Source organism: Indicator indicator, chromosome 41, assembly GCF_027791375.1.
Source record: "Indicator indicator isolate 239-I01 chromosome 41, UM_Iind_1.1, whole genome shotgun sequence".
NCBI classification, from domain to species: Eukaryota; Metazoa; Chordata; class Aves; order Piciformes; family Indicatoridae; genus Indicator; species Indicator indicator.
In genome coordinates this window covers 125,458-183,784 of record NC_072050.1, presented here as the reverse complement: position 1 = coordinate 183,784, position 58,327 = coordinate 125,458, and the positions used below count along the sequence as shown (strand labels likewise).

General features: G+C 56.5%; 3 protein-coding genes across 12 annotated transcripts; all 3 read left to right on the top strand.

The window, feature by feature from the left end:
• The first annotated feature begins 26,492 nt into the window (after window positions 1-26,492).
• On the top strand, window positions 26,493-28,806 carry ANKRD33 (ankyrin repeat domain 33). Its single transcript, XM_054397128.1, has 4 exons — window positions 26,493-26,798; window positions 26,959-27,088; window positions 27,299-27,439; window positions 28,031-28,806. Exons 1-4 carry the CDS (start codon window positions 26,493-26,495, stop codon window positions 28,804-28,806), a joined length of 1,353 nt encoding a protein of 450 aa, XP_054253103.1.
• Window positions 28,807-31,258: 2,452 nt separating this feature from the next.
• On the top strand, window positions 31,259-39,310 carry ACVRL1 (activin A receptor like type 1). 3 transcript variants are annotated; one of them, XM_054397123.1, is made up of 10 exons: window positions 31,259-31,401; window positions 33,903-33,973; window positions 34,584-34,808; window positions 35,211-35,410; window positions 35,520-35,619; window positions 36,226-36,372; window positions 36,451-36,726; window positions 37,021-37,218; window positions 38,780-38,910; window positions 39,000-39,310. In XM_054397123.1, exons 2-10 carry the CDS (start codon window positions 33,904-33,906, stop codon window positions 39,132-39,134), a joined length of 1,482 nt encoding a protein of 493 aa, XP_054253098.1. In that variant the 5' UTR covers window positions 31,259-31,401; window position 33,903; the 3' UTR covers window positions 39,135-39,310. The 3 variants fall into 3 exon arrangements, with proteins under 3 accessions (XP_054253098.1, XP_054253096.1, XP_054253097.1); XM_054397121.1 differs by having other exon boundaries at window positions 36,226-36,726; XM_054397122.1 differs by lacking the exon at window positions 31,259-31,401 and having other exon boundaries at window positions 33,603-33,973; window positions 36,226-36,726.
• A 10,150-nt stretch (window positions 39,311-49,460) lies between these two features.
• On the top strand, window positions 49,461-56,661 carry ACVR1B (activin A receptor type 1B). Of its 8 annotated transcripts, XM_054397099.1 has the most exons (9): window positions 49,461-49,665; window positions 50,946-51,188; window positions 51,851-51,855; window positions 52,062-52,152; window positions 53,021-53,188; window positions 53,942-54,098; window positions 54,558-54,682; window positions 55,446-55,576; window positions 56,536-56,661. In XM_054397099.1, exons 1-9 carry the CDS (start codon window positions 49,491-49,493, stop codon window positions 56,659-56,661), a joined length of 1,221 nt encoding a protein of 406 aa, XP_054253074.1. In that variant the 5' UTR covers window positions 49,461-49,490. The 8 variants fall into 8 exon arrangements, with proteins under 8 accessions (XP_054253074.1, XP_054253075.1, XP_054253077.1 ...); XM_054397097.1 differs by lacking the exon at window positions 51,851-51,855 and having other exon boundaries at window positions 49,476-49,665; window positions 50,946-51,194; window positions 51,922-52,152; XM_054397098.1 differs by lacking the exon at window positions 51,851-51,855 and having other exon boundaries at window positions 49,476-49,674; window positions 50,958-51,194; window positions 51,922-52,152.
• Window positions 56,662-58,327: the final 1,666 nt, after the last annotated feature.

Here is a 58,327-nt window from a genome sequence, read left to right as displayed (position 1 = left end):
ACTCGGGATTCTTCTTTTAAAAACAGCCTGAAAAGCTCAGCTCCCTCCTGCACTCCATTCACTAATGGATTTTCCAGAAGTTCCCTTGTTTGGGGGCGGGTTGGAGCTTTTTTCTTTGCTGACACCACTGTCCCTATCCACTGCAGCTCCCCTCTGCCGTACACCAGCATGGACAGACAGACAGACTCTGACTTTGGGACCCCTGCCCAGCTCTCCTGGAGCCCCTTCAGGTACTGGAAGGCTGCTGTAAGGTCTCCCTGAAGCCTTCCCTTCTCCAGGCTCAACAGCCCCAACTCTCCCAGCTTGTCCCCACAGGGGAGGTTCTCCAGCCTCTGATCAGCTCCGTGGCCTCCTCTGGACTCTCTCCAGCAGCTCCAGGTCCTTCTTGTGCTGGAGCCACCAGAACTGGAGGCAGTGCTGCAGGTGGAGTCTCAGCAGAACAGAGCAGAGGGGTACAATCCCCTCCCTGCTCTCCCTGCTTTGGTGCAGCCCAGGGCTGGCTCCTGGGGAATTTGTCACCAACTGACACCTCCAAGTCCTTCTCCTCAAGGCTGCTCTTGAGCCACTCCTCACTCAGCCTGGATTTGTGCTTGGGATCACACCTAGGAGCTGGAAGCTGGCTCTGATCATGAGCTCCCAGCACTGCTCCACACCAGGAGCATGGGGCAGCAGCATGGGGCTGAAGGGATCACCGGGGAGCAGCTCGGTGCCAGGCTGGCTCAGTATCGATCAGGGCAGCACTGCTCCTGCTCCCCCAAGCCAATCCTGGGGCAGAAATAATTCATTTTCCTCCCTCTTCAGCAGTTGCTCATTAAAAAGTAATCACCCTGGAGGAGGAGGACTTGAGCAGCCCAAAGCCAGAGCTGTAATGACTTCATTCTGGAGCCTCTAACTGGATTGTGCCACCCTTGGAGCCACGCCATGACCCTTGGAGCCTGCCTTGCTGCTTGTGCTGGAGATGACTAAGGTGCAAAGGGAAATAAAATTGGGGGGGAAGGGGAGGAAGGAATAAAAAAGATTAAGATGCAAATGGAAATGGAAAAAAAGGAGAGAGCTGGTCCCTCCCAATGACACATGGGACCCCTCGAGCAGGGTGACCCGCCTGAGCAGGATGAGATGTGCAGGACAGCCTTCACAGCACACTCAACCTCTCTAACCTCCTATGCCCAGCAGAGCCTCACCCCTGGCCTTTAACTGCACCTTGCTGCAGCCATCATCCCCTCTGCATCAGTGACAGCCACATCCCCCAGCTCCAAGAGGCAGCAGGACGTGGGGAGCACAACCGAGTGCCCCACAGGCTGCTTCCTAAGGAAAGAAACAACCTCTGGTGGGAAGGAGCAGGGGCACACAGGAACACAGCCAGGAGGGTTGGAAAGTCTCCACAGAAGGAGACTTCACAACCTCTCTGGGCAGGCTGCTCCAGGCCTCCAGCACCCTCGCACCAAAGAAGTTTCTCCTCATGTTGAGGTGGAGCCTCATGTTGATCCTTGTCCTGTCACTGGGCACCACCAACCAGAGCCTGGCACTTTCATCCTGACCCCCAACCCTCAGATATTCAGACACTGATCAGATCTCCTCTCAGTCTTCTCCTCTCCAGACCAAACAGCCCCAGGGCTCTCAACCTCTCTTCACAGCAGAGATGTTCCCGTCCCCCAACCATTCTTGTACCCTCCCCTGGACTCTCTCCAGCAGTTCCCTGCCTCTCTTGAACTGGGGAGCCCCAAACTGGCCACAGCATTCCAGCTGTGGTCTCAGCAGGGCAGAGAAGAACCTCCCTAGACCATAGTAGAGCTGAGGCAACAGACAAAGCAGCTCAGTCCTGCTGCTCCTCAGAGCCCTGAAAGATTAATCACAGGGAGAGGACCCTGGCTCCAGTGTCGTCCCCCACATGCCACGAGTCCCCTCGGTGCTGTCACTGCACCTCTCATCTGTTTACACAGCAAAGGCTTTGTGAGGAGCAGGCTCCTCTTGTGAGCATGGTCAGGGCAGGCACGGGGTACTTGTTCAGCTATTATTCAGCTTTATTTCTTGTAGGCAAGACAAGTGCAGGTTAAAGTGCAATTGGTGCTGACATCACTTTGCACTTTCTTGGAGGAAAAAAAAAAAGAAGTGGCTCTTTTCTGAGGGAAAGCACTCAGCTGGGTACCAGCCGTCAGCCAGTTGAGCATCCTGCCCAGGAGCACATCCCAGCATCCCTCTCAGGAGTGCACCCCAGCACCCCACCCTGGGAGTACTCCACAATGCCCTAAAACTACCACAACAGCTTAATGTGAATAAAATCTGATTTAGTCCCAACAGCTCCTGGGAGCTGGGTGCCACCACCTGCACATGTGGAGAGCAAGAAAAACATCTGGTGGGAGGTGTCCCTGCCCATGCCAGGGGTGTTGGCACTGGATGATCCTCAAGGTCCCTTCCAACCCAACACATTCTCTGGTTCCATGAATCTTTCCTTTGCAGGAGAAGGAGCTTTGTGGCTTTGTCCCCTGTTTGGACTTGATCTCCAGAGGTCCCTTCCAACCCCTAACCCTTTGTGAGCTGCCCCCCCTGGCACTGAACTGGGGCTGCCTGATGGGATGGAGGAAGGGAGGGAGCAGAGCTGGGAGCTGCCAGCCTCGAGTTCCTCCTGCACACTGCAAAATTCCAGCTGACACTTGGGCAAATGTGAGGGGATCTGCCCTGGGATGACAAAAGGAACCTCCCAGACAGCTCCTGTCAAGCAGCAAAGCTCTGCTTCCAGCCACAGAATCACTGGAGCTCAAAAAATATAACTGAAAAGTGTTTACAATGCCATCAGCACAAGGGTCAGTGTCACCAAGGGTCACCATTGCTTCTCTAGATGCATTAATGTCATCTGCAGGGAAATTCCCTTTAGGAATCCTCCCTCAAATCCACTGCTCCTGTATCTGCTGCTGTAAACTGGGGATTGAGGATTTACTTCTTCCCACATGCAGCTCAACTCCTTCCAGCTGTGGAGACAGGAGCAAGGAAGTGCAGAAATTCCCAAACCATCAGAAAAGCAGAGACAGAAAGGGGAGAAAGGAGAAGATTTGGCTGTTTGCAAAAAACCTGGAGGTGGCATTCCTGCCCTCCAGAATATCTCCTCAACTAGGGAGGGTGAAAGAATAATGAATAGGAATAAAGTCTAAGGTGGCAGCAGGACAGGGCATACATTCCACAGAGTCACAGAACCGTTTGGGTTGGAAGAGCTCTCCAAGAGCATCCAGGCCAACATCAATCCAGCACCACCATGGTCACCAAACCATGTCCCCAAGTGCCATGGCCACAGGGTTTTTGAACACCTCCAGGGATGGGGACTCCATCACCTCCCTGGCCCTGACCACTCTTGCAGAACAGAAATTGTTTCTTATGGCCAACCTCAACCTCCCCTGGGGCAATTCCAGGCCATTTCCTCTCCTTCTATCACCTGATACTGGGAAGAAGAGACCAACCCCTGCCTCACCCCAACCTCATTGCAGGCAGCTGTGAGGTCTCTCCTCAGCCTTCACTTCTCCAGACTCCTTCCAGGCACCATTCCAGTGCCCCCAGTGCTGATGCTGTTATGGAGGTGAGGATGTGTCCTGCAGAACCATTTTGCTGCTGCCAACCTGCCGGTGCCGTGCTAGGATCAGAGGCTTTTTGTGTTTACCTTTTCTGCAGGGAAAGGTGAATTAAGTAACCCAACAGCCACTCCCTTGGCCTAAGGTTAGGGCCTTGCACCTCTGCTTGGACACACAAAACAACAAGCTACTCTTGTCTCTCAGTGGCTACTGAAAGCCCCTGGAGCAAAGGAAGGGACTTTTGAGAAGGGCTTGGAATGACAGAACAAGAGGGAATGGATTGAAGCTGGAAGAGGAGAAACTGAGACTAGGGGAGAAATTCTGTACAGTGAGGGTGGGGAAACACTGGCACAGGTTGCCCAAGGATTCTGTGGCTGCCCCCTCCCTGGAGGTGTTCAAGGCCACGCTGCATAAGGCCTTGAGCAACCTGGGCTGGTGAGAGGTGTCCCTGCCCATGGCAGGGGTTTGGAACCCAACCCATTCCATGAGTCTCTGACGGATGGATGCAGGGAGGGCTCAAAAAACTTTCAGCCCCTGTCCTCCATAGAGGTCTGGGAGCAGCCTGAAGTAAGGATTTGGGGAAATCCCAGCCCCTGCTTGCAGCAGGCTGTAGAAACAGGCACAGGAATCATCTCCTGAGCAGCCACCTCCTTCCCAAATAAAGGCAAAGTGAGCCCCAGGGGAGCAGCCCATCCCTGGTCCAGGGCATCAATCTGTGAGCACAGCCAGGCTGCTTTCTTCAGCAACTGCCTGCTGTAGCTCAGAGCATCCAGGGGAAGCCACACTGGGGGCAGCTCAGCCTTTAGTTTGTGGTTTTAACTTGGGGGAATTCACTCTGGTGGGACTTGAGAGGAGAGGTTTGGGTTACAGGACTGCACCAACCTGGCACCAAACCCAATGACTTGGTGACCTTAGGGACCCTTTACAGCCTTAAGGACTCTGTGATTCCCTGATTCTATAATTCTGTGATTTTATGATTCAATGATTCTGCTTTTCTATGATTCTATGACTCTGTATTTCTATGATTTTACACCTCAATGACTGAATTATTCAATGATTCAATGATTCTGCAATTCAATGATTCTCTAATTTTCTAATTCTGTGTTTTTATGATTCTATGATTCAATTATTCTGTTTTCTTATGCCTCTGTGATTCTGTGATTCGATGATTCCAGGCTGTTAAAGCCCCAACCCAGATCCCAGAAGGGAGAAAAAGGGCTGGGGGAAAAGGGAGGGAGGAGAAAACACAGGCTCCAGATAAGCAATTGTTAACATGATCCATATGGTACACAAGTTGCCTTTCTGTTTAACCAAAATGATAATGGCAAAAGGGAAGAATGCAGCAGGGGCTCAGCAGGAGAACAAAGGCAGCTGCGAAACCCTTCCCCGCTCCGGAGAGAACGAACTGGGAGCAGTGAGAGCCCTGGGCTGCTGTCCCCACCCCGGGGCTGAGCTGCCTCCAAACCCACCCCAGCTCAACTCCCTCTCCTCCAGCAGAGCTTTCCAGCGGCAACGTGGAGTGAAACTGCAGCTGTCAACAACGGAACGAGAAAAACAAATACCCGAGGAGGACTAACGGGGGGGAAGTTCCCTTCCTCAATAACAAACTTTCGACGCGAGCTGCAGCTCAGGACCAGCAGCGATGTAAACACCAAAGCCATTCCCCTCAGCTCTGGGCTGGATTCAGCCTTGCGTGTTTATGTTCTGGCAGGATCCCGCGGCTTTCCCAGCCACACAATACAGTAAGGGCCATTCATTATCCCCGGCAGGCCCCCGAGAGAAAATGTCAACACACTTCTGCTAAAGAGAGCTAAAACAAATGTTTAATGTGATCAACAACTGCCTGGACTCAGCCCCCGCAGAAATGTTTAATTCACAACCACCTCCGAGAACAAACAGGCACCGGAGCCACACACTGGCACCCAGGAACAGCAAATGAACCCTGACCCCCTGCACCCCCACGTCCCGGTGCCCATGGGCCCCAGCACCCAGATACTTCATCCTCCTGTACCCCCAAATCCCAGTGCCCATGCACCCCAGCCCACATCCTTGCACCCTGTGCCCCAGCTCCCCAGCAGCCTCCTCCTCACCCCTGCACCCCAGTTCTAATGCTGCCTGTACCCCCAGGACCCAGCTGTGACCCACAAGGAGATATGATCTGAATCCTCAGCCATGGAACTGCTCTGGCACCTCGGGGAGGGCAAAGCCAGTGCCCTGTCATCGCCAGCCACGTGCCGGAGTGGCTGCCCAGCCACTGGGGCAGACTGGAAGGAGGGAAGGGGAAAAAAAAACTCAACAACTCCCAGGCATGGAATCAGTCAATCATTTCCAAGTGGTTATTGCTGGATTTGCAAACCCTCCACAGAGAGCTGTGGGCAGACACCGCGCACCCAACTGTGCTGAGGAATTCAGCCGGGCACGGTCGCACACCTGACATCTGCCTGCCACGACACCAGGACCCAATTCGAGCTAATTTCTGCAGCCTCAGCACATCCACAGCCCTGAAATCTCACTGCCACAAAACCCAGGACCCAATCAATGACCAGGCTCAATTTTTCCAGTCCCAGAGTGGAACTGGGAATGCTGTGAACCAGCACTGGGAGCCTCAAAAAGCAAACGGAAGACTTAATTTAAAGCTATGTTAAAAGTTTTCTGCCTTTTATTTTTTTGTCTCCAAGTGCCCTTTTGTCTTCCTGGTGGAAGAAGCACACTTCAAAAAAAATAAGAAAAGGACCTTCCAGGCAAAGCTCCTAATTAAAAGCCACCAGCAGCAACCCAACCCCACGACTGTTTTGAAGGCAAACCCTCTGGCGTGCGCTTGACGTGCGACAGCAGCAGAGGGGAGCATGCATTGTTCCTGGACAGTGGGTGAATGGATGCATGCATGGGTGCATGCATGGATGCATGGGTGGATGCACAGCTGCATGGGTGGATGCATGGATGCATGCATGCATGGATGGGTGGTTGGACGGCTGGATAGATAGGTGTGTGAGTGATTGCTTAGAGTGAGTGATTGGATGGATGGATGGATGGGTCGGTGGATGGGTCGGTGGGTGGGTGGGTGGGTGGGTGGATGGATGGATGGATGGGTGGATGGATGGGTGGATGGATGGGTGGGTGGATGGGTGGATGGATGGGTGGGTGGGTGGGTGGGTGCTTGGTTGGTTGAATAGATGGATGAGCAAATATTTGGTTAAATAGATACATGGATAAGTTGTTGGATGGATGAGTGATTGGTTGCATGAGTGTTTGGGTGGGTGGTTGGTTAGATGGATAGAGGCAGGAGTAGTTGGGATGGTTGGATGGGTGCATAGAAGGATGAGGGCTGGGATGGGTGGGTGGGTAGATGGAGGGGTGGGTGGATGGTCAGCCCCCCTGACGTATGCACCCCTCTGGGTGTGGGAGCCCCCGGGGCCACTAATCTTCGGGGTCTTGGCTGCACTCCCTGGGCCGGGCAAGCTCTGGACCGGGCAGGCTCACGTCAGGAGTGCGTTTCCCCGGAGCTGCCTGAACCCCTTCTGGGGAAAGGAGGGAGCGGAAAGGCAAAGGCCAAGGCAGCGGGGGGAGGGGGTGCCCCGTCCCCCGGGAGGGGTTGAGTTACCGGCTGCACCACTCGCCCCCCCGCAGCCCCCAACGCCTCCAGCAGCCACAATCCAGCTGTTTTCTCCCCAAAACCCGAGCTCGATGTATACTGGGCGGGTGTGAACCTCCTGCCCCCGGCGCGGTGCATCCCCGGTAGCGCGGGGGATGCTCAGTGGGCAGCGGCGCGGAGCTGCCCCCTCCCTCCCTTCCTCCCTCCCAGGCTGCCCCCGGCCCCCCGGGCCCGCACTCACCTCCTCATGCCGGCGGACCCTAGCGCAGCCCGGCAGCGGGCGGCCGTGCGGGACCCCGCATCCTGCCGCTGCCCGGACAATGCGGGGCGGCGCGGGCGGCCCGCGGGCGACGGGGGCTGGGGCCGGCGCTGGGGCTGGGGCTGGGGCCGGGACGAGGGCCGGGGCCGGGGCCGGGGCCGGGGCCCGCCCCTGATTGCGGCGGGGCGGGGCGGAGCGGAGCGGAGCGGAGCGGGGCGCGGCGGAGCGGAGCGGCCCCCTTGAACCGCAGCGGGGGCGGGAGGAGGCGGGGATGGGGCTGCGCAGGCTCCGCTCCGGCCCCCGCTGGCCGGCCGGGGCCAGCCTGGCACAAAGGCGGAGCGGAGAAGCGGTCAGGGGAAACCCTGGGATCGCGGCACCCCCTAATTCCAGTGCCCACGCACCCTGACCTTCTGCACCCCCACACCCCAGCTCCCATGGGCTCCAGCACCCATGTATTCCATCCTCCTACACCCCAGCACCCCAACACTTCCATGTACCCCAACACTTCCATGTACCCCAGCATCCTCGCACCCTATCCCCTTTGTACCCAGCACCCCTCTACACTCTGTCCCCCAGCTCCCAGCAGTCTTACCCCTGCACCCCACTTCTAGCACTGCCTGTACCCCCAGGACCCAGCTGTGGCTCACAGGGAGCAGTGAGCTGAATCCTCAGCTGTTGAACCACGCTCAGAGGAATCCCAAATACCTGGAATATTTTCCTGCTATTAGTTTACTGTGCAAAAATAAAACAGTTGCCCCAAGGATACTGTGTCAGTGGGAGGTGTCTATAGGGCAACTCATTTATTAGGGCTTTATCCACCTCTCTCTGGACCCTCCAAATCTTCACTCAGCTTGGGACCAGCTGGGCTGGGGCACTGAGGGACACACTCCCAAAATGTCACCTTTTTTTGGGTGGGTTTTCACCACGAACACCCCACAGCTACCTCTTCTTTGCTCTCTGAATGCCTGCTGCATTTCATTTCAACGGCTCAGGCTCTGCTGTGATGTAATCGCATTAGGGCATTATTCCCCTCACGTGAATGTTGTGTCACATCCCTGGTGGCTATCAGAGCTGCAGGCAGCCTTTCCTGCACCCCTCAGGACCAGCCAATAATGTAGCTCAGCACCAAACCTGCTCTCAGGTGTGGCTGGCAGCCAGGCAGGGCAATGCCACCTCCCCGGCTGGCTGAGAAAAGCCTGAAAAGGACAAATTCATCAGAGGGACTTTTGACAAGGGCTGGGAGAAACAGGACAAGGAGCAATGGTTTGAGCTGGGAGAGGGAAGACTAAGACTGGAGAGGAGGAAGAAATTCTGGAGTGTGAGGCTTGGGAGACACTGGAACAGGTTGCCCAGGGAGGTTGTGGCTGCCTCCTCCCTGGAGATGGTCAAGGCCAGGCTGGATGAGGTGTCCCTGCCCATGGCAGGTAGGGTTGGAACTGGCTGCTCTTTGAGGACCCTTCCAACACAACCCATTTCATTAATTTCTGAAGGAACAGAAGGTTCTCCAGCGCCTGGGACTTCCCAGGATATCACAGGACTGTGACTTTGGCTGCTGCTGTCCTGCAAGCAGTATCTGACAAACCCAATCCTGGCCAGTTACAAACCCAGGCTGACATTTGTGGTGGTTCTGGTTTCCCTGCCTGTAAGCTGCCTTTTATTAAAGTGGGAAGCTGGAATTTTATCCCTGCTCAAAGAGTTCAAACTCACCTCATTAGCCAAGGAAATCCAGGATGGGAACCTTGGGGTCACACAATTTATTTTCACTAATCACTCCCCATGATTCCTTTAAAAAAAAAAAAACAACAAAACAAAACAAAACCACCAACCACAAAGCCTCCTAATCAAAAGTCTGAATTCATTAATTATTCCTCTGTTTGATCAGCAATAGAAACCATCAGCAGAAATCAGTGCTGACACCTTCTTCTGAAAAGCACTGGGGGCTTCTCTTCTCCCACAGGGGAGCTGGAATTCCACAGCTCACATTAGGGTTTGGTGACAAAATATCATATTTGGGTGGGGGGGTAGGGGAGAAGAGGGGAAGGCTGCAAGTTTTGGAGTTGTGATGCCTGACTGAAGCTTGAGGATGGCAAATTTGGACTGGAGATTGAGGAAGAAATTCTTGAGAGTGAGGGTGGGGAGACAGTGGAAAAGGATGCCCAGGGAGGCTGTGGATGCCCTCTCTGTGGAGGTGTTCAAGGCCAGGCTGGATGAAGCCTTGAGCAGCCTGGCCTGGTGGGAGGTGTCCCTGCCCATGGCAGGAGGTTGGAACTGGATGAGCTTTAGGGTCCCTTCCAACCCAACCCATTCCATGATCCTATGAAAAGACACCCAGGGTGAGGGACACCCAGCACCCACAGGCTGTGTGTCCAGTGGTGCCAGGCTGGCTGGCTTGAACCTTTTTTCCTGCTCCCAGCACTGCATCCATCCCCCCAATTCCCTCGGAGCTGCTTCTGACCAACTGGGAATTGGGAGAGGAGCTGGGACTCTGCCCTGGGAGACGCCGCACCGCAGCGGTCATTAAAAATCTTCCCAGGCCCCCAGCTCCCTCATTCAGGCAGACAACCATCAATCTACAAATTATTTTAAAGCACCATGCCAGAGCAGAAAGTTGATTGATGCCTTACAAGGCTCGAGCTATTTTCATTTGTCTGATTTATTAACGTTGCACAAAATTACTGAGAGCTGCTGGATCCTCGCTGCTCCTGGGATTTGGGGATACCTGCTCCCAGTGACAAGATCAGAACCACCCAGCTCTTAGCAGAGGACAATCCCTGCTGAGTGCTCACGTGCTTTTGGAAAGCAAAGTCCTGCGTCCTCCAGTAACTGCACTTTGCCCCTTGGAAATGAGTCTCCTGTTTATGAGCAGCTTGTGCTGAGTTTGTGAGAGAGATGACGCTTGGAAACAAGCAGAAACTGGGGCAGGAGCATTTGGCCCGAGCCTTAGCCTTGGTTTTAGCAGCCAGAGCTTCCCTGAATGGTCACATCTGAAACATTTGAGTGGCACCATCCCCTCCCCGGCCTGAGCAAAGCCTCTGGTTTCAGTAACCACAGCAGAGGTGGCATGGGGCAGTGTGAGGGCTCAGGACCACTCCCCACCCCTCACCCCAACCTCTGCTGAGAGCACAAAAGGAGTTTAACAGCTTCATCTCCCACATCTGGTTGTGCTTAAAATTCGTGTAGCTAATAGGGCTTTTTCCAGCCCAGTGCAAGCAGAATGCTGGAGCCAGAGAGCATTCCCTGTCCCGAGCATCCCTGCTCCCGTTAGCAATTAAACCCAACTCCTCCTCTCTGTCCGGAGGAGACAGAGAGCCTCCCTTTTCTCCACGGATAGGAGGAAATCATCACAAGTTGGCTGCTTTGCTCCCTCACCGTAATGGAGAAGAGCAGTGGCCCCCACTTTGCAGGAGGGGAGCAGCACAAGAACCCAGCCCCTGAGCACCCCCCTGCAGCACAGGGACTACAAACCGTGTAGGACAGAGAAGACCAAGGGCCCATTAGCAGCTTTATTTACTTCGAGCAGCCCCTGGGGATAAAGATGGCAGCTGAATGACCCCAGAGCGTCCCAAGGAGGGTCCTCATAAGCTTATCTCTGCTGTGGGACAGCGGTGGGGAGCAGGCAGAGGATTCCAGGAGCTCTTTGTTTAGTGGAAGGAAAATCATCATCCCTAAGATCTTACCCCAGGGCAAACGCAACCCCTTCGATACTAAAAAAGTCCCGCGACTGAGGACGATTCAGGGGCGAGCCCCCAGAGCCATCAGAGTGGCCTCTGCCACCAGGCTCAGCGCTGCCACTGCTGCCGGCTTCAGCAGGGGGTCCAGGCACGGGGTTTAATCTCCACACCACCCCCCCAACACTGAATTTAGTAACAGCGGCCGCGGAACCGGGGCCACGCTCTGCGCTCACAAAGGGAAAAGATTTATCTTGAGAGGCTAAATCCACTTAGAGGAGCTTTAGGGGCCATAAATTGATTGCTCAGGGGACACGGCGACCGCAGCAGGAAACGGCTCCGTATTTGCGGAGGTTTCTGCGCTTTTTCCGTGTCAGGAGCGGCGCGCACGGGGCTGCAGCCACCAGCAAAGCTCAGGCTCCGATTCAAAGGAGACAGCCGGACCCTCTGCGAAGTGGGGATCCAACATCCCCCGTGGCCACAGCAGCCCCATTCCTGCTGCCCAACCAGCAGGGTTTCAGGGCAGGACGTGACATGAAACCCCCCAAGGCAAGGAGGATCGAGGCTGCATCTCTTCCAGCATACCAACGAGCTGCAAGTCCTGCAGCTACTGCTGCACCAGTAAGAGCTGGGGGTGCAAACCCCAGATGCGACAAAGCTGAAGGAAGCACAGAGGAAGAACCATGTCCTGAGCAAAAGGAGTGGAGCAGACCAGCAGATAACCAGCAAACCTCACTTGTTTTTGTTGTTCCTTTCATCCCTCTGACTCCTGACTTCTTCCTAACTCTGTCCCTTCTTTTCAGCCAAGGAGATAATTTGCTTATAAAGTGAGACGCAGGGAAGGATTTGATCCCACACCAGGATGGGGCTTCCTTTAGCACTGCAGCAGCACAGGGAAAACCCCAGGAGGTCAAACAGGAACCGTGGCATCCCCAGTGCAGCCTCAGCACAATCCCACCCTGACTCTTTTTCCTTTGCAGAACGTAGACTATCGTTCTTTAAAAAGCCAACAGAGACACTAATTCCCCCTACACCAGCTTTCTTTTTCTTTTTCTTTTTCTTTTTTTTTTTTTTTTTTTTTTTTCCCAGGGGCCAGGAATTCCTCTGCCCAAGTGGCCTCGTTGCCAGTAAACATCAGCCCAGCTTCCCTGGCTCCTCGTGTTAAACAGAGCGGAGCAAGAGGAGCAGCAGACGGGGCCAGGCAGAGGGCTGGGGCCTTGCAGCACCTTCCTGCCCTGACATGGACATGGGGAGTGAGTTAGCATCAGCCTGAGTCCTTCAGGGGATTCCATTTCAGCATTTCCTTAAAGATGTAGAGAGCCAAAGCAGAAGAGGAGGACAGGACACCAGAGCATCTCAAAACTCCCCTGGAAAACGCTGCAAAACCCTGGAGCATCCTCCACATGTCCCCAGCGCCTGGTGGGACACCCTGCCCGCCAGCGTGGCAGGCATGGGGAGGAGTTTTACCTTAAGATGTGCATCAGACTTTGGTCATTTAAATGTTCCTTTGCCCGTTGCATTTAACCCAGGCGTTTCTAAGCGCTCGCAGCCCTTTTCCCTGCACCGCCGCCAAGCCCCATCGGGAGCACAATGGAGTCTTGTTTCTGGTAACCCGAGATGCCTCCAGCCTGGCTCTTTAATTTTAGACTCCAACGCTTGCATTCCTCAGCACTACAATGGCAGATATTTATACCCTGGAATGCAGAGCCCACTGCTAATTTAGCAGCGCTGGGGAACCCAGGGCTGCTCTCCAAACCAGGCTCTCACCCAGGCAAAAATTGGAGCAGGAAGAGTTTTGTGAGGTTACAAATTTTGGCGTTTGCTCTCTGGCCCCCTTGGTTCCCCACCACCACCAAAAAAACAGATAAAGGATGCTCCCTGTGAAGCCACCAAGCAGCTCTCAGAGCAGATGGACAAACGAGCTGGGCTGGGTGGAAGAGGGTGGCATGGCCACAGCTGGCCACTGCCCAAGGAAAAGGTTTCTACATCTAACAAGGGGTCCTAGAGAGTTGTTCAAACCCCCAGTGGCTCCTCTGGACGTGAGTTCATCTTCAGCACGGAAAAGAGAGCTGCCCAGGTGTGCAGAGCATGAGGGACATGCAGAGGCACAGGACCCCTGCCTTGATCCAGAGGCTGGTTTAGTTCATCACACAGGACCCCTGCCTTGATCAGGTGTAATTGTGGAGGGTTCTGTATCCCAGATCTGCTGAAACACCAAAAAAAAAGAAAAATCTCTTACATCCCTCCTTCTGTCACAATTCTCCTAGCAAATGTTTTCTGCTGTCATCCTTGGAGCCATCTTCAGGTACTGGAAGGTTTCCCTGGAGCCTTCTCTTCTCCAGGCTGAACAGCCCAAATTCCCTCAGCCTGCCCCCAGAGGGAAGGTTCTTCACTCCTCTGATCATCTTCGTGGCCTCCTCTGGACCCTCTCCAACAGCTCCAGGTCCTTCTTGTTCTGGGGGCCTCAGAACTGGAGACAGTGCTGCAGGAGGGGTCTCAGCAGAGCAGAGGGGCAGAATCCCCCCCATGGTCCTGCTGCTCTCACTTCTCCTGATGCAACCCAGCACAGGCTGGCTTCTGGGCTGCAGGATGCTGTAGGACGGTGACAGGATGCTCCAAGGGAGCTCCAATGATCTCTGTTTCAGAGCCATGCAGGTGAATCCCACTCGTGGGTGGAGGAAGCCAGGCTGATGCTGGCCAAGTGGTCCCCAGCTCAGCAGGTCGGGGGGACAGCAGCTAATTGAGAGAGGAGCAGCATTAGCAGATAAGGGAGGAGGTCAGCACAGCAAATCTAAATCCTTGACCTGTTGTTTAAAAGGTCAGGCAGAGTTCAATGGACTACTCCAGGTCAATTCACTCAATTAAAATATTAAAAGTTCGAGGCAGTAGCCTAGAGTTGGAGGTTATTCCCCTCTCCTCCTCCTCCTCTTCCTCACAGGGGGAGAGGGATTAGGGATTATGGCAGGGGGTCCTGGTGGGCAAGAGGATGTGCAACAGGAGACAAGGAGCAGGGATTGCTTCCCAGATTGGATGGCTGCAAGACAAAATCTGTGGCTGGGTCTGAATCCAGCATCTCTCAGAGCCTGTCCCAGAGCCAGCAGCCCAGACTCTGCAGATGGCACTAGGGATAAAACAGGAGAATCCATGGAACCACACAGCCTGAGGCTGCTGGGAGACAGCAGGCAACCTCCAGCCAGTGTGTCCCACCTCTAGGATTGAGTCCCACCTCCATGTGTCCCACCTCCATGAATGAGTCCCACCTCTTTGTGTCCCACCCCCAGGAATGAGTCCCACCTCTATGTGTCCCACCTCCAGGAATGACTCCCACCTCCAGGAATGAGTCCCATCTCCATGTGTCCCACTTCCAGCCAAAGTTTGAAGGATGCATCCTAAAGAGCCTCTTTCCATGAATCTTGATTCTCCTTCCTCCTGCCCTAATACTTGACCAGCTCCAAACCAGGCTGGGTGGGACCATTTGAGTCTTCTCAGCAGCCAGGCTGCAGTCCCAGCAAAGCTGTCAGCTCCATCACAAACCAGGAGCTGCTGCTGCTTGAACACTGCTCACGTCTCAGCAGTTGGATCAAAGCAGGCAGTGCCCTGTCTTGGCTGGAGTGATGCCAGCCATGCCTGGTGTCCATGATGGCATGGACATGGGGCCATGGCAGAGAAGCAAAGGCTTTGCCCATGGTGGCCAAGCAAAGGTTGCTCCTTTCCAAGCAGCCCTGGCACCAAGCAAAGCTTCTTCGAAGTGAGAATAAATAAAAGCTTTCAGCAAAATTAGCAACAGAAGGAATAGATAAACACTAAGGAGATATTGACTTCTGTTGAGGTGAACGTCAAGATTTATTGACCTGGGGAGGTAAATATTGACCAAGGCAAAGCTAAGGTCAATAATTAACTCAAGGGATGATAAATCAGCGTGCAGGGAAACATGAACTCTGGGTGGGCCTTGTTGCAGAGGGTTTCAGTGGCTCCATTGAGGAACCTCTTGACTTTCTGCTAGACCTTGAGTTAGGCAGCAGCACTTCAAAGACACCATGGGGAGGTGGAGGAGATCTCCACCAGCAGGTAGAGCATCCTTAGTGGAACACTTCCTGGTGCCCACCCCATCTGCCAGGTACCTTTGCACTGAGGATTGTTAATGAGCTGGTGCTGCACACAGGGACTGCTCACAGCAGAGCTGGGATGAGGATGACTTTTCCCAAGTCCAGGAGAGCCTGAGCAGCTCAGCCTGCCCCTGCCCCTGCAGCCATGTCCCTGGGGAACACAGGGACAGAGCAATCTTGCAGTAATTAGGCGGGGAAAGTCAAAACACTTCCAGCCCAGGTTGCTCAAGGCCTCATCCAACCTGGCCTTGGACATCTCCAGGGAGGGGACATCCACTACCTCCCTGGGCAACCTGCTCCAGGGTCTCCCCACCCTCACTGCCAAGAATTTCTTCCTCATCTCCAGTCTCAATCTCCCCTCTTCCAGCTCTAATCCATTATCTAAGTACCAGGGAAGCTCTGACTTCCCAGTCCATTAACTCAGGTATCAGGCAAGCTCTGATCCCCATCTCAAACCCAGGGGCTGCTTCCACCTTGTGCAAAGCCAGCAGGGCCATCTCAAACCCTCCCCCTGGGGCTGGCTGCAGGGGGTCTCCCGTCAGGGCTGGGGCAGAGCGTGGAGGGTCTGCATTGTTGGGTTTTTGGGGGTTTTTTTTTGGCCTTCATAAATCACTGCTCTTTGTGGCCCCTTCCCCGCGCATGGCACAATTCAGGTTGGGTTATAAATAGGACCCTGAGCTCTTTCAGGTTGATAAAGGCCAGGGGGGGTGGAGCAGCAGGGAGGCGTCAGAACCACATAACACTTTCATTGCCCTGTCAACAGAAAGAATACTGCTGCTGCCCACCCCTTCTCCTGCAGCATATATCAGCCAGGCTTCTGACACCACATTTCAGGCCAAAACAGGGCTTAAAATAACAAAAACAAAAACAAAACCCACAAGAAGGAGGCCAGAGGAGGCCACAAAGATGATCCAAGGGCTGGAGCACCTCTGCTATGAGGACAGACTGAGGGAGCTGGGAGTGTTCAGCCTGGAGAGGAGAAGGCTCTAGGGGGACCTGAAGCCTTCCAATACTTGAAGGGATCCTGCAGGAAGGCTGCAGAAGGAATTTTCATGGTGGGGAGGTTGGAGCAGATGGGTGGTATTAGGTTGACTGTTGGACCTGATGATCTTAGGGACCTTTTCCAACCCAAACAATTCTGCAATTCCAAGTTTCAGTGATTCTATGACCATGCTCTGGGCATGGCCAAATGAAGCTGAGTTCACCAGTCCAGTTGCAGCTTGGGTACCAGCTGTGGGACTGGGCAACCAAAGCTTCTGCTCTATTGGGAAGGAGGTGGAGAGGTTTCTTGGCTAACATCTCCATGAAGTAGTATGAACAAAATAGAAGGGAGGTCCTTGTTCCCGGGCTGCTCCTGTTGGAAGGATTCCTGCTTGTGTTTTCTGCACTGCCTTTGGAGGTTGTGTCATCAAGCTACAAAATTGGGGCTGAGGACTGAGGGCAGGGGGAGAATAAATTAGTGAGATGCCTGAGATCATCTCCAGAGAGCCCAGGATGCTGCTTGCCTGAGAGAGGCACTTACCAGTGTGAGAGGCCAAGCTGTGAGGGGGACCCCCAGGGGTCCCCAGGGGTTCCCAGGGCCGGAAGGGGCCCAGCACAGGGTTAAGTCCTGTGAGTCCCCAGGGCCAGAGGGGTTCCAGCACAGAGATGAGCCCTGGGAGTCCCCAGGGCTGTAGAGGTTCCAGCACAAGGCTCAGCCCCAGGATCAGCACCCAAACAGCAGCCCCTTCCCTGGGAGCATCGTGTTGGAGCCTGGAGGGGTTCCATGGCTTCGGCAGCCACGACCCCTGGCAGCCCAGGACCCCCATTCCCAGATACAATGAGCCCCTTGATGAGGGCAGGGAGGTTATCCCCAGTGAACCCCCAGCCGAGCCCAGGGACAAATCTGACACAGATCTGCCTTTAACAGCTCCAGTGATAAAAATGCCAGGTTATTGGAAACACATGGAGCATTTATAGGGGACATCAAAGAGGGAAGGAGGTTTACATAGCAACAGGCCAGATTAAGCAGGAGGCATCTGTTTTTTCAGCAGCCATGGGGCTCTCAGGAGGCACAATAAATCGGTGGCACACTAGCCCCTTTCATTCTCCCCTTCGGGGAAAGCAAAGGTTGGCAAAACAAAACCTGACCACATGCCTGCTCATGTAAAACATGACAGGAATGGCAGCCCCAGGTCACAAGCTGCATGGCTGCACCCCAACATGCACCAGGGGCTGCAGGGGAAGCAGCAGGGATCAGTCACCACAGCTCTTTGGTCCTGCAGCCCTAAAGGGCAACTCAGCCCCAGGGCAGCTTTGTTTGCTCCTCACTTCCCCCATGCCAGGCTAGGGACAGCATCCAGCATGGTGCTGCTGAAGGAGATCAGGCTGGGAGAGTTAGGGCTCTTCAGCCTGCAGAAGAGAAGGCTCCAGGGAGACTTCAGTGCCTGAAGGGGCTCCAGGAGAGCTGGCGAGGGACTTTGGGCAAGGTCTGGGAGTGTCAGGACAAGGGACAATGGCTTTGAGCTGGGAGAGAGGAGATTGAGACTGGAGAGGAGGAAGAAATTTTTGAGTGAGGGTGGGGAGACACTGGAACAGGTTGCCCAGGGAGGCTGTGGAGTCTCCATCTCTGGAGAGATCCCAAACCCACCTGGATGTGTTCCTGTGTGACTTGTTCTGGGTGCCCCTACTCTGGCAGGGGGCTTGGACTGGATGATCTTCCAACCCCTACCCTTCTGTGATTCTCTGATCTAGTTCCACCCCCTCCACCATGGGTGCTGGGGATGTTCTGAAGGTCCCAAGTGCTGACTTTGGATGGTGCCAGCTCTAATCCTGCCCAGCTGGACACCACGGGGCTGTGAAAAGGCACCAGGTGGTCCTGAGCACATCGTGCTGGGGCAGGTTTGGTTTCAGCTGGACAGCCTGAACTCTGCTGGCCAAGGGCTAATCCTCTGGGTTCCCATGCTGCAGAGCCTTGTGTTAATTAACCTTCCAAACAATCCCATAATATTTTGCCAAATCTAATAAGGAGGCACTGGTCGAGGAGCTGCTGGAGGGAGCAGCAATGCTCTGGGGATCCCGGGGGGGTTCCCAGCTGCCATCTGCAGTTTTTTGCTCACCCCCCATCACCTCCCCTCCTTGCATGGGTAGTGCTGGGGCTCCTCACCCTCACTCCTGTGATGAGCTGCTGAGCTCAGCCCACCCTGAACACCTTGCTGTCAGGAGATCCCCCAACATCATCCCCAGCTTAGGAAAAGCCTGGGAAAAGGGAGAGCCTCTGTTTTTTCCATCCAGGAATTAGCCCATCCTCCAGAGCAGCAGCATTGCAATGTGTGAATCTGTGAATCTGTGGCTGAATCCCCATCCCTGGAGGTGTTGAAAGAGGCAGAGATGTGGTGCTGAGGGACATGGTTTAGCCTCAGCCTTGGCAGTGCTAGAGAATTGTTGGACTGGATGAGCTTAAAGGCCTCTGCCAACCAAAACAATTCTATCATCCCCCCCATCTGCAGTGCTCCGGGGCAGAAACCAAGAACAAGAGCACAACCGCATCCTGCTGCTGTAGCCAGGATACAGGCAGCAGAGATTTACCCCCAGGCATCCTCAGAAAGGGTTAATCCACCCAGCGTGTACTGAACACTGGGTGTTCAGAGCCCTGCAAGGGCCTGGGGAAAGATGATAAATAGCTGGGGACGTCCTCTCCTCTCCGCTAACACCAGCAGAGCCCAGCTGGGGAGCAGCATTACTCAGCTCCTATCCATCATCTTCAGCTGCCCTTGTCACGACTTGTGAATCACCGAGCCCAGACCCAGACCTGTGTCCCTGCCGCGGGCTCTTCCCGGCCCCAGCCCCATGTCCCTTCCGCGGGCTCGCAGCATCCTGCCCTTCCCGGCTCCAGCCCCATCCCCGTGTCCCTGCCGAGGGCTCTTCCCGGCCCCAGCCCTTCTCCCTTCCATGGGCTCGCAGCATCCCACCCTTCCCGGCCCAATCCCCATGTCCCTGCCGCGGGCTCGCAGCATCCTGCCCTTCCCAGCCGCGCAGGGACGCTCCGGGCGGATGCAGCTCCCATCCCCACGCTCTCCTGTTTCTATTTATTGCCTTGTGAGCAGATAAGTTGACATTTATTTACACAGCCAGGGACACAGCTCCTCTCTTAGCTCTCCACACTTGGCTGCCCCCGGGGCAGTTACTGGGTTTCTTCTGGACCCTGCTTCTCCCCCAGGCTCCAAAAGCTGTACAAAAAAAGATGCAGTCAGGCTGGAGAGTGTCCAGAGAAGGGCCAGAAGAATGAGGAGAGGGCTGGAAGCCCTCTGTCACGTGAGGAAAGCCTGAGGGAGCTGGGTCTGTGCAGCCTTGAGAAGAGAAGGCTTAGAGGAGACCTTATCACCATGGACCAGGACATAAAGGGTGGCTACCAGGAGGATGAAGCCTCCCTTTCTACAAGGAGTCCCATGGAAAAGACAAGGAGTGATGGGGACCAGTCTCCATCCCATTGGAATCCAGAAGAATTTTTTCCCCCTTGAACACAGCCAGATACTGGAATCTCTCCCAAGGGAGCCAGTGGATTCCCCTACTCTGGGCAGTTTTAAGGCTCAGCTTGCCAGGGTGCTGGGCCAGCTCATTTCAACTCCACATCATCTAGGAAGGTTGGACCAGATGAGCCTAGGGGTCCCTTCCAACTTGGCATTCTGGGGCTCTGAAAAGCTGGAAACCCCAAAAGAGCTGAGTTAAGCACCCTAGAGGTGGGAGAATTCCTGAGGATTTTTTTTCTTGGCCCCAGGAGCTACTTTTTCCCCTGGTTGAGGATCAGGTGGAGCCGCTGGAAAAGCCTTGGAGAGAAGCAGTTTGGTGGGGAGGAAGAGGATGGGTGTGTGGCTCATGCTGTGAGGAGATAGTAGATCTGCTGCTGCAGATTCAGCTGCTCAGTGAAGAAAGGTTAATAAACATTTTCCCTGCCACATACATGAAAAAAAAAACAAACCAAACAAACCAAAACAAATCAATTACTTCATTCATGAACACCTCCAGCCCATGGGACCTTCACTGCTGGGCTTGGGCTCATCTCCAGGCTTTGCTTTGCATCACCAGGGCCATCACCTGGTCTTGGGCTCCAGGCTGAGAGCCATTTTTATGGAACTCTGGGAGGGCTGAGGGACTTAGTGACAACCAAGAAGATGGGTTGGAAATAAACCCAGGTCAGGGCAGGGACACTGGCTGGGGAGAGGGACACTGGTGTGTGGTGGCCTTTACCTCCTTATTGGTAGTGGCCCTCCAGTACCTGAAGGGGCTGTAAGAAACCCGGGAAGGGACTTTTGATAAGGGATGAGGGGCAATGGATTGAAGCTGGAAGAGGGGAGATTGAGACTGGAGAGAAGGAAGAAATTCTGCAGAGTGAGGGTGAAGAGACACTGAAGCAGGTTGCCAAGGGAGGCTGTGGCTGCCCCCTGTCTGGGGGTGTTCAAGGCTAGACTGGATGAGGCCTTGAGCAACCTGGGCTGGTGGGAGGTGTCCCTGCCATGGCAGGGGGTTAGAACTATCTGATCTTTAAGATCCCTTCCAGCCCAACCCATTCCATGATTCTATGATTCTACTTTATTGTCCCAGCTCCTGCTGCCTTGTAAAGCTGCTGATGGATAATGCTCATCACGAAGGCAAGAAAGCAATGCCCTCACCTCATCCTCCTCTGCCTGCCGTGATCCATCTTCTTTATAGCAAGGACCTGGAGCCAGCACCATCTGCGGCACCAGAAATACAATTACTGGGGCGGGGGAGGGGAGGGGGGGGGAGAGAGAGCCCCTCTGTTTCCAAATTTCGTGGAGACCTCTCAAAGCAACCCTAAATTACTCCTCTCACACCAGGGACCTCATGCAGCACTGTCTCTCTTTAGCTATAATTACAGACAGGGAATTAGCAAGTCCAATTTTCTCCCACTCCCTGCTCTGTGCCTGCTCTTCCCCATCTCCAAAAAGAAAAAAAAAAAAAAAACGGGGAGAAATTGAAATTGATCTCTGGCTCCAGTGCTGGGCAGCTGTAATTTAATCAGAAGAGCTTCTCTCTCCTGGTATTTTTTTTTTTTTTTAACCCCAAGGTCCTAAATTAAAAAGGCCACTGGCAGGGTGGGAATTGCAGCGGCTGAGGCTTCAGATGTGGTCTGGGGGAGCCACGGTGGCTGCCAGAGCTGCTTGGATGTGGAGACTGCTTTGGGCATTGCCAGGAGGTGACTGGCACTGCCTAGGAGCTGAGCCCAGCCACAGATGGGGCTGGTTTGATAACCTGGTGCCCAGGGCTCAATCCTACTCCCTACGGACAGCTCTCCTCTGCTTTGGGCTTGGGGCTCTGAGTTCTGCTGTCCTCAAGCTGGACTCCAGAAACAAAAGCAAATCAGAACTGTGATGCAAAAACTTCATAAAACCACTTTGAGCTGATGCTGCTTCTGGGGGAGGCAAGAAATGAGATAGAAACTGCTTACAACAAACACACCCAAGCCCTCAATTTCCTCTTCAGGCAGCCAGGTCAGGCTGTGCCAGGGCTGGATCCCCCTCTGCCTGCACTGGGTTTGTCCAAGTCTGTGTAAAATAAGACAACAAAATTCAGACTTCCATTTGGTTTTGCCTTTTGTTTTCCTGCCAAAGAGACCTTTTCCTTTCCCACCCCTCTTCCCTGCATTCCACAGAGCTGGCTGCTCACTCGGGACCAAGGAAGGAGATCAGGTCCCTGCCAGGGTGCCTGCCCACAGCCCCTAATAAGCAGGTTTATGGTTTTAACGGGCACCCGAGGCAAATCCTGGTGAAATCCTCTGGTTTAGAGCATCTGCTGGAGTGGGCAGGGCGCTGCTGCCCTGCTCTGCCTGTGTCACCTCCAGGGCTGTCCTGGCACGGCAGCAGGCAGGCACAAAACAAGGGCTTATTGTCCTGCTGGCCCAAGCCCCGCAGGCAGCAGCTTCCCAAGGTGGTCAGCAGAGTGTGACGGACGCTGGGATGCTTTGTCCTCGCCAGTGGCGGGGAGGGGGGGTGATATTCGTGGCAGGAGGTGACATTCCTCGGCACAGCAGGAGCCACCGCGGGAGGCAACTCACCCTCCGCAGTGTTTTGGGTAAGGACAAGGGCTGCAGGCAGCGGTGGCAGCAGGTGGTTTGGGCTCTGGCCACGCAGCTGATGGCCGAAGCAGAGGATGGAGGTGTTCAGGAAACCTGTGGCCATGGCATTTGGGGTCATGGTTTAGTGGCCACGGTGGTGTTGGGTGGATGGTTGAACTCCATGGTCTTGGAGGGCTTTCCCAACCCGAACAATCCTGGGATCTTATGATGGGATTTTGCAGCATGGTTTTAAGGCCCTCGGGTCACACTTCCCTTGCAGACCCAGCTGCTGCCTGCAGCAAGCCCCAGCGAGCTCCTGCTCCCTCCAGGGTTCGCTGCCCGTGCAGGAGCCGGGGTGGTAGCAGGGGCCGGGGTGGCAGCAGGGGCCGGGATGGCAGCAGGAGCTAGGACGTCAGCGGCCGCCTGCCGGCAGCGCCCTCCTCGCCCCTCTGAGGAGGCATAAATCACGGTGTGACCCCAGGTTTGCACCGGCTGCCAGCCCCCTGCGAAGGGGGTGGCTTTGTCATCTCGTAGGGTGACACTCAGCAGTGATTTACTAGCGGGCTAGGAGCAGGGCTGCGACAGACCATATACCTCCGGCAACCGAGGGCTGCAGCACTCAGCCCCGGCCCCGAGCCGTTCCTTCCCTGGGCATCACCCAAAGGCAGGGGCAGTGCGGGGGGATGTGGCCCTGCACCGTGTCCCCACAGCCCTGTCCTGAGCACAGGGCAGAAGCTGCACTCAGCCATGACCCAGCCCTGACCACGGTGAGGAAGAACAGGGTTAGAAGAGCCCCTTCCCGGATTTAAATCAACTCCCTCCACTTCCATGCTGAGTTATTGCACCCTGGTTTTGTGATGGAGATGACCAAGCAATGAGGGATGAGTGACCTGGGCCGGACCACCAGGCTCGGTGCTCCCAGCCAGACCCTGGGCAAAGGGTGAAAGATCAGAGCTGTCCTCCAAGCCTTTCCCAGCCCCCTCCCCACCTGCGCGGGTGCTCCTGGGCGTCAGCTGTGATTTAATGCAAGCGAGTTCCCCGGGAGCGCGGCGGTGCAGGGCTGTCCTTCCCTCCACCTTCTCTCGTGTCGTCTGAGTGATTCATCTCCACTTGCGCTTCCCTCCCTCTGTCCAGGATGTCCTTAAGGAATGGGTTCCCAGGCGGTAAGGTTCAGGTATCTACAATGAAACCTGAGAGGATGCCAGGGCGTAGGAGGATGCTGTGACGTCCGAGAGGATGCTGTGACGTCTGGGAAGATGCTGTGACATCTGGAAGGATGCCATCACATCTGGGAGGATGCTATCACACCTGGAAGGATGCTGTGACGTCTGTGTACAAACTTCTTAACAAAACTAATAACAATAAAAAGATAAAACCTAAACTGAGCTTGCCCGCTGCCTTCTAAGAAGTCGTGCGAGTCTTTCCAGCCCGGTGAGAGGACAAGGGAGTGTTGGAGGAGGCAGCGAGCGCCTGCACAGAGAGCCCGGTAGCTCTCGACGCGGCCCTTCCCGGGCGAGCGGCCGGGGCTCAGCCGCCTCCCGCGGGCTCCGGCATCCCCTGGTGGCAATCGGTGGCTTTGCAAAGCCTCGACAGCAGCAAAAGGCTGTGCAGGAAGTGGCCCCCCCGGTGCCATCATCCCTCCTGGCCCCTTCCGTGGCCTGGCTGCCCCAACGGGACTGCACCGTGCTGCACCCCCACACCCACCGAAGGAACCAGGAAAAGGCCGACGGGGACCGTGGCACCCCAGAGCTCATCCTTATGCAACAGGCTCAGAGCCTGCAGCCTGTGGCAGGCAGCAGATTAGGGCACAGAGCTCCCCAGATAACTCCCTAAGCCCTAAATCTGCTCCCAGTTGTCTCCCAAGATAAGGCAGCATGGGATGGTGGCTCTGGGGTGACACCGGGGTGACACCGTGCTGGCCGTACCGTGCTGCTTGCTGCAGCAGGAGCAGAGGGCTCTTGGTGTTACAATAGCAGATCCAACACTGTGAGGTTCCCACACACACACATCTGGGGGCTTTCCCAGAGCAGCCTGGAGGGGGCTGGCAGCCTGGTGACACACGGGGCCGAAGGGCTCAGAGCAGGTCCTGGCCGCAGGCAGGGACGGACATGGCTGGGGTGGCAGCAAGGTCTAGGAGAACGCTGCAGGCACAGAGCCCAGCTCTGGCTTTGAGGCATCTCATCTCCACTGAGATCTACTGAGATCCATTGAGATCCATTGAGATTCATGTTCAGAATCAGGATCTTGACGTTCAGCATCAGGATCCTCGGCTCTCCTCCCAGCATAGCACAGAGGGAACAGCTGGGATCCTTCATCTGCTTCATATTTTCATGTTCAAGGATCCAAGCACAGTAACCTTTGGGCCCCTGCCTTAAATGGGCTGCTTGCAATGGAGAATCTGCCTCCTCCCCCCCATCTGCTTGGGGATCAAACTCATGTCACAAGATACTGAGCTGCTGGAGAGTGTCCAGAGAATGGCAATGAAGCTGGGGAAGGGTCTGGAGAACAGGGCTGGGAAGGAGCAGCTGAGGAGCTGGGGGTGGTTAGCCTGGAGAAGAGGAGGCTGAGGAGAGACCTCATTGCTCTCTACATCTCCCTGAGAGAAGGTTGCAGTGAGGTGGGGGTCAGTCTCTGCTCCCCAGTATCAGGTGATAGAATGAGAGGAAAAGGCCTGAAATTGTGCCGGGGGAGGTTCAGGCTGGCCATGAGGAACAATTCCTGCCCTGCAAGAGTGGTCAGGCACTGGAACAGGCTGCCCAGGGAAGGTGGTGGAGTCCCCATCCCTGGAGGTGCTCAAGAAACCTGTGGCCATGGCATTTGTCCACCAAGTCTCCCAGGGTTATCTGAGCAGCAAATTCACCTGCAGATAAAGGTGGCTGGGGGGTTTTGGGGGAGCTTCAGCTGAGCTGCTAGGGAGGGTTCTGAGGTACTGCTCTGGGGGCTGCTTTCTCAGGTAGCACCTTACCAAGGTGAGACAGAGATAAAAACCCAGCCCAGGACTCCCAGCAGCTCGTCAGCTAAAGATGCTAAATCCTGCCCAAGCAGCCCTGATCCTTCTCAGGCTGGATGGAGCCATTTTAAGCAACAGTTTAAATTAAGACATCTTGGCTTGCTGAGCCCACGTCCACGTGCAGGTTATCACAGCTTTGGTGCCCAAAGGCTACCTCAGACCTGGAGCAGAAGCCTCCTCCTCACTGCAGAGGCTGGGACTGATTTTTTTCTCTCCTGTCCCTTGTGAAGTTCTTCTTCCTGCTTGGAGCCGTGATGCTGCCCAGCCGAAGAGAGACCACCAGGGAAGGTCTTAGCAGCTCCAGGTAAGATCAGGGTGTGGTGAGCAGAGCATCCCTCATCCCTAGGGCTGGCTTTGTGATGTCTCAGAGGGGTGGGAGTTAGTGGAATTGTGAAGTTCATCTTCCTTTCACAGCCCTGGGTTGTGGCTGGTTGCCTTCTGCTTTGAAGCAAAATGGTTTCATTTCTGCTGCCAGGCTGTGGCTAGTCCACCCCTGCCCCAAAGCTCCTGCCCCAGGGCTGCAGGTTGCCCTGTGCTGAGTGGCTCCAGCCCCTGTGTTGCTGTTTACTCTGAGCTGGGTTTAGCTCCTGCCATGCTCTGGTTCTGCTCCTAGGAGAGGGCTTTGCAGCTGCTTTGATGTGCACCAGTTGTGGGGAGCGCACCATGGGAAGGGCTCAGACCCTGTCCCTGTGGCATGGGGAGGGATGGAGAGGTGCCCTTCCTGCTGGTGCTTGGTACAGCCTGGCTGTGTTCAGCACCCCACTCAGCACCACTATTGCCCTGTGCACATCCCCAGCCTCCCCACCTGCCTGGCTTCAGCATCTAGACCTTGGGACCTTTACCCACCTTGCAAACTCCCCAGAGGTGTCTCCATGGCAGGGAGGTAGGAGTGGAGGATCTCTAAGGTCCCCTCCAACCTGAGCCATTCTATGATTCTGTGATTTTCCTGGCTCTGCACTGGAGCAGGTGTTATGGGGAGCTCTTTACAACTCAGGATTTGGCAGCATCCAAGCCCCCAGTGCACCCAGTAGAGGATGGGAACTGGGCACACGTGGGCTGTGCTGGCTGCAGCCAAAGCTTCCTGGTGGGATGAGGCATGTGGGAACCCACAGAGTTCCCACACCCACTCTGTGTCTGTGCAGGACAGAGTGAACAGTCCCCAAGCGTTCCCTCAATCCCCCTGGGAGAGGCTGTGGGCCCCAGGCAGGGCCTGGGGCCAAGCTGGGCTCCCTCCCCCCGGCCAGGCCGGATGACTGATGCCTGCAGTGGAGGAGAAGATGCTGCAGCCCCCAGTTCCAGCCTGGATGCATCCGACCCCAAGCTGCACTATGAGGAGGAGGAGGAGGAGGGGAGTGAGTTGGAGCCCTCGGACACCAGCAGCATCTTGTCTGATGACTCTGTCTACCCTTGCTATGAGCTGTCCCTGGAGGCTGCTGGTGCCAGGGAGCTCAGCCTCTACCAGTGCTGCGCTAGGAATGATGCCAAGCTGGTGCAGGAGAGACTGGATCAAGGGGTAACCCGCAGCGAGGCCACAGAGCTGGATGTCAACGGGAGGGTGAGTGGCTGGGCAGGCACCCTGCAGGGCAGGGAATTTTCTGGGAATAGGCAAGTCCTGAAGGATGAGGGCTGCTAAAGCAGGTGGGGCAGGAGGGAGAGTCTTAGGTGGGAGGATGGTGCCATGGCAGCCCCAGTGCCGAGCGTTGCTCCCTCTCCAGAACGCTCTGATGGTCTCCTGCTACAAGGGCTTCGTGGACATTGTGCCCCTGCTGCAGAAGTGCCCCTACATAAACGTCAACCAGCAGGACAAGGATGGGAACACAGCCCTCATGATGGCTGCCCAGGCAGGTAGGCACCGTGCTTGGCACAGAGCAGACCCCAGGAGCGCCCTCCAAGTAGTGCAGTTCCCTGTGCTCGCCCTCCAAAAGCCCCAGAAGGAGCTGGCCACGATTCTGCATCTTTGTTCTGACAAGCGCCAGCTGCTAACTGCTCCCCGCCCAGCAGTTCGCAGTCGTTGACTGTTGACACCTCTAACGCAGCCCCTCTCTGGCTGTTCAGGACACATCACCATCGTCAACTACCTCCTCAACTACTACCCCATGCTGGAGGTGGACAAGAGGGACCCGCGGGGGTTGACAGCGCTGATGAAGGCTGCGGTGCAGGGGAAGCAGGACTGCGTCACCGCCTTGCTCCTGGCTGGTGAGCAGCTCCACAAAGACCCTCTGGGATTCTGAGGTGCAAGGGGTGGTATTGCTGCTCACCCCCTGCTCTGGGATGGGGGCAGGAGGAGCAGGTCCAGAGGAGGGCCACAAAGATGTTCAGGGGGATGGAGCAACTCCCCTGTGGGGACAAGATGAGGGAGTTAGGGCTGTTCGGACTGGAAAGAAGACTCCTTAGAGTCTTAGAGCTTAGAGACCTTAGAGCTGCCTTCCAGTACCTGAAGGGGCTCCAGGAGAGCTGGGGAGGGACTTTTGGCAATGGCTTGGAGTGCCAGGATGAGGGACAATGGCTTTGAGCTGGGAGAGGGGAGATTGAGACTGGAGAGAAGGAAGAAATTTTTGAGTGAGGGTGGGGAGACACTGGAACAGGTTGCCTAGGGAGGTTGTGGCTGCCCCCTCCCTGGAGGTGTTCAAGGCCAGGCTGGATGAGGCCATGGGCTGGTGGGAGGTGTCCCTGTCCCTGGCAGGGGGTTGGAACTGGCTACTCTTTGAGGTCCCTTCCAGCTCACCCCACCCCATGACTCTGTGAGGGGACTCCGTGGTGATGCTCTCTGCATCCCGGCGTTTCCAGGAGCAGACCTGCAAGCGGTGGACTCCGTCAAGGGGAAGACAGCCAGGGAGTGGGCAGCCTTCACCGGCCGCTTCGAGACCACCCTGAAGATCCGGAGCCTGCTGCAGCGCCCCCGGGCGGAACAGTTCAGCTCCCAGTACCGTCCCGAGTGGCCAGCCCTGGCCGAGCTGGTAGCCGAGGCCCTGAGCTCCAAATCCACAGGCAAGAGGCTGTCGGAGAGGATCCGCTCCGTGTTCACCTTCAACTTCCCCCACGACCCTGAGGCAGAGGGGGTGATGGACCACATGGTGAGGATGACCACCTCCCTCGCCAGCCCCTTTGTGGCCACTGCTTGCCAAACACTGTGCCCCGACAGCCCTCCCGAGGTGGGCAAGCGGCGGCTGTCAGTGCCAGAGATCCTGGGGCAGCACCTGCCGGATCCTGATGCCGAGTTGGACTCTTCCTCACGGCCCAGCGCTGCTGCATCCTCCTGCAACGGCCAAGCCACATCGGAGATCCGGCTCCTGCCACCGCCTCGGCCAGCTGGTAGCCCCCTGAGCTTCCTGCCCTGGTGGCTGCGCCGCAGGAACATCATCTTCCCCGGGGAGCCAATCCCCAAGATCAAAGTGAGCAAGGACTCCAGCCCAGCTGCCTGCTCCAAGGAGAGGAAGCAACGAGGGAAGGACAAGAACCTGCTGCAGCCACCCAAGTGGAAGTACAAGGAGCTGAAGGAGGAGAAGAAAGCAGCCAAGGAGGCAAAGAAAAATGACAAAAAGAAGAAAGAGGAAAAGAAATGAGGTGTTGGACTTGGGGACAAGGTCCCAGCCATCCTCTTGGCCCTGGTGTGGGGCTGGCTTCCTTTCCCCACACTGGGATGGTGATGGTCAAGGGATGAAGGATGCTGTGGATGAACCTAGCAGAGATACCTCAGCCGCTGTAGTCCCAGCTCCCTGACCTCCTGCCCAAGCCTCATCCTCTCCTGCTCAGGGGTGACCACCCTGAGCCAACTCTGGTTGTGCTGAGATTCTGCCCTGGGCTGGACTCTGGACCTGCCAGGGAGCAGGGGGCTGGCAAAAGCAGCTCTTGTCTGTCTGTCTTTGTCTCATTGATCTCCCTGAGATCTGGATGTTGCAGCCTGGTGGAAGGTGGCTGTGCAAATGCAGATGGAAGCAGTTGCCATGTTAACAGCACTGATTGAACAAATAAAGCTCAGGGATGGCAGGAACACTCCCCCCTTGCTGCCAGGGACACCTCCCACCAGCCCAGGTTGCTCAAGGCCTCATCCAGCCTGGCCTTGAACACCTCCAGGGAGGGGGAAGCCACTCCCAGGGTGGGTTGGTGTGCTAATTAGCATACCTCGATGGTTGGATCCAGCTCCAAGTAAATTGGCTTTCCCACCATGGCAGTACCACAGCCACAGCCCAGCCTGGTCCTCCCACCCATCATTACCCTTCAAGTCCCCCAGAGTCTGGATTTAGCAACTCTTCCAAGTTTTTAAGCAAGGGTTTATTTCCCCCCTGCTCCCCTTCCCCCCAGTGATGACTGTGGTGTAAAAAATTATTCTTCTTCATGTGGAAGACAAAAGCTCAGTGACCACAGCAGCTGCCACCAGCCCAGGTGAGCTCAGCTGCCTGGGAAAGCTCCACCTGCAGCCCTAAAAGGGGTGCTGACCCCACCCACCCCTCTCCCCCGTGTGTCTTTATTCATGGAAGGCAGCAGGGACACAGGAGCCATCCAGGAATAACTCCAGGAGGGGCCGATCGCAGGTCAGATGGTCATGGAGATAAGAAGCCTGCAGGCAGCAGCTTCCTTCGGGGCAGCTCCTATCTGATGGAGGCTGCTCCGGTTCCCGGCTCCGCAGAGCTCCCGGCTCCTGCCCGGGCAAGGTCACACGTGAAGATCCTGCCTGCTTTATCCTGGTTTTGTGCTTTTGTTTGTTCCAGCTTCCTAGATCATGGCTGATAGCAAGGGAGAGGCTGCCGGCAAGACTCAAAGCTTTATAGCTGGGCTCCATTCCCAGGCTGGTTGGGGTGGGATGCAGTTGGGGTTGGTGATGCAATGGGGGCTGGAGAGGGAAATCAGGGCCCCTGACTTGGTTAGGAAAGAGGCTGCAGTGCCAGACCCTGGGAGCAGGTCCCCATGCCAGGGTGAGCAGTTAGGACAAAGGCCAGGATGGGGCTTGGAAAGAAAGATGCTGAAGGGAGAGGAGGGGAACGAGAGGATGTTGAAGCTGTTGAGAGTGGGGTGGCCCAAAGAACTACCCCAAAGAGGCAAAAGGGGAAGTGATGCTTCCGCTGCCCCTGTGCCCAGTGGCCCCACGTGTCCTGGGGAGGCGGGAAGTGCCTAACCTCCCACCGTGGGAACAGCCACACTGTTGGCATCCCACTGCCTGCTGCCATGGTGCTAGAGGGCCACAGCAGGGACATGGTGGAAGAAGGACACCAAGCAAGCCTTCTTAGCCCACCCCAGCCTTGCTCTGTGCCTGCAAGTGGGGAAGAGCATCCCTGGTGGGGTCACCATTGAGCTGCACCCCCCCAGAGCTGTTACACCCCAGAGGGGAAACTTTCCCTGTGCAGCAGCCCTGAAAGTGGTGTGGACAGCTCCAAAAATATCTGGGGAGACCTCTGGCTCTGCTGGGATGCTCCCTTGGCTCTGCTGGGATGTTTCTGTCCTCATGAGGGTTGGATGCCGGCAGAGGAAGGGTGGCCAAGCACTCCAAGGTCATTCCCATGGCATCTCTCTGGATCATTTTCCACCCCAGCACCACCAAAGTGATCAGCTGCATCTTTGCCAAAGGCTTTTGGATGCTCAGGGAAGCAGACCTAACAGACATCCCCGCACCAAGGGCTTGGGGTTTGCTCGAGAGCTGGGAAACCAGGTGGGCAAGCACCCAGCAAAGGACAAGGGCAGGAGGGGATGGGCTGAGGGAGGGCCACCAGGATGAAGCTGGGGCCCGGTGTGCGGGAGGAAGGGAGGCTGGCCCTGGATGTGTGCTCAGCAATAGGAAATGCTTTATTAGCTGGGAGTGGTGGAGAGAAGCCAGGCAGGAAGAGGCAGTAATAAGAAACATTTTTCTGACTTCTCCCACATCCAGACCGCAGAGCCCTTGCCAAGCGGCCGTGGTCCGGCTGCGGGGCCACCGCTCCCCGCGCCCGGGACCGGAACGGAGCCTTTCCCCTACTGGGAACAGGCAAGGCTGCTGCCACACGAGCCCCCACGGTGCAGGACAGGCAGAGGGAGAGGAACAGACCCATGAAGCTCCTCCAAAGTGGGGGGCACTGCACGGAGCAGAGCTGCCCTGGCTGAGCCGCCGCCGAGCTCAGGACTGTGGCTGGGGAAGCCTTGCTGGGGCCAGGCAGTGCTGCAGCGTTCTTGGGACGTGGAGGCTGCAGGTGAGTAGGGAAGCGTCACAGGCTCGAGGAGGTCAGGGCTGCATGCAGCTTGGAACTTCCCTCCTGGTTTACCCCTGTGCAGTGAGATCAGGATCTGGCCTCGTTTCCTTCACATGCAGTGGGACGCTGGGGTTGACGTCAGGGTGAGCGAGGCTGGGATTGGGGTTCTGGTGGAGCTGAGAGACTAAATCTGGATTTACACCACTGCTGTGGTAGCAGGATCTGGCCCCCAGTCCTTGCTAAAGAGCTGAAATAACAGCCAGCTGCTGCCCAAAGCCCAGAGCTGAAACGGGAAGTGGGGGATTTGGGTGGACTTTGAGAGGTGTGAGCGAAATCTGACAGCTCTGCTAGCTGAGGGCTGGAGCGAGGGCCATGGGACACCGATGGCAGCCATGCTGGGACCCCTCAGCATCCCCCTCCTGCAAAGCCCTGGGTGGAGGGCTGGGTGAGGAAGAGCTCAATGGCCACTAAAGAGGCTCCATTTCCAGAGCAGAGCTGGTGTGGGGCTCTGCTTCTCTGCTGCTGTCCAAGCCCTGCTTCAGGCTCAGGGCAGGAGAGTTTCCCTGGTCCCCGCTTGGCACAAGGAGCCCTGTGTGACGCCAGCCTGTGAAGGGATTAACACAAGCTGGGTTTGCTGCTCTTTGTGTGTCTTGCTCACCATGAGACACCCAGCAGTGCAGGAGAGGCTGTGACAGCACAGCCTGCCCATGGGGGTCCTTCCTGCCCTGGCAGCACCAGAGGATGCAGCTGGCATTGCTCTGTGAGACCAACCTGCAGCCATGGTGAGCGGGCAGAAAACCTCCCCAGGAGCCTAAAACCAGACTGAAGCCTTGGAACTCTGAGGCTAAGCTCTTGCTGGCTCCAACATGGTGTCCATCCAGCCCTTCACACCTGCAGCTGGTGCTGTCAGAGGTTGGCACAAGCCTGGCTCACCCAGCACTGGCACTGGCACGAGGGTCTCTCCTGTGCCTGGTTCCATGTGAAAAGGCAACACAGGGGAACTGAGTCACCAGCTGCAGTCTGCAGTGAACCCCCCTGGGGAGCAGCAGAAGCCACAGGGAAGGGAGGAAGCTCTGTGGTTGGGAGGCTCTGCTGAGCCACCCTGGGCAGAGCAAGGGATCCTCCGTCCACCCAGGGTGTCCCCAAGGATTGTCTCCATCCACCCAGGGTGTCTCCAAGGATTATCTTCAGCCACTCAGGGTGTCCCCAAGGATTGTCTCCAGCCACCTTCTTCACCAGGCTTCCCCTGCCTCCTGCTCCATCTCCCCCCAGCTGCCCCTTTGCTTTCCTCTCTGTGGGGTTGCAGGGAAGTTCCCCTTCCCCAGGGCTAGCTCCAGATGTTTCGGTTGGAGTTTTATCCTTATCCTGATGCTTCTGCAAATCCCAAAGGATGGAAGGATTTCAGATGGCAAACTGACCTCTCACCCCCACAGCCAGGCTGGAGAAGATGCTCTGGATGCCAGGAGGGTGCATGAGCTGCAGCTCCCGTGCAAGAAAGGAGTGAGGAAGGTTGTGAGGGTGGAGAGACACTGGAACAGGTTGCCAAGGGAGGCTGTGGATGCCTCTTCTCTGGAGATGTTCAAGGCCAGGCTGGATGAGGCCTTGAGCAACCTGGGCTGGTGGGAGGTATCCCTGCCCCTGGCAGGGTGTTGGAACTAGCTGAGCTTTAAGGTCCCTTCCAACCCAACCCATTCCATGATCAGCTCAGGCAGCCCTGGCATAGTGCACTGGGACCAAACCCTGCTCCTGCCCTCCAGCCCTCAGACCTGCTCACCATTTCCTCCCCACCAGCTCTCAATGAGCTATTTTGGGGAGAAAAAATTCCTTTTGCACCGTGTTTGGAGCCTGCCTGGGTCAGCCACGTCCTTGTGTGGTTCTGGCTTGCGTGACTTCGCTTCCCCATCACGGCCAGAATCTAAACAATCTTGATTCCTGTCCCGGCAGCCCTGGGCAGGGCTCCTTCAATTGCAGGAAACGGCGACTCTGCCGTGTTTATGTCGGGAACCACGAAGAATGAGCCCAGGAGGGGCAGGGGAGCCCTGTTCGCCGCCAGCCGAGGTCTCAGCCCTGCGGAAGGGACAGCGATGCCAGCGGGGCGAGGGGCAGGGGATGGTGCCAGCCCTGCCGTGTTTGCCTTGGCTCTGGTGAAAGGGGGGGAGGGGGGGGGGGGGGGGCGGGGAAGAAAAGGATGACTAAAAAAAGAGCAAAAGATTCTCCCAGAGGCACAGCGGGGGAATTTTTGGCTGCTCACAGCACCTCTGCTTGTGTCATGGATAAAACTTCAAGGCCAGGCTGGATGAGGACTTGAGCAACCTGAGCTGGTGGGAGGTGACCCTGCCCGTGGCAGGGGGTTGGAACTGGATGGTCTTGAAGGTTCCTTCCAACCCAACCCCCTCTATGAATCTGTGACTGCCCCTGGCCCAGCAATGAGCCCCCTGGAGGCCTGTGAGGGGCTGCAGAGGACTCGGGGGGCTGCCTCTCACCTGCTCTGCTCTCCACAGGATGATGCAGTGCGGAGCCTGCAGCCAGGCACTGCTGGCACTGATGTCCCTCTCCCTTGGCTTGGCTGCTGGTGAGTGCCCAAACTGGACAGGCTGTGCCACGTGTGAGGAGTTAAAATAAACCCTCAGCTCCTTGGGAACCTCACCACTTGCTCTGCTTAAAATAAACCACCACGGAGGGCAGCTCTTGGAGGAGACAAAGCTCCTCAGGGACCTGCCTTGTCCCCACCAAGGGGCTTGTCCCCTCTGGGACAGTGACCTGCCTCCCAAAGAGAATCTCATCTTAATTAATTGTGGTTCATCAAGTGCTTTGACGTCACCAGAGGGAGATGGGGAAAAGGCTTGCTTGCATGTGCCTTAAAACATGAGTTTTTTTCCCAGGGGGATGGTACTGATGGTGGGGAGCAGGGAGGAGCTACTCCTGCTCCCAGTGGAGGACCAAAGAGGCCTGGGGACGGATCCAGGCTGTGGGGAAGTGCAGGGAGGACCAAAGCAGTGTGGCTGTGATGGGAAGGAGCAGCAGAGCTCATTAGAAGTCCCCCTCACCAGTCCCCATGGGGCCACCAACCCCTGGGAGCTAGCTGACCCAGACCCACCACCCCCCACAGCCCTGGCACTGGGCAGCTGATCTCTGAGCTCCCCATTCCATGGTTCTATGAACCTGTGTCCTCGTGCCCACAGACGAGCTGCTGTGTGCCTGCGACGTGCCACACTGCAGCCTGCCCAGCTGCATGGGCAAGGTCTGCTTCATCAGCAAGAGGAAGGAGGAGGGAGCCATCGTCCAGCACAGGGGCTGCTTGTCCCAGAACATCCTGGAGCACTGCCACACGGCCGTGACGGAGCAGTATGGCATGAGGTGCTGCGACTCCAGCATGTGCAACGCCGAGCTGGAGCTCTTCCTGCAAGGTATGGGGCTGTGGTGGCCTCCCAGCAGTCAGAGGCAGAAGAGGCAGAGATGCCCCAAGCAGCTGGCAGCATAGCTGGAGGTCTCCAGATCCTTGCCAAGCTCACTCAGCACTTTGAGGGTCACCCTGTGCTGGCTGGGATAGGACCAAAGGTGTAGGTGGAGGTCTCCAGATCCCTGCCAAGCTCACTCAGCGCCCTGAGGGCCACCCTTTCCCTTTCCCAGCTGGGATAGGACCAGGTAGACGTCCCCAGGAGCCCCTCCTTGCGCTGTGCCTGGGGAGCTGCCACCCATGGGGTTGACCCCAATGCAAAGCTACCTCCCAAAGGTCTAAGCCCAAGCACCAAGACCTCCAGGCTCCCAGGTCCACCTTCATGCTCATGTCCATCATTTCTCCCACCCAGGAGAAGAGGCCCTGGGACACGCACCTTCCTTACCCAGCCTTCTCCTGATGATCTTCATCCCACTGCTCACCCTCCTCATCCTCGTGGTGCTCACAGCACTCTTCTGCTGGAAGGTGGCTCAGCACCACCACAAGAAAAGTGACCTGGGGGACATGGACCTCATGCTGAAGGCTTCCATGGTGGGAGACAGCACTTTGGAGGTGGGTGAGCTCCAAGGGGGACCCCGAACTGTCCCAAGGTGCAAGAGAGAGAGATGTGCTGGGTGTGGGGTAGCTGCTGGGCTGATCTGCTGCCACCCTGGCTGCACAGGACCTGCTGAGTGATGACTGCACCACAGGCAGTGGCTCAGGGCTGCCCTTCCTTGTCCAGCGAACAGTGGCTCGGCAAATCACCCTCGTGGAGTGCGTGGGTAAGGAGAGGGCTGGCCATGGGGGGAGGTTGCCCTGGCTCTCCCCTAGCCAGAACTTGGGCATGTGCCAGACCCCTTTCCCCCAGTAACCTGTGATGGCACAGCACCAGAGCCAGAGGTGGGTCTTAGAATCATAGAATCATAGAATCAAGAAGGCTGGAAGAGACCTCAAAGATCATCAAGTCCAACCTGTCACCCTAAAACCTGTCACCACCTGTCTTGGACCTGATCATCTCAGCTAAAACCCCAGAGACCCCAAGTTCATAGGCTCATGGAATGGGTTAGAAGGGACCTTCAATGTCATCCAATTCCAATGCCTTGCCATGGGCAGGGACATCTCCTACCAGCCCAGGTTGCTCAAGGCCTCATCCAGCCTGGCATCCATGACCTCCCTGGGCAACCTGTTCCAGTGTCTTCCCACCCTCACTGTCCCTGATTCTCCCCTGTGCTGCTGATGGGGGGAAGCAGCCAGCAGCTGCCTGGCTGGGGGGCAGATGGCCAAGGTCAGTGGCCCCTGTGCTGCTCTGCTGCTCTCCCAGGCTCATCCTGCTGGGTGTGGGGAGGGCAGGGGGGTCTGAGGGGCTGTGTCATACGGTGCTGTGGCAGGCAAAGGACGCTACGGTGAGGTGTGGCGTGGAGTGTGGCATGGCGAGAGCGTGGCTGTGAAGATCTTCTCCTCCCGGGACGAGCAGTCCTGGTTCCGGGAGACAGAGATCTACAACACTGTCCTCCTCCGGCACGACAACATCCTGGGTGAGTTGGGGGGCCAGGCAGGGCTGAAGGGGCCAAGGAGCAGCTGTCTGCATGGTTCTGGCTCTTCTCCTCATCCAGGCTTCATTGCCTCTGACATGACCTCAAGGAACTCCAGCACCCAGCTCTGGCTCATCACTCACTACCATGAGAATGGTTCCCTCTATGACTACCTGCAGAGGACAGCCCTGGATGTGGAGACCTGCTTGGTGCTGGCCTCCTCCATCATCTGTGGCCTTGTCCATCTCCACGTGGAGATCTTTGGCACCCAGGGCAAGCCTGCCATCGCCCACCGTGACCTGAAGAGCAGAAACATCCTGGTGAAAAGCAACCAGCAGTGCTGCATCGCAGACCTGGGTGAGCTGGGGGTGGGATGTGGTGCCCCAGGGATGTGGTGCCCCCATGGGAGCCCCAGGGATGTGAAATCCCAGGGATGTGGTACCCCAGGGATATGGTGCCCCAGGGATGTACAATCCCAGGGATGTGGTACCCCAGGGTTGTGGTACCCCAGGGATGTGGTACCCTAGGGATGTACAATCCCAGGGATGTGGTACCCCAGGGATGTGGTGCTCCAGGAGCTATACTCCAGGGACACAGCACCCTTGGGATGCACCAGCAGCATGGCACTGAGCAGGGCTGGCATCCCCCCAGGGCTGGCTGTGATGCACTCCCAGGGTAGCGACTACCTGGACATTGGCAACAACCCCCGGGTGGGCACCAAGCGCTACATGGCCCCCGAGGTGCTGAGCGAGCAGATCCGCACGGACTGCTTCGAGTCCTACAAGCAGACAGACGTCTGGGCCTATGGGTTGGTGCTGTGGGAGATCACCAGGCGCACTGTGGTCAATGGTGAGTGCCCCCCAGCTGGCTGGCTGCTGCCTGGCCCCGTGCCCACCCCCTCCTGCTGCTACATTCATGGGATAGGTTGGGAGGTCCCTTAAAGACCACCCAGCTCCAGCCCCCTGCCATGTCAGGGACACCTCCCACCAGCCCAGGCAGCTCAAGGTCTCATCCAGCCTGGCCTTGAACACCTCCAGGGAGGGGGCAGCCATAGCCTCCCTGGACAACCTGTGCCAGGGCCTCCCCACCCTCACTCTAAAGAATTTTTCCCCCTCTCCAGTCTCAACTCCCCTCTTCCAGCTTCCATCCATTCCCTCTCATCCTATCACTCTCAACCCTTGTCCAAAGTCCCTCCCCAGCAATCCTGGAGCCCCTTCAGGTACTGGAAGGTTGCTCTGAGGTCTCCCTGGAGCCTTCTCCATGACAGTTGAGTTGAACTCAACGATCTTAAAGCTCTTTTCCAACCTTTTCTCTGATTCTTCTCTCCAACTCTCACAGCCTCTCCTTGTTCCCTCCTCTTTTTTTTTTTTCCCCTTTTTTTCCCCTCCCTTTCCCTTGCCCAGCAGATTAGCTGGAAATTATAAACACTGTAATCTAGTGTCAGCACCCTGCTGCCTGATTAAAGGGCCCATTAGGCTCAATCAGGGCTTTGTTTGCCCAGCGCTGATTAGCAAACAAGCAGCGTGAAGCTCAGCCTGGAAACCAGCCATGGCCTGGACCTCCAACCAGCAGGGGAGACAGAGAATGGGGGCCAGGCTCCCCCTGATGCTGCGGAGAACCCTCCCCTGGGTTGCCCAGCCAGTGCTGCTCACCGCTGGCAAAGTCCTTTAGAAGCATTAATGAAGTGGGGGGGGTGAGGCAGGAGGTCCCCCCAAGGCGCAGTCTGGTTGGGATAATCTCATTTGCTGCTCCCTCAGATTAAACATTTACTCCAAATTACCAAAGCCATGTGCAGGAGATAACCTTCAGCCAGCTGCTTTTAACCCTTCCAGACACCCTCACCCACCACCCTCACCCACCACGGCAGGCTGTGTGTGGCCCCCTGCACAGTCCCAGGGCAGCAGGAATGAGTGCCATGGGGAGCTCCCAAGCTTCATAGGCCACTCAGTGGGGTGCAGGGAGATGGTGGTTCCTCGGGGGTCCCAGAGGGGTTAAAGTCCACGGACACCCAGACATATGGAGGCACTAAGCAGAGATTAGCTGGGCCAGCTGGAGGGGTTGCTGTGGGGCTGCCTGGTGGAGGTGTGGGCCTGTGAGGTGGCACTGGTGGTAGGAGCTGGTGCTGGACTACTGCCAGCACTGGAGCTGGTGATGGGGTTGATGCTGGAGCTCTGGTGGATGCCAGACCTGCTGCCAGTGCTGGAGGTGGCCCCAGCCTCCCGCTGCAGCGCTGCCGGGGCTGGAGCTGTGTGCCCCCAGGGCAGCTTCACTGCCGGGGCGGGGGTCAAATCACAGCAGCAGCTCCCAGGGCAAGGTGCAGATCGGTCATGCCAGCTCCCCCTGGCACCCTATGATGTGCAGAGCAGAGGGTGAACCCTGCACCCCCCTCACACCATCCCCCGTCCCGCAGGTATCGTGGAGGAGTACCGACCACCCTTCTTCGATGCCGTCCCCAGCGACCCCAGCTTCGAGGACATGAAGAAGGTGGTGTGCATCGACCAGCAGACCCCCGTCATCCCCAATCGCCTCTTCTCCGACTCGGTGAGTGCCAGGGGGCGCCACTCCACTCCCAGATCTTCGCTCCCCCGTGGAACCTTTCAATTTCTCCTTCGTTTTTCTGCCTCGCCCAGGTTTTGTCGGCGCTGGCAAAGATCATGAAGGAGTGCTGGTACCAGAGCCCCTCTGCCCGCCTCACTGCCCTGCGGATTAAAAAGACACTGAGGAAGCTGAACAGTTCCCTGGAAAAACCCAAACTGGAGCAGTGAGCAGTGGGCACACACCAGAGCCACTCATGGGCTGCAGCACGGATGGCAGCGAAGCCAGTGCCAGGATGGGTCCCAGGCATAGAGGGGTTTTGCTCACAGCCCCCTACCTTTCCCACCCCTCCTTGGAGCCTTTTTAATTTGCAGGGAAAGAAAAAATAGGGGGAAAAAAACAAGGGGGGGGGGGGGGAAGAGGAATCTTCCAGCCCAGTTATAAAAATACCTCCCGGAATCCATCATCCGACACAGGCATGGCACGCCTGCCCGGCAGGAATGGCAGCAGGTGCCAGGGGCTGGCAGCCCACCCTGAGCCTCCAGCCAGGCACCACAGCCAAGAGGTGAGCAGGCACTGGAGCCCCAGCACCATGCCCTGCTGCAGCCCCCAAGCTCAGCTGGCCACCCACCCCAGCACTGGCACCCAGCGTGGCATGCAGGCAGCAGGCGCTGCCCCAACCTGCCTGCCTGGTGCGTTGGCAGCGGGGATGCCACGGGCTTAGGGGCCCCACAAGGAATTCCCCAGCAGGGCTGCAGTGCCCAGCATGCCTCTCACCAAAGGAGGTCTGGATTTCACTGGAAAAGGATGGTCCAGAGGCAGAATTCCCTGGCCCAGGATGAATCCACACCCTGGCACATCACAGAGCTCCCCTGGACAAAGCCACCAGCACTGAAGAGGAACCAACCACCTCTGGTGCCACAGGGACCTACCAAGATGGGGGCTGCCACAGCTGTGGTGACCTGATCTTTCCCTGATGTCCCCTTTCTGAGCCCTTTTGGTCTTTGCCAACATTTTGGTCCTCTCCAGTGCCTTTTGGAGCACCCCAGCCCACACCCCTCACCACCACCCCCAAACCCACCCCACGTTTGGGGCTGTTTGGACAGGACCAGGATGTTCAGCACAAGCAGCTTTGCTCCATAATTATTTAATTATTAAGATTTAATATATTTAATAAAGGTGTAAAGCTATTTTGTGGCTTTAACTGCTGCCCAACCTCCGCCAGCGGGCACCAGGCGATGCAGCAGGGTGGGACTCCACAGCCTGGCACACACACGAGGGGCTGGGGATGCACTGGATAGGGGGCTGCAGCTGCTGAACCTCCTGCTGATGGTGGTCCATGGGTAACGCCCCCCGGGGATGGAAGAGGAGCTGGCTCAGGAGAGTGAGGCTACCCCAGGGGTTCAGCCCCAGCACGTTCCCAGCCTCGTATGCCCTGCCCTTGTGCCTCCGTCCCAGTTAAGGACTGGGAGAAACTGGTCAGCAAAGAGCAGCTGCTGGCACTAAGCAAGGCTGGCACTTGGGCGAGGGTTAGGGGGGATTAGCAGGGTAGGTCTGGGGTGCCCTACCCAGGGTTTGGGGTGCTCAGACCAAAGTCTTGGATGCCCTGCCCAGGTTTTGGGTCTCTCTGCCTGACACTCGATGTGCTCAGCCCAGGACTTGGAGTATCCTGCCTGGGGTCTGGGGTGCCCTGCCTGGACAAGGTTCTTTTCCCCTTGGGCCCCAGCTGCCCCAGGCCCGTGGCTCACAGCCCCCTGCCCACACGGTGGCCACCAGGCTCATGCTGCACAGACACTGCTCAGACACACACACAAGCCCTGCACGCCCACCGCACACCCAGGCCGCTCCCGTCTCCGGCTGGGCGCTGCCCCGTTAAGGCTGTCTCCGCCCCGATCCTGGCTGTCTCCGCCCCCTCCTATGGCTCACTCCGCCCATTTACGGCTGCCCCCGGCCGCGCGCCGGCTCTCGCCCCTCCCCTCTCGGCGGCTCGCTCCGAGGCCGCGGCGCCGCTATGGCCATGGCCGCCCGCCCCCCGTCGCCGCGCCGCGCCCGCTGCCTCCCTCCGCTGCCTGTCGTCGCCGTCCTCCTGCTCGTCCTGCTTCTGGCCGGGGCTCTCGGTGGGGCCCACGGTGAGTGGTGGCCTTCGCGGCGCGGCCCGCGCCGGCCACAACATGGCGGCGCGCCGCCCCGCCCCCGCCCGGCGCTGTGAGGGGGAACCAGGGAGTGGGGGGGGAGAACCGGGGAAGAACCGTGAGGGGAAGCGGGGATCGAATGGGAAAATCGGGGGAAGGAGACGATGCGGTGGGCTGAGGGGAGGGGTGGGGGAACAGAGGTGAGCCTGGGCCTGAGGTCGGCCCTCGGTGGTCCGCGGGGCCCGGGGTGAGATTTTGGGGAGGGCCTGTGGTGGGGGGAGGAGGTGCAAGGGGGTTTGGGGGACTGGAGGTGCCCCCCCAGGCTGTGAAGAGAGCCCTGAGGGATTTGGGGGCGGAGGGTGTCGGGGGGCAGGGTGGGCCCTGGAGGGGCAGAGGCGGATGGGGGGAGAAGGAATAAGAGGAGACCCATGGGGTGGGGGGCGCCTGGGAGGTGCGGAGGGGTCGCTGGAGACATCAAAGGCTTCCTGTGGCGTTGGGCCCCCCCCCCCGATGTGTTGGGCAGCAGAGAGCCCCTACGGCGGGGGTCGAGCCCAGCCGTGGGGGGCTCACAGAGGTTTTTTTACCCTTTGGTGTGAAGGGGACACTTGAGGTTGTTTCGGGGGGCCTGCACCCCCCCCGCCCAGAGGGGACGGTTGTGTGTCTGGAGGGACAGCAGCAATTGGGGCTGGGGGCTGCAGTGGTGGAGGACTGCTCCCTGGAGGCTTTGGCATTGACTGGGATGAGAACTGTGAGACTTCCAACCCCTCCTCAGGAGATCATGAAGGGAACTGGAATTGATGGAGCAAGGAAGAACTGGGGGCCTGTCGGAGGGGGGAGGGGGCGCTGGGCACGTGGCTCACCGGGGGAGGATGTTTTGTGCCCCCAGGGGCTCAGTATGGGGCAGGTACTGGCAGGAAAGCTCAGCCCCAGGGTGGAAATTGCCATCCTGTTGTGGCTGATCCAGGGTCTGACCTCAGGAGCTTGGAGACCTCTTGCCATCAGCCTGGAGGACCTAGCCATGGGTCGGGGGCTTTGGCCACCCCCCTCAATGCACCAGAGGTGCTTCCTGTAGAGCCTCTTGGAATCCCTGGTGGTAGGGGGTGGGGTTTGTTATAAGCCACTTTTCCCAAAGCTGTGCTTCTGGATTGTCACAGCTGGGAATCTTTGGAGCAGGGAGAGCAGAGCCTTCCTTGGGGTCGTTTTGTCCTGTGGCAATCCCTTTTGCTTCACCTGGGAGGGTACAACCATGGCCACATCTGGGGGGGAGAGCAGGGCGGGTGGCAGCTCAGGCTCTCTCCCCAGACCCAAAGCATCCCCTTGGGGGGGTGGGGGGAGGCTTCTCCTGCATCTGAAGCTCCTGGATGCCCTCTCCCTCTGGCTATCAGGGCGATGGCTGCTTGTGTAACTGTGGTGCCTGTTCCAACAGGAACTACTCTTGAAACCTTGGTGGTTTGGTGTGTTTTTTTTTTTTTTCTTCTCCTCCCGAACCCTCTCACTGCTTGTTGGGTCTTAACCGACTGCCTGTTGGGAGCTGCCTGCAGATCTGGACTTGTTAGCTGCAGGAGGTGGCTGCAAACCCACCAGGGGCAGGAGGTTAGGGCTGTATCTGGGAGGCTTTTGCATAATCTGGTAGCACCAAAATGTGAGGGTTTGGGGTTTTGCATTGTTTGGTTTATTTTTTAGGTGAGTTTGGCTGAGCTTTGTTTGAACCTGATGCAAAATGCAGCCTCGGGAAGGTGTTTCAGGTTTTTCTGTGAAAAATGGCAAAGCAGGGCTGAATGAGACTGGTGTGTGCCTGCTCTCAGGCTTGCACCTCCTGGTTTATGTACAGCTATGATTAAAATAATAATAATAATAGTAAATAACTAAGGAGGAAAGAGCTAATTGACTGTGTGCAGCTCCTGGAGACTCAGCTGCCTCTCCATGCCTTTGATACTGAGCTCTCCAGGGCTATTGCTTCCTCTCAGGGGGTGGCTGTGCAGCAGTTTTTTGGTTCCTGCTGCCCAGTAAAAGGTGTGAGCTCAGCCTGGCCCCAGGGCACGAAGCCCACATGGTGGAGCTGGCTGCAAGGGGGGCAGGGAACTGGGGACTCCTCACCGGGAACTGTTTGCTGCTGGAGCAGCCATGATGCACGTTCCCTGCACTGCCTCTGCCAGCCAGGGCTGCCCTGGCTGCTTGTGCTTTCTACAAGGGAGCTGAACAGCTGCTCAGCTCAGAGCAGGCTTGGAAAAGCATCCTAGAAAAAAAAAAAAAAAAGCATCCTGGAAAAGCATTTCTGCAGTGCTGGGGAGCTCTGAACCTTTGTGTGCATCGGAAACAGAGTAGAAAACAAACCCAACCCAACCTCCCCTCCTCCTCCTCCCCTCCACACTCCTTCCTTTGCAAATAAAAGGAAAAGGCAAACGGAGCCCTCTGCAGTGATGCTGTTTGGCGGTTGCTTTGTTTTGCCTGCTCTTGAGTGAAGCAGAAGACCCTGGGGAGCAATTTCAGGCCAGCAGATTTGATTCTCAAGACCTGCTTCAAATATTTACTTGCTTAAATCAGGCACAAAAAAAAAAACCAAAACCAAAACCCAAAAAAAAACCCCAAAAAACAAAAAAAACCCACACATCCAAAACCCAAACCAAACCTCCACGTGGGCCATGAGTTATATCCTACAACTTTCCAAGAAAGACTCCTCTGACTGGAAATTAGAAACAGTGTCCAGCAGAGCATTCTTGAACTTCTTCAGCTCCTTGGCCAGACAGCTTGGGTTGGGTTTTTTCTCCCTCTCTCCCTGGGTACTCTGCTGCCTGCTGCCAGCAGTGGATGCTCCGGAAGGAGCTGTTGCAAAAGTAGCGAAGGCAGAACGTCAGTGCTCTGACAGCAGGCAAAGTTCACTGGGTGGTGACCAGTGGAAATATGTTCTCCACCACACAGCCAGTGTGGTTCTGTGGAGCAGACTGAGGAGGAGCTGCCTCCCCTCCAGGGAGGAAGCTGTGATGCGGATGAGAGGTTCGCTGGTGCCCAGCTTGCAGAGCCAGAGCCTTGGCTGTGCAGGGTGGGAGGCACCACTGCTCCTCCTGCCCCTGGCTTTCTGCTCTTGGATTGGGGACCCATGTGTTTATTTTCCCTAGAATCATAAAATGGGGTTGGATTGGAAGGGAACTTGAAGATCAGCCAGTGCCAGCCCCCTGCTATGGACAGGGACACCTCCCACCAGCCCAGGCTGCTCAAGGCCTCATCCAGCCTGGCCTTGAACACCTCTAGGGAGGGGGCAGCCACAACCTCCCTGGCAACCTGTTCCAGTGTCTCCCCACACTCACTGTCAAGGATTTCTTCATCTCCAGTCTTAGTCTCCCCTCTACCAGATCAAAACCATTCCCCCTTCTCCTGGCACTGCCAACCCTTGTCCCAAGTCCCTCCCCAGCTCTCCTGGAGTCCCTTCAGGTACTGGAAGGCTGCTCTGAGGTCTCCCTGGAGCCTTCTCTTCTCCAGGCTGGACAGCCCCAACTCTCCCAGCCTGTCCCCACAGGGGAGGTTCTTCAGCCCTCTAATCATATTTGTTGCCTCCTCTGGCCCCTCTCCATGTCCCTCTTGTGGTGAGGGCCCCAGAACTGGAGACAGTGCTGCAGGTGTGGTCTCAGCAGAGCAGAGGGGCAGAATCCCCTCCGTGTTCTGCTGACCTTTCCATCACAAAAAAAGGACTTCCCTGCACACTGAAGACACTCTACAAAGTACTTTCTGCCATCTGAGGGCTTTTTTGAAAGCAACCTGTGGTCTGCTGGGCACTGGGGCACAGCCTGAGGTGAAGCAGCTGCTTGTGTAGCCTCTGCAAACCCTGTACCAGCTGCCTGACAACACTTGGCATGACTTAGGAGCCTTGAAAACCATCAGCAACCACCTGGGCACCTACCTTGCCATGCAGCTGCCTTGCAGGACTTTCCCCCCACACACACAGCCCTGGCATGGTTTGGGTGGCTCCTAAACTGGTTTCCTACCAAGTTAAAACATGAAATAGGTGTCAGACCAGAGCCTGGAGAGGGAGTTGGGAGCCATATGGCTGTTTGCTGAGCTGAAGAACAACAGCAGCAGCAATGTCAAGGCTTCTGCTAATTAACCTATTAATGAAGAGGCTCCTGTCAGTTTTCACTCATTTGGAAGCTCTTCCTTTTTGTGTTGCTTCAGGAGAGGCAGGGAAAAAGTGAGAGGCTATTCTTGCTGCCTGTTGGGTTTCTCTTCCATCCAGGCTGTGTCTGCTCCTCAGCCATGTTCATGTTAGGTTCAAGCCTGGCCAGGGGACTGCAGCCAGCTTGAAAAAGTTGAGCTGCTTCTTTTCCAGCTTGCAACCCCCCTGCTATCGTTTGGAGCTTGCCTGAAAATGCTGCTTTTTGGTTGTTTGGTTTTTTTTTTTCCTACCACTGTGCAGCTAATTTTAACTCAGTTTCACTTAGCAGCAGCAGGTCAGGAGATTTCATAAGCAGCAGGAGGGAAGCAGAAGAGATACAAAAGTAGGAGGAGGAGTTGAGGGGCAGTGAGGTGTAGGAAAGAGGTCTGAGGTGGTGGTGCTGTGTCTGTGCTCACTTCTCAGAGATCCATGGAGTGCTTTGGGTTGGAAGAGACCTTAAAGATCATCCAGTTCCAAACCCCTGCTATGGGCAGGGACACCTCCCACCAGCCCAGGCTGTTCCAGGCACTCACAGAATGAGTTGGGTTGGAAGGGACCTTGAAGATCATTTTGGGATTAGACAATCTTCAATATTCCACCAGCCCAGGCTGTTCAAAGCCTCATCCAGCCTGGCCTTGAACACCTCTAGGGAAGAGACACCCACAGTCTCCCTGCGCAACCTGTTCCAGTGTCTCCCCAGTCTCGCTCTCCAGAATTCCCTCCTCATCTCCAGTCTCAATCTCCTCTCCTCAAGCTTCAATCCATCCCCACTCCTCCTATCACAATCCAGCTCTGGAGTGAGAACAAAGCCTTGCTCTGAGGACCTGCAGCTCCATGCTGGGCTTGTTTGAACAGCTCCTTTAAAGGGCTGGGGCTGCCTCTGAGCAGGATGTCAGGAGGAGGCCACTGAGCAGACAGCGCCCAGCTTGCTGCCAGCTCCTGTAGCACCTTTCCTGCAGACTCATCCCCAGGCATTCCAGGAGGGGGGTCCTGGCTGCCCCAACTCCTCTGTGCTGCTCTTTTGTCCTCCTGTGCCTCCTCTGTTCTCTCCATCCCAGGCAGTTGATGAAGTGGATTCCAGCTTCTGCTCACCAGGAGCTTTTCTTCCTGAACAAAAAGAATACTGCTGGCAGGACAAATGCTTCCATTTGCTCCTGACTCCTCTTGCTTTAGAATCAGAGAATTGATTGGGTTGGAACCTTTAAAACTATCCAGTCCAGTGTCAACCCAGCACTACCACAGGGTTCTTGGGCACCTCCAGGGATGGAGACTCCTACTGGGGCAGCCTGTTCCAGCCCCTGACCACTCTTGCAGGACAGAAGTTGTTCCTCATAGCCAACCTCAACCTCCCATGGGGCAATTTGAGGCCACTTCCTCTTTTTCTGTCACCTGATAGTAGGGAGAAGAGACCAAGCCCCACCTCACTTCAGCCTCCTGCCCATAGCTCTGAGCTCTGGCATCCCTTTCAGTCTGATCCATGCTGTGATTCCATGATCACAGATAAGGATCTTCTCCTCCTGGCCCTGCCCTGGGCTCTGGTGTCCAAGCTTGCAAGAAAATTTGATGTCTGTTTTAATTCTTCCATTGAAACTGAGCAGACCCAACCAGCTCCTCTGCTTCCCTGCTCAGAGGGATGCTTGGTTTCAGGCCAGCTGCCTCAGTCAGAAGTGTTTCCCAAACCAGTTTTGGTGCCTTGATGTCTTCTGATTCCTTCTGAGCCTCTGGAAGCAAAACTGCTGCAAGCCCAAATGTTGGGTTTGAGAGCCTGGAAATGAGTGTGACAAGAACAAAACTCAGCTCTGCTCTCTCTAAATCAAGCTGAGATGAGTCTAGGTGGAGAAATGTGTGGTAGAAATGGTTTTAATGGAGAGAGGAGGAAGAAATTGTTCAGAGTGAGGGTGGGGAGAGCCTGGAACAGGCTGCCCAGGGAGGCTGTGGAGTCTCCATCTCTGGAGATTCCAAACCCACCTGGATGTGTTCCTATGTGACCTGCTCTGGCAGGGGGCTTGGACTGGATGATCTCCAGAGGTCCTTTCCAACCCCTACCCTTCTGTGATTCTGTGATCTAGTTCCACCTCATCCCTGGAGGTGTTCAGGGCCAGGCTGGATGAGGCCTTGAGCAGCCTGGGCTGGTGGGAGGTGTCCCTGCCCATGGCAGGGGGTTGGAACTGGATGAGCTTTGAGGTCCCTTCCAACCCAACCCACTCCATGGATCTCTGAATCCATTCAGCAGTCAGACTGGGGAGGGTTAACCTTGGTGCTCATCTCCCTCCAGACACCTCTGCAGGCTCTCTCCACCTGCCAGCCCATTTCTGCTGCGGGTAGCTGCACGCTGCTGGAGCCCTCCAGGGAGGCTGAAAAGCTCTGATGAAAGCTGGAGACAAACCTCAGCTGCTAAACAAGCCCCACCCTTCTCCTTGACATTGTTGTCTCTGCTCTTTGTTCCCTCAGACTCCATTCCTGGGGATTTGCTTCCAGGCAGCTTGAGAAAAGCACAAAGACAGCTGGGAAGGGGGGAAAAAATGTGGGAATCTGCCTTGGAGTTTCTCCTTTGCTCCTTACCCAAATCATTTTGGTGGAGAGTAGGCAAGGAGCCAAGAGTTTGTTTGACCCAAGGTGGTGTCTGGAATCAGGAAGGGGCCTGATCCAGCTGGGTGCAGAGCTCCTGGCTCCTGTGCTGCCTTTGAATTTGGTTTGGTTTAGCATCTGCCAACCTCCTGTGGCCTCCCACCAGCTGGAAGTGGTTGCCCCTTGCTAACCTGTGGTGTGCAGCAAGTTCTGCATGGGACAGCAATGTGGCCAAGAGGGCATCCTGGAGTGCATCAGGAACAGTGTGGCCAGCAGGGATGGGGAGGTTCTGCTGCCCCTCTGCTCTGCTGAGACCACAGATGGAATGCTGTGTCCAGTTTGGGGCTCCCCAGTTCAAGAGAGGCAGGGATCTGGTGGAGAGGGTCCAGTGGAGGCTCCAAGGATGATTGGAGGCCTGGAACATCTCTGCTGTGAATAGAGGCTGAGAGCCCTGGGGCTGTTTGGTCTGGAGGGGAGAAGGCTGAGAGGAGATCTGATCAGTGTCTGTGAATATCTGAGGGCTGGGGGTCAGGATGAAGGTGCCAGGCTCTGGTTGGTGGTGCCAAGTGAGGGTGCTGGAGGCCTGGAGCAGGCTGCCCAGAGAGGTTGTGAAGTCTCCTTCTGTGGAGAGCTTCCAACCCCCCTGGCTGTGTTCCTGTGTGCCCTGCCCTGGGCACTCCTACTCTGGCAGGGGGTTGGACTGGATGGTCTCTGGAGCTCTCTTCTAACCCCTGCCCTTCTGTGGTTCTTTGGTGCAGCTGAGGAAGCCTGGAGAGTACTGGGGTGAAATCCAGGCTGGCATTTGGAGTCATTGCTGTTTCCAGTCAGAGCTCTGCCCCTAGGTTGGGTTGCGAGTGGATCTGGGTGGAATCCAGCCTGGTCTGCAGGGGTGACTTGGGTCATCCCTGCTGGTGATTGCAACAGGAGCAGGTAAAGGGCTGGCTGCACACTCATCTTCTGGAGAGGTTCCCCTGCTTCCATGTGGTGTTTTTTGCTCAGCCTGGGTTCTTGCACACCTGAAACCCTGACTGGCATGGAATGGGTTGGGTTGGAAGGCACCTGAGAAGTCTTCCGGTTCCAGCCCCACTGCCATGGGCAGGGATGTGTTTGAGCATTTGCTTTGCAGAGGCTTTGATGGAGGTGGTCTTGATTTGATTTATTCAGCACTGGGGAGGTCACAGCTGGAATCCTGGGGTCAGTTTGGGGTCCCTCACTGCCAGAAGGACATTGAGGAGCTGGAGCAGGGCCAGAGAAGGGCAACAAAGCTGGGGAAGGGTGTGGAGAACAGGGCAGGGGAGGAGCAGCTGAGGGAGCTGGGGGTGTTCAGCCTGGAGAAGAGGAGGCTGAGGGGAGACCTTCTGGATCTCTGCAGCCCCCTGCAAGGAGGTTGGAGTGAGGTGGGGGTTGGGCTCCTCTGCCAAGGAACTAAGGGATAGGATGAGAGGAAATGACCTAAAATTGTGGCAGGGGAGGTTGGGGTTGGCCATGAGGAGCAATTTCTGCCCTGCAAGAGTGGCCAGGGGTTGGAACAGGCTGCCCAGGGAGGTGCTGGAATCCAAGAACTGTGTGGCCATGGCACCTGGGGATGGGGTTTGGTGGCCATGGTGGAGCTGGGTTGCTGGTTGGCCTGGATGCTCTTGGAGGGCTTTCCCAAGCCTTGTGTGATCCCTGCAGCCCTGACCTGCCTCTGCTCCGACTGCAAGCAAGCCAACTCCACCTGTGAGACCGACGGCGCTTGCATGGTCTCCGTCTTCAACCTGGATGGGGTCAAACACCACGTCAGGACCTGCATCCCTGAGGCCAAACTGATCCCTGCTGGGAAACCTTTCTACTGCCTGAGCTCTGAGGACCTGCGCAACACTCACTGCTGCTACTCTGACTTCTGCAACAAGATTGATCTGATGGTTCCCAGCGGTGAGTGGAGCAAGCTGGAAGCAAAACTGCAGCCAGGGAGGAAGTGCCTGCCTGGGACTGGGAATTCTCAGGCTTCTCAGCCCTGCTTTCATTCCTGGTTGAGTGCTGGGTTTGTTGCTTTGGTTTGTGAAAGTGTTAAGCAGCAGCAAAAGTGCTTCAGATTCCAGTGTGGTGGTGGTTGAACTCCCCTCTGGCTGACAGAATGCCACTAGGGAATGAGGTTGGACCCTAGGGTACAGGACAAGCTGACAAAGTGCCACCAGGGGATGAGGCTGGACTCTGGGTTATAGGAGAAGCTTCCAAGGTTTAGGGTTCTTTACAGTTTTTACTGCACTCAGCAGTTCCACGTTTGAAGTCTTCTCCCAGCCTCCTCAGCCCCACTGCTGGCTCCCTCAGGCTCCTGAAAGCAGCAGCAGCTGTCAGCAGCTAAGTGGAAGCTTCTGCTGTGATCAGAGCATGGTCCATGTCCCCTGGGCACAGCTCTGATCCCTGTCCTGCCAGGGAGTTGGGCCACATCCTGCCTTTTATCACCTGGAGTCACTTTTCCTTCACCTGGGCCTCAGAGCTTTTCAGTGATGAGCCACAAGCATGAGAATGTGGCAGCAGCTTCAGAGGGAAGTGTGTGGGGTGGATCCACAAAGAGGATGCAGCCCTGCCTTTGAGTGAGGGTGTGGGAAATGTCTGCTGCTCTCTGATTCCCGGGACACAGAGGGCACCTGGTGCCTCCTCACACCATGTCTGGGCTGTTCCTAAGGCTGCAGGCAGGCTGCACTATTCCCTTCCCCTTGGCTGCAGTGGGGAGGTCTCCTCTGTTCTGAAGAAGGCAAATCATTGTCTTCAGTGGCTGTTAGAAGGCAGAGAGGGAGAACTGAGTCCTTGCTTGGCTGGTTGGGTTTTCTCTCACTTGGAGAGTTCAGGTGGAAGGTAAAATGATCAGGGATTGCAGGGTTGGAGACCCCCAAGGATCCTCTGGGCCAACCCTTTGAGGTGACCCTGAAGTGGCATCACTTCAACCACGGAATGCAAGAGGCTCCACCAGGCCCTTACAGCGAGCAAGTGCCAGTAACCCCTGATCTGGAGGCTTTTAGCTGTGGTTTGCCTGCCTGCTGCCTTGAGCCAGTCCCATGTTGATGCTGTCACTTGCTGTGTCCTCTGCCATCCTGGAACAGCTAAAATTGTCCAGAATAATTAAAAGCCCAGAAGTGAGTCCTTAATGAAGGCTGCGGCTGGAGTCGTCGCTTGCTAAAAGTGGCTGTTTGCCTTCTCCCTTTCCTGTCAAGGACACCTGAAAGATAATGAACCCCCATCGAGCTGGGGTCCTGTGGAGCTGGTGGCAGTGATTGCTGGCCCTGTCTTCCTGGTCTCTGTGGTCATGATCGTTGTGGTCTTCGTCTTTCATCACCACCAACGAGTCTACCACAACCGCCAGCGGCTGGACATGGAGGACCCCTCCTGTGAAATGTGCCTCTCAAAGGACAAGACCCTGCAGGACCTGGTTTATGATCTCTCCACCTCTGGCTCTGGTTCAGGTACTCAGATCTGAAATGGAGATGGAGTGGCCTGTGGTGGCCTCCTGGTTGCCTCACCAGCCTGTACAGGTTGCCCTGGTATGAGTCATGGGGAGGGGAGGGTTCTAAATTCCACCCTGCAGCCACAGCCCCAGGTCTGGTCGGGGCAGGAGTTCAACCCCTCCTGAGCTGCTGGTGTGCAAAGAGCATAGAGTGGGTTGGGTTGGAAGGTCCCTTGAAGACCATCTGGCTCCAAACCCCCTGCCACCAGCCCAGGTTGCTCAAGGCCTCATCCAGCCTGGCCTTGAACACCTCCAGGGAGGGGACAACCACAGCCTCCCTGAGCAGCCTGTTCCAGTGTCCCCACCCTCACTGGAAAGAATTTCTTCCTTCTCTCCAGTCTCAGTCTCCCCTATTCCATTGCCCCTCATCCTGGCACTCCCAGCCCTTCTCCAGACTCCCTCCCCAGCTCTCCTGGGCCACTGCAAGGCTGCCCTAAGCTCTCCCTGGAGCCTTCTCTCCAGTCTGAACAACCCCAACCCTCCCAGCCTGTCCCCACAGCGGAAGTTCTCCAGCCCTCTGCTCATCTGGGTGGCCTCCTCTGGCCCCTCTCCAGCAGCTCCACGTCCTGATGGTGCTGGACAGAGTGCTGCAGGTGGGACCTGAGCCGAGCAGAGGATCTGTGATGCCCCCTGCTGCTGCTGCTCTCACTCCTCCTCCTCTCACTCCGCCTCCCGGTCCCCCGCAGGGCTGCCGCTGTTCGTGCAGCGCACTGTGGCTCGCACCATCGTCCTGCAGGAGATCATCGGCAAAGGTCGCTTCGGGGAGGTGTGGCGTGGCAGGTGGCGTGGAGGGGATGTGGCTGTCAAGATCTTCTCCTCCCGGGAGGAACGTTCCTGGTTCAGGGAGGCAGAGATCTACCAGACGGTGATGCTGCGGCACGAGAACATCCTGGGCTTCATCGCTGCAGACAACAAAGGTAGCGGCACCTGGGGGCTGGGGGCAGCCTGCAGCCTGCCCCCCTCTGCTGCCTTACTTCCCCTGGGCTCACACTGAAGTGGTTCAAGAAGGCTGTCAGAGTGCTCTGCAAACAGCTGCCTGCTGGAAGGCTTCTCAGCCAAAAGTGGGAGGTGGCTGCTGGTGCCAAGTGGAGCTTCAGCTGAGCCCTGCAGGGCTGTGCTTGGCCTTAAGCTTCAGAGAAGCATGGAATGGGTTGGCTTGGACGGGGCCTTAAGGATCAGCCAGTTCCAACCCCCCTGCCATGGGCAGGGACACCTCCCACCATCCCAGGCTGGAAAGGACCTTGAAGATCATCTAGTTCGTGACAGGGGGCTTGAAACTAGATGATCTTCAATCTTCCACCAGCCCAGATTGCTCAAGGCCTCATCCAGCCTGGCCCTAAACACCTCCAGGGAGGGGACATCCACAGCCTCCCAGGGCAACTTGTTCCAGTGTCTCCCCACCCTCACTCTACAGAACTTCCTCCTCATCTCCAGTCTCAATCTTCCCTCCTTACCACTTCACCTTATTTACCCAGGTTGTCTGTGGAGCTGCAGCCTTACCCAGCAGCTCTCCTCTGTCCCAGCAAAGAGAGGGTACAGGTTGCTGGGTGGGTTCCCAGATTGCTTTGGGTTGAAAGGGCCCCCCCAGGCTCATCCTGTACAACCCCTGCAGGCATCAGGGGCACCTCCAGCTAGAGCAGGCTGCCCAGGACCACAGCAAGGCTGATCTCCAGGGACAGAGGCTCAGCCACATCCCTGGGCAATCTGTGCCAGGCTTTCCCCACTGGACAGGTGTCTGCTGTCCCCAGGCTGTCCCTGTGTGACACAGCCTCTTCCCTGCTGCAGATAATGGCACCTGGACCCAGCTGTGGCTTGTCTCTGACTACCATGAGCATGGATCCCTCTTCGACTACCTGAACCGCTACACAGTGACCATTGAGGGCATGATCAAGCTGGCCCTGTCTGCCGCCAGTGGCCTGGCACACCTCCACATGGAGATTGTGGGCACTCAGGGTAAGAGCAGAGTTCAAAAAAGGTGAGGGGGAGGTTCTGGGTGAGTGGTTGGGCTTGATGATCTCAAAGGTCTCTTCCAACCTCAGGCGGTTCAGGAAGGACAGAGGTTTGCTGGAGAGGGCACAGCAAAGGGCTGCAAAGATGCTGAGGGGAGTGGAACAGCAGCATCAGTGTCTGCCCACCCTCACTGCCTGCTCACCCTCACTACCAAGCATTTCTTCCTCCTCTCCAGTCTCAATCTCTCCTCTTCCAGCTCGAAGCCATTGCCCTTTGTCCTAGCACTCCAAGTACTTGTCAGAAGTCCTTTCCCAGCTCTCCTGTGGCCCCTTCGGGCACTGGGAGGCTGCTTGCTTCGAGCCAGCAGCAAAGTAGGTTAGCCCTGCTCTAGCTCCTGCCGCTTACATCAGCCTCTCCCAGCCCTGGCCTAAAATTGGTGCTGCTTGGGTGGGATGTGAGTGCAGGCAGCAGAATTAGAAACTCCTTCTGTGTGCTGTGCTGGGTCTGGTGGAGCTGAAGTCCCTCTCGAGGCCTCTGCCTGCTACTGCAGCAGCAAGAGCCCAAGCAGGGCCCTTGTAGGGCTCTCAGCACCCTGCAGCTCTACTGCAGATCCAAACAGGCAAACCTGTTGCAAGCCTGTGAGTCGCCAGCAGCCTGCAACCTGCCGCTGCCTCTGCACCAGTCTGGCTGAGGGGTGGCACCAGGCCTTCACCCCCCCAACCACCACCACCACCACTGCTTGTTCTGCTCTGTTAGGAAAGCCTGGAATTGCTCACAGGGACTTGAAGTCCAAGAACATCCTGGTGAAGAAGAATGGCACCTGTGCCATTGCTGACCTGGGCCTGGCCGTGCGGCACGACTCGGTGACGGACACCATCGACATTGCCCCCAACCAGAGGGTGGGCACCAAACGGTAGGAGGAGGAGGATGGCTTTGGCCAGGGCTTGCGGGGCACTGGGAATGCCCTGAGGAGGGCCTCTTTGGGCACTGGTGAAATTCACAGACTGCATTGGGTTGGAAGGGACCCTCCAAGGTCGTCTGTCTTGAGCAAGCCTTTCGCTGAGTGTTGTGCCCAGACTGGTGTTTAAGGGACTTTGGTCCTTTCATCTCCAGGTGCCACCCAGCACCAGGCAGCTGGTAGCAGACTTGCCCAGGAGCTTGGCATTTTCTTGGGTGTCACTGACTGGAACTTTTGAATGTTTTCACCTCTTTCCCAACCTGCTTTTCTCTTTTTTGAGTTCTTTTCTTCACTCTGTTAGGCCACGAGGCCTCATTCTGCTCTGACTGAGGCTGAGCTGAGCAGGGTTGTGTCTGCTGGGAGTGCTGTGTAGGGAAAACCTCTCTAAACTGCCATCTTGCTCCCTTCCTGCAGGTACATGGCCCCTGAAGTCTTGGATGAAACCATCAACATGAAGCATTTTGACTCCTTTAAATGTGCTGACATCTACGCCTTGGGCTTGGTCTATTGGGAGATTGCTCGGAGGTGCAATGCAGGAGGTAATGCCCTTGGTGTGCCCATGCTGGCAGTGTGTATTGCTCCTGGGCATCCCACCTTTGGTGTTCCTGGCCATGGATTCATGGAGTGGTTTGGGTTGGAAGGCACCTTAAAGATCAGCCAGTTACAGCCCTGCTGCCATGGGCAGGGAGACCTTCTTCCAGCCCAGGTTGCTCAAGGCCTCATCCAGCCTGGCCTTGAACACCTCCAGGGAGGGGGCAGCACCTTCAGAGAGGGGTTTTATGTTCCTGAACTGTGAGGGACCCTGGAGAGCAGGGCCATGGGAGGCTGTCCTGTGAGCTGTTTCCAAGGGAGTTAGCAGAAGTGCCTCACTGTTGAGACTGGCCCCACATGGAGAGGTGGGGGGGGGTTAGTGCCCTGCCTGGGGGCTGGTGTCCCTCTGGATGCATTGGTGCCAATCTGGTGAGTGACTCCTTCCCTTCAAGCAGTGCCCTGACCCAGCCAGCTGCCAACCAGAGCTGCCTGTGGCAGTCCTGCTGCCTTTGGCTCAGCCTGGGTCTGGTGGCCCTGACTGTGTGCTGGGAGGGCCTCTCAGCACTCTGACTCTGCTCCAGTTTGGGCAGCTGCATTTTGTGTGAACTCCAACCCCAGATCCTTCCTCTCTTTCTAAATCACTGCAGAGCTGTTGACGCATCTCAGCCGTGACACGGAGCCCAAGCTGGCACCAGGCTGCCTTCAGCAGGCGGTGGTGGTGCTGCTGATACCTCCTGCCAGGGGCTGCATTTTCCCTTCTCTGCCTTGCAGGTATCCATGAGGAGTATCAGCTTCCCTACTACGACTTGGTGCCCTCTGACCCATCCATTGAGGAGATGAGGAAGGTTGTGTGTGACCAGAAACTGCGACCCAATATCCCCAACTGGTGGCAAAGCTACGAGGTAAGGGTTGGCTGCCATGGATTGATGGAATGGGGCTGGGTTGGGTTGGGTTGGAAGGGACCTTAAGGATCTGCCAGTTCCAACCCCCTGCCATGAGCAGGGACAGCTCCCACCAGCCCAGGTTGCTCAAGGCCTCATAGAATGAGTTGGCTTTGCCCATGGGAGGGGGCTTAGAACTGGATGATCTTCAATCTTTCACCAGCCCAGGCTGCTCAAGGCCTTATCCACCCTAGCTTTGAACATCTCCAAGGAGAGGGCCGCCACAACCCTTCTCTAATCTCAAACCATTGCCCCTTGTCCTGTCACCACAACCCCTTCTCAACAGCCCCTCCTCAGCCTTCCTGGAGGTCCCCTTCAGATATTGAAATGCAGCTCTAAGGTCTCCCTGAAGCCTTCTCTTCTCCAGCACCAACTCTCTCAGCCTGTGCCCACAGGAGAGGTTCTCCAGCCCTCTGACCATCTTAATGGCTCTATTTTGTACCTGCTCCAGCAGGTCCATGTCCTTCTTGTGTTGAGGGCCCCCTAGCTACACCCAGCCTTGCAGGCGAAGCCTCCTCAGAGCAGAGCAAAGGGGCAGCATCCCCTCTCTCCATCTCTGGCAATGGCCTTGGCTGCCATTGGCCTTCGGGGCTGCCAGTGCCCATTGCCAGCTCCTGCCCAGCTTCTCCCTCACCAGCATCCCCAAGTCCTTCTCTGCAGGGCTGCTTTCAACCTCATCACCCCCTCAGCCTGGGCTGATACCACAGAACTGTAGAATCATTAAGGCAGGACGGGACCTTTAAGTCCAACCATAACCCAACTCCTACTGCCCAGGGCTGCCCTTCACCTTACCGTCCCTCACAAGACTCTCCTCAGCACACTCCCCCATCCTGCCCTGCTCCCTCTGAATGCCATCCTTGTCCTTCAGAGGGGATGGTGAGGAGGAGAGCCCCTGACTGGTGGCCTTGTTTCCGGGACAGGCTCTGCGGGTGATGGGCAAGATGATGCGGGAGTGCTGGTATGCCAATGGCGCCGCGCGCCTCACCGCCCTGCGCATCAAGAAAACCCTCTCACAGCTGAGTGTCCAGGAGGATGTGAAAATCTAGGTCCTGAGCCTCCTCCCCTACCCCCCAGCCTCCTACAGCAGGAGGAAACTGCACAACAGCTGCCATGCTAGAGTTGTGATGGAGGCCCTACCTCGTATTTCTACCCAACCTACTGCTACCGACCCGGCGGCTTCAGCTGGCAGGCTGCTAGGTGGGGTGCCCAGAGCCTCTCGAGTTGCTCTCTCTGCCCTGCCTGGGTAGGAAAAAATCAGAACCCTTTTGGATGATCACCTCCTGATGGCGTGAAGACTTGAGAGGGACTTCACCTGAGGGATCTCAGCCATGATTGTAACTCTTTGTTTCTTTAACAGAAATCCCTTCTGACCTCAAGCACCCATGGCTGGGGCCGGGCTCTGCCCAGTGCTGGGAGCAGGAAAAGGGGAGAAGGGACTGGGAAAGGATGTTTTGGGGGGTTATTTTTGGGTTTGGTTTATTTTTTCCCATGCTCTGAGGATGTTCTTTATTTTTCCAGAGACCAGCAGGTGAAATGCAGGAGAAAAAAGAGCAAACCACACACACAAAGTTTGTAAAACAACTGAACAAATGGTGCTCCCTTCCCAGAGGCTGAGCCTGAGCAGTTGATCAGCTTCACAAAAAACATTTCCCTCCTTGGGTTTATTTTTTTTTGTTTGTTTGTTTGTTTCCTTAAGCTTGAACTCTCCCAGGTGGCCCCAGAGCACCCTGCCCAGCCTTGGTGCCTGCATGCTTGGGGTGCCCCTGAGCTCGTTGCCTCCTCCCAGTGCTACTCAGTGTCACACCCTCCCCTCGCCCCCAGGTGGCTCCTCTCTCTTTGTGCTTTCTGTGCATGTGCAAATCTCAAGTGTGCCCTCTGCTGAGCTGTGCTCTCCTTGGTGAGCTCTGAGCCTTGTCTAGCTTGGACAGGCTGCTCCCAACCTGCCCCATGGCTCTCTTTTGGGTGCTGTCACCTTGCTGTCCCCATCAGGTTGCCTCACTGCCACCCCCACCCCTCCTCTTCCCTGTTTTTTTAAGACAAAACAAATGAGGAATTGTCTTTGCTCCTGGAATCCAGGGGTTGGAGGTTGAGGATTTTTTTGTTGTCTTGAGCCCCTGGAGTTTGTAATTTTTGGTAGAAGTCTGAGGTGGGAGGAGATGCCATGGAGCTGGAATGTGTTGGCTGCAGGGACTCCAGGCCCTAGGGACATGCAGGAGAACCTTCTCTAAGGAAGGAAATTCCCAAATCTACCATCCAGGCACCCCCAGCAACGTGAGGCTAACCCATGGGGTGCTCTGCATCTCCCAAGAGGCACCTGGCAGGACCTGGTTGTGGCGCTGGGAACTGATGTCCAACTTTTTCCTATCCATATATAAATATCTCCTGGTCTGGAAGTAGCTGTGCATAGCTGGGGGGGATGTGGGAAGGTGGGGAACTGCATGACTTTTCTTTTGATGAAATGCTGAGTCAGGGTGAAGCAGAGTTAGGTTTGACTGCTATCTGCAGCTGGACCTGGCAGAAATAGGAAGGAGGTGAGGGCTTGGGACTGCTGTTCTGGTGGCAGCACCTCAGACAGGCTGGGATGTGTTTGGTAGCAGCATCCCAGGTAGGTTTGGATGTGCTGGTGGCAGTACCCCAGGCAGGCTGGGATGTGCTGGTGGCAGTAGTTGAGGCAGGTTCAGATGTGTTGGTGGCAGCAGCTCAGGCAGGCTG

Excerpts from the sequence above, each read along its gene's own strand:
- ANKRD33 (XM_054397128.1), top strand. The coding sequence starts at position 26,493 with ATGACTGATGCCTGCAGTGGAGGAGAAGATGCTGCAGCCCCCAGTTCC. Across the intron at positions 26,799-26,958 it reads AGCTGGATGTCAACGGGAGG|AACGCTCTGATGGTCTCCTG; the intron begins GTGAGTGGCTGG and ends CTCCCTCTCCAG. Across the intron at positions 27,089-27,298 it reads CATGATGGCTGCCCAGGCAG|GACACATCACCATCGTCAAC; the intron begins GTAGGCACCGTG and ends CTGGCTGTTCAG.
- ACVRL1 (XM_054397121.1), top strand. The coding sequence starts at position 33,904 with ATGATGCAGTGCGGAGCCTGCAGCCAGGCACTGCTGGCACTGATGTCC. Across the intron at positions 35,620-36,225 it reads CACCCTCGTGGAGTGCGTGG|GCAAAGGACGCTACGGTGAG; the intron begins GTAAGGAGAGGG and ends GTGCTGTGGCAG. Across the intron at positions 38,911-38,999 it reads ATCGCCTCTTCTCCGACTCG|GTTTTGTCGGCGCTGGCAAA; the intron begins GTGAGTGCCAGG and ends TGCCTCGCCCAG.
- ACVR1B (XM_054397097.1), top strand. The coding sequence starts at position 49,491 with ATGGTCTCCGTCTTCAACCTGGATGGGGTCAAACACCACGTCAGGACC. Across the intron at positions 51,195-51,921 it reads CACCTCTGGCTCTGGTTCAG|GGCTGCCGCTGTTCGTGCAG; the intron begins GTACTCAGATCT and ends GGTCCCCCGCAG. Across the intron at positions 52,153-53,020 it reads CATCGCTGCAGACAACAAAG|ATAATGGCACCTGGACCCAG; the intron begins GTAGCGGCACCT and ends TCCCTGCTGCAG.